The 71,104-nt window shown below is 46.3% G+C and overlaps 2 protein-coding genes across 6 annotated transcripts; one reads left to right on the plus strand and one right to left on the minus strand.

Moving 5' to 3' along the window:
• Nucleotides 1-4,970: 4,970 nt before the first annotated feature.
• On the minus strand, nucleotides 4,971-8,168 carry TP53RK (TP53 regulating kinase). 2 transcript variants are annotated; one of them, XM_003411591.4, is made up of 2 exons: nucleotides 7,842-8,168; nucleotides 4,971-5,557 (listed from the first exon to the last, which is right to left on the minus strand). In XM_003411591.4, exons 1-2 carry the CDS (start codon nucleotides 8,122-8,124, stop codon nucleotides 5,079-5,081), a joined length of 762 nt encoding a protein of 253 aa, XP_003411639.1. In that variant the 5' UTR covers nucleotides 8,125-8,168; the 3' UTR covers nucleotides 4,971-5,078. The 2 variants fall into 2 exon arrangements, 1 of the variants encoding a protein (XP_003411639.1); XR_002786220.2 differs by lacking the exon at nucleotides 7,842-8,168 and adding an exon at nucleotides 6,080-7,831 and having other exon boundaries at nucleotides 5,445-5,557.
• Nucleotides 8,169-24,759: 16,591 nt separating this feature from the next.
• SLC2A10 (solute carrier family 2 member 10) lies at nucleotides 24,760-34,413 on the plus strand. Of its 4 annotated transcripts, none has more exons than XM_023550322.2 (5): nucleotides 24,760-27,338; nucleotides 27,923-28,045; nucleotides 28,328-28,484; nucleotides 31,246-31,381; nucleotides 33,389-34,413. In XM_023550322.2, exons 1-5 carry the CDS (start codon nucleotides 26,000-26,002, stop codon nucleotides 33,569-33,571), a joined length of 1,938 nt encoding a protein of 645 aa, XP_023406090.2. In that variant the 5' UTR covers nucleotides 24,760-25,999; the 3' UTR covers nucleotides 33,572-34,413. The 4 variants fall into 4 exon arrangements, with proteins under 4 accessions (XP_023406090.2, XP_023406091.2, XP_023406093.2 ...); XM_023550323.2 differs by having other exon boundaries at nucleotides 33,392-34,413; XM_023550325.2 differs by lacking the exon at nucleotides 28,328-28,484 and having other exon boundaries at nucleotides 24,761-27,338.
• Nucleotides 34,414-71,104: the final 36,691 nt, after the last annotated feature.

The following is a 71,104-nucleotide window of genomic DNA, read 5'->3' on the forward strand; positions in this document are numbered from 1 at the left end:
ATACACGCAGTTGGATGCATTTTTACAAACCAAATTCACCCATGTAACCAGCACCCAGCTCAAAAGCAGAACTTGGCCATCACCCCAGAAGCTCTGTCAGAGCCCCCAAGTCACTACCCATCCCTCAAGGGTAGCCACTGTCCTAACTTCCTGATGATATTTTGAAATTAAAGCTGACAGGATTTGTTGATAGGTTGAGGGGGGTGTGGGGTGAAAGAGGGGAGCCATTCTAGCACTGTGAGGGGTGAGGGGTGAGGGGCCTCCAGTGTGGCAGCTGGACTTCCTCAGCCCTGTAGCTTCTTCACAATCCAGCACAGAGCTTGACACAGCCAAGGTGCTCAATAAATACCCAGTGAATGAACGAGTAAAGAAGCGGGAGAAGGGGTGAAAAAGTTAAGACAGGAAGGAACTCCATAGTCCCAGGTCTGTCTTGCTCAATACCTCTTGGGTGGTTAGTGAGGTCTCCTCCATATACCAACGCTCAGCTAGGTGCTGAAGAGAAAAGGAGGGAGGAAGAAGATGGGGGAGGCAGAGGAGGAAGAGGTGAGGAAGAGACTGGAGGTTGGAAAGGAACTAGAGAGAAGAGAGGGAAACAACAGAGGGGCGTGGAGAAGGGAAGGAAGTAAAGAGCAATTGGAAGGGGGAGGAAGCTAAGTATTTCTTGACACAGACAATGGCGGTAACTTGCCACCTCTGGTGGCAAGAGAGAGCCCCTTCTCCAAGCTCTGGAAAGGGGATTCAGTCCTTCAGCGTTGCAGTACCACAAGTAAATTAAGGACACAACAGGAGACTCCCAGTTCCCAAAAGGAGGGTTGGGGGCAGGTACCTGTAAGAACATGGGCCTCTCCCACAGGGGCTCTAGCAGCGGGTAACAGCAGGGGTAGGGCTAAGGTGAGGCAAGGGAGGCATCTGAGGGGAGCGCAACATTTAAGGCGGCGCCAAAAAAACTCAGTAGCCAAGGCAAAGATTTTAACGCACTATTTTGAAAAAAGTCAAATTGGCAAACCATGGCTAAATAAATGCCTTCGCAAATGTTGATGTTGATGTTGACTGTCCAGTCAGCCACGAGTAGTGCAAACAATTAGCGCAGCCGCCTGCTAACTGAAATGTTGGAGGTTTGATTCCACACAGAAGTACCTCAGAAGAAAGGTCTGGAGATCTACATCAGAAAAACCAGGCATTGAAAATCCTATGGAGCACAGTTCTACCGGGACGTGAATGTGGTCGCCGTGAGTCAGAACTGACTCCACAGCAACCGGCTCAGGAATGTAGGTGCTGCTGCTCCCAAACCCCCTCAGCCAGCACGTGGGTGAGCACAGTCAGCTCACCCTACATAGCAAGCGCAGCGTCTCGTCCGGCGAGCTCCTCAAGCCAGGCTTCATGCGTAACTGCACTCTGAATGACCTGACTCTTGGCTCCATGGACTGGTCATCAGTGAACCTTAAAGCGTTCCAGGAAATGTGGGCCTGTGTCCTTTTTAGTGTTGGACACATCTCAGTGTCACATCACATTGCCTTGGCTCTGCGGTGTGACTTTGGACAAGATACTTAGTATCCCTCTGCCTCAGCTGCCTCTTCTGTTAAATGGGTTAATGGATACAAAGTACTTAGTTACTGCTCCATAAAGTTACCCGTTGTTGCTAGAAACTTAGGTTTGAGCCCCAGCTCTCCACTTAGGACATGATATTTCACATTGCTGAGACTATTTCCTCATCTGTAGAATACGCAATCAATCCCTGTCTGGACGGGTCGCTGAGGTGGAGATCCACATGAAGTTGCCTACGCTGTTGGCTTATCACTGCAAACCACTTACTCTTCCCCACCGGGACATGGATGGCTATCCAACTGAAAAAGCTTATTAGCCCTCTTCAAGCAGGGAAGTGGTCCACTACTTGCCTAGTGATATTTGTTAATCCCGTATTTCCAATGACAGGCCAAGGGCTGAGTACACAGGTAGACAATACTCTTCCTGGGAACACTGATGAAGTTTCTCAGGTACTTTCCTATCTCTTTCCCTCACCTTCCTATCTCTCTCCCTCTTAATGCTAGCAAGGGAGATCTTCATTGCTTCCTAGTGCTACTACTGCTGCCAGCTACCATGTTCCACACACCACTGGGTGCCAGGCCCTATACCAAGGGTCTGCAGCATGCTCTCCACCACCTCCACCCCAGGCTGCCATCAGCACTCCGTCGGCCAGTTGGGGTAGCCTCCTCACTGGTTTCTTGCTTCCACTCTTGCCCTTGCTGTCTTTTCTCTACCAGCAACCAGTGTAATCCTTCAAAACGTGGACCAGATGTCACCACATTGAAAACCCTTTGTATCCCATTAAGAATGAAACCCAACCTCTTCACAAGGCCCTCCATGATCTGGCCCTTGCCTGTCTCGCTCTCCAATCTCTCTGTTCCTCCTCGTTGCTGGCTACATGCCAGCGACACTGGCCATGCTGTCCCTCAGTGATGTGCCTCCTTCACAAGCTCTGTTAAGTGATGACCCTCCTTCCTGGAATACACTCTCCCCACCTCCTGACATTTCTGCTTTTCCTTCACATCTTAGAGCAAATGTCACCTTATGAGACCTCTAATCACTTACTCCTTGCCCCTCTTCATGGTCATTCAGGGTCACATCACCCCTTATAGCACTGCCATTGTCTTAGGTACTTATTTTTTCCTCAGAAAGCAAGCTTCAGAGCATGGACAGCCTTTGTGTCCCCCTGTCACCAGTGCCTGGCACATAGGGAGCATAGGTACTTGTTGAATTAATGCCTGCATGCCTGAAGTCAGTCATTCACCCTACAAGGTAGGTATTAGCCTTACAGTGCACATGAGGAAACTGAGGAACAAACCAACTCAGTCATGCTGAGAATATTAATTGGAAAAAATGCAGTTCTTTGAAAATAATGTCATATAATGCCAATACATGTTATAATAATATAAAGAGATGTCAAATTCAGCATCTCATTTCCTAAGCAGTCAATGGAAAGAACATGAGCTTTGGGGCCAGGCAAAAGTATCTCTTGCTGACATCTTGTCAAGTTCCCTCCTTTCTGAGCCCGTTTCTTCAACTATAAAATGGGACAATATCTAAATTAGACCGAATATGGAAACCCCAGGCACAATAACTGGCACGTGGTAAACAGTACTAGTTCTCCTCTAAGCCACAGCTACCCAGGAAGGCAAGCTTTCATTCATTCCTGGGCATATGCCACACAGAAGGCACTCACTAGAATGTGAGCTCCATGAGACCACGCGCCGTGCCTGCCTTGCCCACCATCACACCCAGGACCCAATGCTGTGCCAGGTACATAAAAGGTACTCAAAATATATTTGGTGATTGGAGTTTACAAGGAGGAAAGATATTTTATTATTACACGCCACCCCCATGCACCCACCCTTCTGTGGGGGAAGAAACCGAGATTGGGCAAGATTAAGAGCTAGTTAGTGGCACTTTGCATCCTAACTCAAGTTTTCCCACACGTTCCCTTAAAGCAGGCTTTACCAAACTTGAGTCATTCACAAGCCTTTTCACCGTACTTATGCCTGTGATAGAAATCATTTTTTTTTTAACGTATGCAAACTTAAGGAAACTTTATGTCGTTTAACTCAACAGCAACGGGGTTATTTTTTTTTTTTTTGTCTTAATTAGAAGGTAACCACAAAAAACATAGAATAAAAACAACGTTATATAAAACCCACTGCCGTCTAGACTATTCCGACTCACAGCAACCTGTAGGACAGAGAACTGCCCCACAGGGTTTCTAAGGCTGTAAATCTTTACGGAAGCAGACTGCCACAACTTTCTGCCATGGAGCTGCTTGTGGGTTCGAACTGCCGACCTTTGGTTGGCAGCTGAGTGCTCAACCACTGAGCCACCAGGGCTCCCTAAAATCAAAAACCAAACACAGAGCCGTCAAGTCGATTCCGACTCATAGCGACCCTGTAGGACAGAGTAGAACTGGCCCCCAAGTTTCCAAGGAGCACCTGTCGGATTCTAACTGCCGACCCTTTGGTTAGCAGTCGTAGCACTTAACCACTACGCCACCAGGGTTTCTGGGCTCCCTGATATTATATAAAATTACATAAATTTCAGTTGTCCAAAAATTATGAGCCTTTTCTCTTTAAAGAGAAATGGGAGTTAAACAGAATTTTTTTTTTTTACTGTAACTCTTAAGGAATCTATTTTACATCAAAGCCCCACACATTTGATACAAAAAACAATACATGGAATGCAGTCTGATATTTTCTAAACTATGATTCCATTTCATTTCAAAAATGTAAGTCAAAGCTCACTAAACTGGTTTCATGACAAATACATCATGCACGGAATAAAAAAAAAATACTAAAATAAACTTGTTGCTGTCAAGTCGGTTCCGACTCATAGCAACCCTATAGGATAGAGAGCTGCCCCATAAGGTTTTCTCAGCTGTAATCTTTATGGAAGCACATCACCAGCTTTTTTCTCCTGTGGAGCCGCTGGTGGGTTTGAACCACTGACCTTTCCGTTGACAGCCCTTATCTTCTATACTTAACCACTGTGCCACCAGGGCTCCTACAAATGCTGGATTGTTGTTGCTGTTAAGTGCCGTCGAGTCGGTTCCGACTCACAGTGACCCTATGCACAACAGAACCAAACACTGCCCGGTCCTGAGCCATCCTTACAATTGTTATGCTTGAGCTCATTGTTGCAGCCACTGTGTCAATCCACCTCGTTGAGGGTCTTCCTCTTTTCCACTGACCCTGTACTGGATTAGGGGGCTGAAAAGGGACTGAACAGAAAAATGCCTCGTTATGTGAACCAGCGCTTTTTAACGTCACGCCCATGTAGCTGCGGTAAGCATGTCACAATTTGGGAGAAACTCTGTCCTTGATTTATTTTAAATACTCAGTTCTGCCTAGAAGTCCTATACATAGGTGGTTCTTCATAACAGTCAACTGCAGATAAAGACGCTTAACAAGCATGATCACAGACACCACTTAAAAATATCTCAACACCTTTATTTAGGTCTTCACTCATATTTGTAGCATTCTTTCAAATTTATTTTGAAATAAAATCCTAACTGTGTGGTTGCCACATGTATTCTTTTATCCAACCATGGACCTCTTTCTCCCTCTCAAGCGTACTTCATCTAATTTTTTTAGCACTGGCCTGGCCTTTTTGGAGGAGGAGGAATAGCTCTTCAGAAAAGCTTCAAACACAGTCTCAGTGTTGGGATGAGTACTGAGGAAAGCTTTCTCGAGGACGTAGAGATCTACTCCCTTATCTTCTGGAAGTGCTGAAATGAAACTCAGCCCAAAGTCTATGAGCACGATGTTCAGCTGTTCCAGGGGGGGTTTCAGGAGCATGTTGGATGTGGTGAGATCGCCGTGAATGAGGTCTTCATCATGCAGTCGAGCTAAAGCCTGCCCTACGGTCTTGGCCAAGCGGGAGAGACATTGAGGAGCTTTTTCAGTCTCCATGGTGGACTGAATATAATCTCGAACAGTCATCGAGCCTTCAATTTCTTCCATGTATAAACAGTTGGAAGCATAGTCCACAAAAAAGACAACTGGGGCAGATATCCCTGCAATCAAGAAATAGGCCATTATTGGTTGGATTCTTCTTTTTTTTAACGGTAAGCTTATTTTTCAAAGATTGAGCCAGTTTTTTACAGTCTATATCTGCTTATGTCAGGAAAAAGATTTGGAAATGGTATGACCCGGTACAGCTTAACTCATCTGGAAGTTTCCCCAGCTTATTCCTAGCAGGACTGTGTCTAAGAGCACCTCACAGCCTAGTTTAGAAGTACCAAAGTTTCCTCCTCCTTTCCCACACCACCATTTATGCTTGGGCTTTATTTGCCATACTTGCTCCCTAAAAAAACAAAACAAAGAGCCAGAAGGGGAAGCACAGCCTAGGCAGAGCAGTTTGTACCTGAAGAGGACATAAACAGGAGGCCAAGCAGTACGGTGGCTTAGAGATTGATCTCTGCAATCGGAACGAACAGGGTTCAAATCCCAGCTCCCTTTCTTATTATTATGTAAACTTAAAGTTACATTAACTTCCCCAAGCCTCAGTTCATGCTTCTATAACATGAGAACAATACCTCCAATGAGTGCATTCAATGAATCTTTACTGAACGTCAACCATGCTCAGGACACTGTTGTAGATACTGGGGACATTATTAGTGGGGCCGATCCAGCAGTAAACAAGGCAGCCACAATTTCTGCTTAATGGAACTTACATCCTAGAGAGGGTGAAAATAGAAATACGAACGCATAAATAACTTCCTTACATCCAGGGAAGACAGAGATGTGTCTGCTTGTTCACCACTGAATTCCCCCCAGATCTCCCAGCACCTAACAACGTCCTGATGCACAGCAGGTGCCTAAAATGAAAGAAAGAAGAGCAAGAAGTGAAAAATCAGTCTTTCCAAGTCAGAAAGATATGGCCTGGAAGCCTGGCTGTGTGACTGTGGGCAAGTTACTTCCCCTCACTGAGCCTCAGTTTCTCAGCTAAAGACAAGGCTTATGGTTGTCGGCACAAGCACAATGGTGTTTTAATGAAAAAAAAAAAAAAAAAGAACGATTTCATGCAATCTAACATTTATCGAGCACTTTGTGCCAGGCATGCATTCAAACATAATACATGATGGTAAACATACCTCATCTAGTTGTTACAACATGCCTGTGAGGTGGGGACCTTACCATCACTTCCACTTCACGCGTGGGGAAACTGAGGTTCAGAGGTTAAATAACTTGCTCAAGAGCTGGCTATATACGAAGCAGCAGAACTGGTATTTGAAAGCAGAGACTCTGTTTCTTAAAACTAACCAAGTAAACCATAGTCTCGTGGGACATCTCGGTCAAGTGGCATAATATGGTTCATAATGTTTATGTCCTACATCCTAGTTTGGTGAGTAGTGTCAGGGTATTAAAAGCGTGCAAGCCATCTAAGATACAACTATTGGCCTCTATTCACCTGGCGCAAAAGAGAAAGAAGAAAACCAAAGATTCAGAGAAGAATGTAGTCTACAGGACTAATAGTCTACACAAACCACAGCCTCATCTACTCTGAGACCAGAAGAACTAGATGGTGCCCGGCACTACTACTACAGACCTTTGTGATCAGAGCCACAATAGATGGACCTGATAGAGTGGGAGAAAAATGTGGAAAAGAATCTCAAATTCCAAAAATTAAAAAAAAAACACACTTACTGTGCCAGCTGAAACTGGAGGACTAACCAAGACTATTGCCCTGAGATATTCTTTAAACCTTGAACTAAAACTAGCCCCTGAGGTCATCTTTTACCCAGATAACAGACTGACTTACAAAACAATATCACCCGTGAGTACTGTGCTCCTTTAAAAGATCATTTATACAAGACCAATGGGTCAACAACTACTTTGAAACAAAGATGAAAATGTAAGACGTCCGGCAAAATAGACTAAAGGAAACAGAACCAGAACAGAAATAATGAAAATGTTCATGTAACCAATGTCATTGATAATTTGTTGAATGGGAACATCAACTGCTGTGTACACCTTCACCAAAAACACAATAAAATACTACTTAAAAAAAAAACTAATAAAGACGTGAATAATCGAAATTTGAGCTCAAGAGAGGTACAAATGGGGAAAACGAGGTTCAGGGAGCTTTAATAACATGGTCAACGTTGAGCAACAGTGGCAGGGCTGGGATGTGAACCAAGAACGGATCCAGAGCAAATGTTGGCTGCAGCTAGGCCACGCGGCTTCTTAAAATTAATGAAGGCAGAAGATAAAAGTTGAGAAACTGAGGCAAACCGCCGTCTTCCGGGGCTCGGAGCCTCAGGGTACCCCCACGCCCCGGAGCCGGGCCTGCCTCACCTGCGCGGCGACAGCGGAGCAGCGCCCTGGCCTCCTGCACCGTCCGCCGCCGGCTGAGTCGCGCCTCCAGCGTCGGGTGCCGGTAACCCTTGGGGAAGCGGTGCTTCACCACAGCCGCGCGGCCCTGAAAGTAGCCTCGGAACACGCGCGCCTCGGCGCCCTGCTTCACCAGCTCTAGGCCGCTCAAGAAGCGATTGGTCCGCTCCCGGGCCACGGCCAGCGCCTCAGCCTCGGGAGCCAGCTCCTCGCTCTTGTCAGCCGACAGAGCAATGGGCGCCGCCATCTTCGCGCCTCCGCTCGGAGTCTCTCGGCTCTGTCCGGAAACTGTCGGCGCTGCTTCGGCTAGATCCGGAAACCCTCGGCCCTCCTCGGCCACTCAACCGGCTCCACCTCGGACACTTCCGCCTGTGGAACTAGTTCCGTTTCCCAAGCTTTGGGTTTTTCCGGAAGCCTTCCGTACCCCTCGGGGACACCCGCGTGGCTCTTCCTCCCAACTCTTCGACTATCTCCGTAAACCCTCGGTAACTCTCGGTAAAGAGCTCTTCTCGCCTCTTTTCTGAAACCCTGGGTGACTCTCATGGCGGCTTTGATGGCACCGCTTCCCAGTTCTTCGGCTTTCTTTTCTGAAAACTTAGGTACTTCTGGAGTATAAACTTTTCGGAATCTCTTTGCTCTGTCTGGGAGTCTCTCTTTGTCCTGAGAAGCCACACTCCTCGCCCTTTGGGCCCCTGAATTTTAAGTGCTAGGATAAGCCATAGTTACGTTGTATAATGGCGCGGCGAGCACTGAATTAGCAGATACTGAACCATTGCTCTTAGGGAAAATACAGGGTTAGGTTCCTTTGAGCCTCTGGTCACAACATTGTAATCAACTAACCAGTGCATCAAGAAAAACCAAACCCGCTGCATCGGTTCTGACTCATATCGAACCTATGGGACAGGGTAGAACTGTCCCCATAGGGTTTCCAAGGCTGCAATTCTTTAGGGAAGCAAACTGCCACATTTTTCTCCCATAGGGCGGCTGCTGGGTTTGAACTACCAGCCTTTCAGTTTGCATCCAAGTGCTTTAACCACTGGCCACCAGCGCCCTTTAAACAGTGCCTAACTTTGTTTTATGTGTGTTTCTGTGTATAGACACCTTGTTTAATATATATTGTTGATTCATTAACATTGAGCTCACGGCCAACAGTACTGTAACTCATGCCTGAATGAAGTTCATCTAAATATGGATATTTTCTCCCTAAGGCCTAGCATAGCTTTCTTGTGCTAAGGACGGCACTTCTGTACTATGACTCGGAGCCATTTTAAACAGGGAAATCACCAACAAAAAGCACCAAATGTAAAAAAAGTGCCACTAACTAGACCAAAAAAAGGACGCTTGTTCACAGTAGAACTGAAACGAGGGCAGAGTGTCCCCTCGTTCAGCCTCAGCTGGAAATGTGCGTTTTGGACGATTCAAATTTTTCGCTGCTCTGCGCATGCCCACAAATAACTGCAAAAGCAACCTGAGTATGACTTCGTGCTTACAAATAAATTATAGTGAGTGGTCGAATTCACAAATACTCGGAATCTGGGAATAATGAGGATTGACTGTAATAGCAACATTTATTGAGTTTATTAGAGGTAATAAGATTAAATGATTAAAACTCATTTCACAGAAAAGAAAATTGAGGCTCAGGGAGTGCACTTAATGAGGGTATGGGAGTGGCGAGGTTGTGGAAGAAATGGAATCAGGGAAAATTCTCCAGAGGAGACAAAACCTAAGCTGTGTTGGAGAAAATAAACTTTTGGTGTTGGTATCTGTTTTTTGCTTTTTAATTGCAAAGCTAATATAAATATAAATATAGGCTGTAAAAAATTCTTACAATACAGAATTTTGCACACACCAAAAAAAAAAACCAAAAAGACTGCCTATCCCCCTCCTCAGTCTACCTCTCCCCCAGTAACTGTATAAAGTTAATTTCCAGATTTTTTTTTTTAAATACAGTGTCTACGCTCATACACATATGTTGTTGGTTGGTGTAGTTGGCTCTGACTCATGGCAATGTTATGTATAACCAAAAAACCAAACCAAACTCGTTGCATGGAGTTGATTCTCTCTCCTAGAGACCCTATAGGACAGGGTAGAACTGCCCCATAGGATTTCCAAGGAGTGGCTGGTGGATTTGAACTGCTGACCTTTTTGGTTAGCAGTGGAACTCTTAACTACTGCACCACCAGGGCTCCAATGTTATGTATAGCAGAATTAAGTGTTGCCCAGTCCTGTGCCATCTCCAGGATCTTTGATATGTTTGACATACAGTCCCAACATAAACGAGAATGCATACTGTGTGTTCTTTTCCAATCTGCTTTTTTCCCCTTGGGCAATTTATTTTGGACAATTGTCCATATCACTACGTATAAAACCACCACATCCTTCTAAATGACCATGCAACAAGTTCCCTGTTGCCAAATTGTTGTTCCTAGGGTTGGTGTGTGGTTTTTTTTTTTTTTCTCTTACAAATAATGCTGCAATGAGTAGGCTTATCCAGGCATCTTTGCACACGTATGAATGTTTCTGAGGACATCTTTCTAGAAGTGACATTGCTGGGTCATAGGAGATGAACATTTTAAAATTTGACCCATGGGCCAAACTGCCATCCCAAATCTTTTTGCCTATTTACTTTCCTGTCCGGTGTGTATCTCATTTCCCTGTACTTTTACCCTCATTGATCTTCTCAGGTTGCAAAAGCCTCACCAGGTGGAGGAGTAGGCGGGTGTTCAGGTTCCAAGCAGAGAGAATGGACACAGGCCAGGGTTAGGTTGGAGAAGGGCCAGCAGTTCCATGTGACTGGTGCACAGTGGTGCTGGGGACATGTTGAGAGCTGAAAAGGCTGGGGCAGTGGCCTGGTTCCAAAGGACTCTTTGTGCTGGAAGGGAGGCTGCTGCAAGACTGGGGTGACAGCACCAGGAGTATATCTTGGAGTTCTCTGCCTCTGGCTATGGAATAGGCAGCTGGGCTCTGGTAGAAAAGCCAAGGAATGGAGGGTGGAAGGATGGGGCGTCTACTTTTCAGACCTGACCCTGAGCCTGTGGCTGGCCCTGAAGGAAGACTTGTAGCCTCTTCCTTACTTCCTACCCATCAGCACCAGATGCCCACTCATTCATTTATTCAACAAATATCTATTGAGTGACTACAATATTCCAGGCCATGTGATAGACCTTGGGGATATAGCAGTGAACAAAACAGAGAAAAATCCCTGCCCTCATGGAGTTTACATTCTAGTAGGTGGAAACAGACAATAAACAAATAAGGAAAATGTATAGTTGACAAGAGGTAACAGGAGCTATGCAGAAAAATAAAGCAGGGAAGTGGGGTGGATGGAATGACATGCATCCCAGTTTGCCTGGGACAGTCCCAGGTTTGCCTGTTGCTCTGGAATAACTATTAATAGTGGCCTCTTCACTCAAAAGCTCCCTATTCTGGATGACAAGTGATGGGTAATAGAGTGCAGGGGAGCAGAGGGGGGAGTGGCACAATTTTAAATAATGTGGTCAAGAAGGCTTCTGCAGTGCAATGGATCACTCTTGTGTGGCCTTTCTAGCCATGGTCTTGTAACTCCCACCCAGGTGATTGGGCGGGACTATGTAATAGGGTGATTTTGGCCCATGAAAGGGATTGGTCAGTTTTGCCATCCCACTGCGCTTGAAATGAGCCAACCCGGAGGTGGGAAAGAGGATTTTACCTGCCATCAAGGAAGAGCAGCCAGGACAGGAGAGCACGTCCTTTGGACCAAGAGGGAGTAAGCTGTACCCCTGAAGATGGTGAGAAGCAGTGGCAGGAGAGACCAGCAGGAGAACTCACAGTGGGCTTCCTGGCTCACTGAGCGAGAAAGCTGAATGCCTGGGGTGCCTTTGGGGACTTACTGTAACACTTGCCTGAGCAGGGCAGAGGCTGCGGGCCAGAAAGAGGTGTGGGCGAGCACAGTTGGGAAGAGGTTGTCCTGATGGAAGAACTGTATCCTGAGTGTTCCTGAACCTGAAATGTAATTGTTGCTTCCCTAATAAACCCCATAATCGTGAGTATTGTCTTTGAGTTGTGTGTGGCCATTGCAATGAATTATCAAACCCAGCAGAGAAGTAGAGAGTGCCATGGGAGGGACGGTTGCTGTCAGAATTGGTAGACTGCAGAAAGAGGAGGCATGTCTGACCTGTTTCTAGGAATCAGCCTTGGGCTGTTGATCTTGATTCTCCTCCACATTGTGAAGAGAGAGGAGGTCAACTGCCACACCCACACCATTTTTACAGCTTCAATGACAAGGTGATGTTAGAGCCATGTGATTGGATTCCCTAAGAAAGAACATTCCAGGCTGAGGGAATAGCAAGTGCAAAGCCCCCAGGGCAGGAGTGTGCTTGGTGAATTTGAGGAAGAGCAAGTCATTTAAGCTCTGTCGGAATTGACTCGACAGCAGTGGGTTGTACCTTAGTTTCTTCACCTATAAAATAAAGATTATGGATGATATCCACCTGGTAGGGTTTTTGTGAAGAATGAATAACTAGAGATAAAACACATGAACAATGTCAGGTACATGATAAGCACTTCATAAATGAAAACTATTGTCATTTATGGAGTGCCTAAAATAAGAGATTCCCCACATCCAACAACCGTTTCTATGTAAGGAGGTAGAGGGCTTCCCGCATTGTGTGGTGTCCTGGGGGAACACAGGGACCACCTTCCACTATAGAAGCCCCTCATTTTCCCCATTTCTTGCCAACCAATGCTCAGACACAGGAGCAAGGCAGCTTCCGTGGCTTGCAACAAGAGCCCTGACTTGATTCACCACTGAATAGCTTTGAGTTTTGATTACCATATTAGTTAGTTAGAGTACAGGATAAGCTACTATAACAAAGTAACCTAAAAATAATCATCAACCAATGGCCCTGGAGTCGATTCTGACTCATAGTGATGCCTTGGGTTTCAGAGTACAACCGTGCTCCACAGGGTTTTCAATGGCTGTGATCTTTTGAAGGAGCCCTGGTGGCACAGTGGTTAAGTACTTGGCTGCTAACTGAACCATCTGGGGTTTGAACCCACAAGCTGCTCTGCCAGAGAGCTGTGGCAGTCTGCTTCCATAAAGATTAAAACCTAGGAAACTCTATGGGGCAGTTCTACTGTGTCCTATGGAGTCACTATGAGTCACAATCAACTCAACGGCAACCGGTTAATGGCTGACCTTTCAGAAGTAGATCACCAGGCCTTTCTTCCAAGGTGCCTCTGGGTGGACTCGAACCACCAACCTTTCCATTAGTAGCCGCGCACTTTGCACCACCCAGGGACTCCAAACCTAAAAATGGTGGCTTAAATATGAGAGATGTTCATTTCTCGCTTATGTAACAGTTGGATCAAGGCTTGCAGGTCAATTCTGTCATTCCCATCCTGTAGCTTCGTTCTTTGAGGCAAGGTAGCTATTCCATTTTCACCATCTCTAGTCAGCAAGAAGCAGGAGGCAGGAAGAGGAAGCAGGGAACAAGCAGCTAAGGATTTGTCCCAAAGATACACAACATCACTTCCACTCACATCCTATTGGTCAAAACTTAGTCACATGACCCAGAAAGCTGCAAAGGAATCTGGGAATCATTATCTAGCAGGGCAGCCATAGACTTAACTAATATTTTAGCAGGATTATTCCTAAAAAGGAAGTAGGGGAAGACTATTGGGAAACCATTAATAGGCTCTGCCACAGTTTTAATGTTTTAAGCTGCAAATAACAGATTGGCCACTAAAAGAGCTTAAACATGTTCAGTTATTATTTTACAGAACAAACTCTCCAGAGGTAGAGAGTTCCAGGTTTCATTCAGTTGGTTTCAAAGCCCCACAGCCTTTCCATCTTTATGCCATACCAGTCTTTGTATGTTGTTTTGGTCCTTACACTTGTCACCTTCTGGTCACAAAGTGGCTGCCAAAGTTCCATTCAACATATGAAGACACAAAAGCATCTGGCTGAAGAACTGAGGTACTACCTCTGGTACAACTCTCATCATTTGGGAGAAAACCCTTTCCTAGAAGTCCCTCCTTTCCCCATCAAACTTGCCCTCAGAGGAAGTGAGAAAAGTGAGGATCTGGCATTTCCATCATCTATAGATGGAGAGGAAGCCCTGGTGACGTAGTGGTTAAGAGCTACAGCTGCTAACCGAAAGGTCAGTAGTTTGGATCCACCAGGCGCTCCTTGGAAACTACATGGGGCAGTTCTACTCTGTCTTATAGGGTCGCTCTGAGTCGGAATTAACTCGATGGTAATGAGTTTATAGATGGAGACATACTCTACAAGTGAGGAGGAAGGGAGCTGGGGTACTCAGGAGGCAGCCACAGTGCCTGTTATGTGGTGTAACTGAGCAGTGAGCATCATTTCTCTGAATTTCAGCCGTATCATCTTCAGAATGGGAATAATTCATTCTACTTTGCTGGATGCTTAAGATTAAATAAGATGTTGCTCGTGAGGGTGCCTGGTGGCTAGTAGATAGTCTTCATGAGGAAAAAAATTTTAATCTCTTTCATTCACTTTGGTATCCCCAGTTTTATGGTTCAGGATAAACACCACTGGGTCCTGTTTGAAATACCTAAGAAAGGCCTCTTGGTCCAAGGGTTGCTACGACTCAAAGGCTCTCATTTCTGCAGTCCCTGAGTTTCATTCACACACACACAGGCCACCTTTTCAAACATCACACCCTTTGTGTTGGCATACTGTGGTTTCTGGCACCTTTTATCAGCCCAGTCTACTCAAAGTAGGCCCACAATAAATTCTATTTATAATGCCCAGTTTCCCAGGTTTGTGGCTTCATTATCATAATTGTTAGTGTCCCATAGGCATTTCTACAGTTACCAAATCTGTCTGATCTCCTGCTTTGGAAAATCCACTGTGCAAACATATTTACAAGTCCAAGGTTTGCCATGGTCAGACTTGCTTTGACTTCTATGGTAGGAAACGCAGTTTAAAACCCTTCAATGGCTCCCTGTTGTGCTTAGGGAAAAGACCCAATCCTTAATTCAGCCCAGGAAGCTCAGCACGGGACCACTGGGCCCTCTTCAAGCCTCATCTCCCAGCAAGCACCCCCTTGCTTTCTGTTCTTCATTCTTGCCTGCTCTGTCTCTCATTCTTGCCTTGCTTCCTCTTGCCACAGGGCCTTTGCACCTACTACTTCTTGAGCCAGGAATGCTCTTTTCTCCCTCTGTTGCCCAATTAACATCTATATATTCTTCCATCCTTAGCTCAAGTGTCACTTCCTCAGGGAAGTCCTCCCTGAATTTTCAGAGGGAAAATCCAACTTTTATAAACCCCCGTGTCCCTATGAACCTCTCCTCTTTAGCAGTGTTGCTGATTTCCCTTTTGGTTTGTTTCTTTGTGTGACTATTTGATAGATGTCTCTCTCCTCTACTACCTATCAGCGTCATAAAAGCCAGAAGCTTAAGTGTTTTCACACATCATTGTAACAACCTGGAGAGGAGAGGTAACATTGCCTAAGAGTGTGCTCATGATAAAGAAATACAACTTTAATTTCAAACATTGTCTCTATCATATTGCCAAAGGGTGGAGGAGTGGAGCAGATGGCTCTTTGTTTATCACGGTACTTTAACAGCATTAGGAAAGCAAAGGTTACTTTGGGTGGAGTGGAGATCCTAGAGGCTTTGAATAAGAAAATGAGATGATCTGGGAGGTAAAAGACTGGTTAGTGAGCGGGGAATTGAGTCTCCAAAAGAAGCTAGGGAGAGCACAAGAAGAGTATGTAAATGATGGGCATGGCTACATTCCAATAAAACTTTATTTACAAAACCATAGCAGCCTGTAGTTTGCCAGTTCTTGCTCAAAACATACAGCCTTCAGTTTGCTACCGTCCTCACCACTCCATGTTGCCTATACCCAGCCCAATTCTTTCATTGATAATACCTGTGTGGTCACTCTAAGCATATGAATCTGCAGCCCCCGATCTAGGTTCTCCTTAAGGTTAGACCTTGGGGAACAAAATCCAGGAAATCTGATAAGCTTATGTGAATAAGAGGAATTAAAAGTTTTCAACAATTATTATTGAGCACCTACTAGTTCTAGGTGTTTATCCTGAACCATAAAACTGGGCATACCAAAGTGAATGAAAGAGATTAAAAAAATTTTTCCCCTCAATCATGGAGCTTTGTTTTAACAAGGAAGATGCAATAAACAAATAAATAATTAAGGTATATAACACATTGAGGATAATGGATATGTGCCTTCTTTTCACGGTGATGATGGTTTCGTGGGTGTACACACATGTCAAAATTTGTGAAATTGTATACTTTAAATACATGCAGCTTATTGTATGTCAGTTATACTTCAATAAAGCTTAAAAATAAGAAGGAAAATGAAGAAATCAAAGTTTGTTTAGAAAGATACCAAAAATGGAACTAGGTTTTTATTTCCTTGAGTCTTGCTCCAAGTTTGTGGTATTCTTTGATGTGCCATCTATTGCTACTTTTAATAAAGAGCTCTGCCAGCTCCTCCCTGGGGCTCATCTTCCTTTATTCTCCCTACTGACTCCTTGCTCCAGACACTCTGGCTTCAGTTTCTTCATGCCCCCCAAGTTGGTTCCAAAGGAGCTCTGGTGGAGCAAGGGTTAAGAGCTGGGCTGCTAACCCAAAGACTGGTTGGTAGTTCAAACCCATCCAGCGGCTCCACCAGAGAGAAGATCTGCCAGTCTGCTCTGATAGAGATTACAGCCTAGAAAACACTATAACTATAGATCAGTTCTACTCTATTACATAGGGTTGCTCTGAGTTGAAATCAACTTTCCAGTACTCAGCAATAACAAAGTTTGTTCTCACTTCAGGGCATCCGCCTTTGCTGTTCCCTCCCCCGGAATGCTCTGCTCCCAGACTTGGCTGCCACTTTCTTGTCTCTGGAGTCTCAGCTTCTCAGAGGGGCCTTCCCAGACCACAAGCTACAGTGCCTGCTCAACCCATCGCCTAGTCTAATTCTCTGCCTACGCTTTATCGCTGGCTTCTTTGTTTAGTTACTTATTTTTCCATCTTGACTTTCCCTACTAGAAAGTAAACTCCACAAGAATAGAAAACCCGTCGATCTTGTTCTCCAGCTGGTCCCCAAACCCTAGCTCAGTGCCTGGCCCGGAGTAAGTATTGAATGGATGGATGGAGGAATCCGTCAGAGAGTGAGTCTCTGAGTGGCTGAAGTGGGTGTGTGTGTCCCCTTGAGTGCAGACCCGCGAGACAGAGAGAGAAAAAATGTGTGTGTGTGTGTGCGTGTGGGTGTGTTTGTGTGTATATACACGCTGGGGAGCACAAACAAGTGTGGGCCGCAGTGATAGGGGAATTTCCTTTCTCCGCCCGCAACCCAGCGGTGGAGGCCCGGGAAGACCTCCGGGTGGCGGGCCCATCCAGGCTTGGCCGGGCCCGGCCCAGCCAGGGCAGGCGCAGGGCCCCTCGGTCCCGCCTCCAGGCACCGGGGCCTGGGCTGGCCGACGTGGCGGCGGCTGCGCTGCGAGCGGGCCTGGAGGGAGGGACGGAGGCAGGAGGCGGGTCGGAAAGTTTGTCTGGCGGCTGCGGCGGGGACTCCGGCCCGGGGGATGCGTGCCCGGCCCTCAGCACCCCCAGCGCGCCTCAGGGTCCCGCTCGCCATGGGTAAGTCCCGATGGGGCGCTGCCCGCGGGGAGCCCGCCACCTCCAGGGGCATGCACATTGCCTCCGCGTCCCCCATTAGTGCACGCGCCCTCCGCCTCCTGGGCGACGAGCCCTCGCCGCAGGCCTGTAGCTGGGGGCGCGTTGCCTTCCATCCTCCTGTCTGCCCGGGGCTCGAGAGGGCTCCTTACTTGATATGGAGCCTTCCTCCGCACCAGGCAGTCTCCTAACACTTTCATCGTTACTGCAACCCCCCAAGGCAAGCGAAACTATTCCTGTTTTACAGATGAGGAAAGGGAGGCTCCGAAAGGCTACATTAACGCAAGTTCATTAATCAATTCGCTTGCGGGGCACTACTGTGCGCCAGGCACCGTTCTAGGCCTGAGGATGAGCATGTTGCAGGGAGCAAAACAGACCAAACCCCTGCCCTCAGGTAGTTCAGTGGGGGGAGAGCGGAGGGGATTCTAATGCAGAATTGGGGAAAAAGGGGTAGGGAATTTCTTTGTTACTGTGGGAGACCAAAAGGGTCAGAAGCCTCAAAGGGTCATTCATTCTTTCTTTCTTTATTGAGCACCCACTATGTGCCAGATATTGGTTTAAAACCAAACCCACTGCTGTGGAGTCGATTCTGACTCATAGCGACCCTATAGGACAGAGGAGAACTGCCCCATAGAGTTTCCAAGGAGTGCCTGGCGGATTTGAACTGCCAACCTCTTGGTTAACAGCTGTAGTGCTTAACCACTACCCCACCAGGGTTTCCGATATTGGTTTAGGGATTGGAAATGCAGCAGTGAACGAAATAGACAAAACCCTCAGTCTGGTGGAGCTGACATTCCAGCTGGAGCACCGGGTAAACGAGCAAATGAATGAAATCATTTCAGAGAGTGGCAGGTGCTGGGTGCACATACAGAGAGGTGGTGTGATGGAGGGTAAAGGCTAAGGGAGGTAGGTTCTTTACTAGGTGGGCCTCCCTGAGTCAGAGACATTGGAGCTGAGAACTTACTTATGAAAAGAAGCCAGCCTTGCAAAAATCTGGGGAAAGAGTGTCCAGGTGGAGGGAACAGCACATGCAAAGGCCCTGAGGCAGGACTGAGCTGGTGTGGTCCAGGCCAATGTGGCTGCAGCACAGTGGGCAAGGGGAGCAGGGTCAGAAGATCCATCAGAGGGGCAGGCAGGACCAGATTGTGCAAGGCTTTGTAGGCCTTGGTGACAAGTTTAGATTTTATTCCACATGACATGGGATACTGGAGGAGGGTTTAAAGCCAGGATGGGGCATGACCTGATTTGTGCTTTAAAAGGCCACGCAGGGCGGTTCTATGGAGAATCCTAATAGCTAACACTTGCCAGTTCAGGCAGATGAGGTGGATATTATTATTATTATGGGAGCCCTGGTGGCACAGTGGAAACTCCAGTGGCTTAGTGGTTAAGTGCTATGGCTGCTAACCAAAAGGTCAGTTTGAATCTACTAGGTGGTCCTTGGAAGCTCTATGGGGCAGTTCTACTCTGTCACTATGAGTCGGAATTGACTTGACAGCAATGGATTTGGTTTTTTGGTGGTGCAGTGGTTAAGGGCTTGGCTGTTAACCAAAAGGTTGGCGCTTCGAATCCACTAGCCACTCCACAGGAGAAAGATGTTGCAGTCAGCTTCCATAAAGATTACACCTTGGAAGCACTACGGAGGCAGTTCTATTCTGTCTTATAGGGTCACTGTGAGTCGGAATTGACTTGACTGTAACAGGTTTTTTGGTTTTATTATTACAGTGGAAAAAAATGTGATCCCCACTGAAGAGGCTCAGAGATGTTAAGTGACTTGCCCGAGGTCACACAGCTATGGAGAGGAGAGGCTGGGACAGAACTCCAGCACTCTGACCTCAGTCTGTGTTACTATCCACTGCACCACCCAGCCTCTCACCCTGTGACCAAGGAACAGAGTAAAGGCACTAGCGAAAACCAATTTCAGCCCTGATTCCAGAGTTCATGCCCTTAACCATCATCACACACTACCTGGAGCCTGAGGGAAACTGAGTTGCAGAGGGGAAGGACCTGGCCCTTTGTTTCTTCTCTTCCCATCCTTTTGCTGCCCCTAGATTAATTAAACAGCTATTTACTGACAGCTAGGGTGGGCAGAGGTGGGGCTGGGTGGTGGTGGAGGGGGAGGTTCAAATTAACTGCCAGCAAGTCCCTGTCCTCCCCAGAGTTCCCAGGCTAGTCTCTTCGAAGCAGTGTCTGGGATTAGGCTCCGTATATAGATTTCAGTGTCAAAAAGACCTGGGTTTGAGCCCCAGTTCTCCCGCTTCCCAGCTGCATGGTCCCAGCTGCACTTTATGTGTGCACATACAAAGCCATGGCGTGATGGAAGGTGAAGCCGAGGGAGGCAGGCTCTTCACTATGTGTGTTTGGAAGTCAGGTCAGCATCTGAGTCCTGATCCTGTTGTTCCATAGCTGTGAGAATGCTATGAGCCTTGGTTTCCTCATCTGTAAAATAGGGATAATTTTCCATTATTTGTTCGTATTAATGGCTAGGGGTTAATTACCTACCTAGCATTGCCACTGAGGGTGGTTATGAGGATGAAATGAGAAAAGGCACATGAAGTCCTTGTACAGAGGGAGCGCTCAGTAAGTGACATCTGTTCTTATTACTACTTTATTTCACTTTTCTTTTTGCTGTTCTCCTCTTACCACTGTGACCCCGGTCTTGCTGGTGCATATTCCAGTGGAACCTGTGGACAGTCAACTTTGCCTCTGAGCCCTTTGGCTGGGTACCTTTTCACCTTAACAGGAGCCCAGAAATGGCAAACAAATTCTGTGTCCTCACTTCGATTCCCTCATATGATCTGGGGGAAGCTTCCTGTCTGAGAGTAGACGGCAGGAGCCCAGGAAGGTGAGGCCAGGGAAATGAAGACAGAGCAGGACCTGGGCAGAATCCTCCCAGGGGGTATATTGGTGGTCGGAGACAGGGAATGGCAGTGGGTGTTTTTGGAAGGGGTGTATTGAACAGAACCAGGGGAGCGGTGTTCCTCTTCCCATGAAACTCCTCCCCTGCACAAAAGTTGTCTAACATTAGAGATGGGGAGAAGCAGAAGTAAGCAAGAACAGAGCAAAATCCTATTACGCTAAAATTTTATAATGGAGTGGTGAAGAGCCCGGATTGTGGAGCCAACTGCCTGGCTTTGAATCTGGGCTCAGCTAATTGTTAGCTGTATGACCTTAGGCAAGTCACTTCACCACTCTGATTATCAGTTAATTCATTCCTCCCGTTGCCCTGGAGTTGATTCCAACCCACAGCAACCCTATAGGACAGAGTAGAACTGCCCCATAGAATTTCCTAGGCTGTAATCTTTATGCAGTGGGTTGGTTGGTAATCTTTACAGGGGCTCTGGTTGTACAGTGGTTAAGAGCTCAGATGTTAACCAAAATGTTGGCAGTTTCAATCCACCAGCCGCTCCTTGGAAACCCTGTGGGGCAGTTCGACTCTGTCCTATAGGGTCCCTATGAATTGGAATCGACTTGACGGCAACAAATTTGGTTTTTGTTTTTTTGGTAATCTTTACAGGAACAGGCTGCCACATCTTTCTCCTGAGGACTGGCTGGTGGGTTTGAACTGCTAACTTTATGGTTAGCAGCTGAGCACTTAACTACTGTGCAGCAGAGTTCTTAAAAAATAAATAAATAAAAAAAAATTTTTTTTTTTCTTTACTCATTCCTAAATAATGCTAAAGTCTACCTCATAGGGTTGTGGTGAGGGATTAAATATTTATTACATTTAAAGTGCTCAACGCAGTGCCTGGTCCAGAAAAAACGTTCCATCAGTCTGGCTGTAGTATTATGAACGTTCTTGTCAGGTTCATGGTGGGAGTGGGCAAGATAGATACTGCTGTATTATTCCAGATGTTATCAGAAATATATAAATTTGGTATGTGAATTAAAAATTAAGAGTAATCAGTAGAACCGTGCTGTCCAATATGGTAGCCACTAGCCACATATGGCTATTTATAAAAAAAAAAAAAAGTTGCATTTAAATTAACTAAATTTAAAAATTCAGTGCCTTAGTCACATTTCAAGTGCTTGATATTCACATGTGGCTATATTAGTGACTACCATATTGCACAGTACCAAGACAGAAAGGAAATAGACTACATAATGCTCCAATCAACAGAAGAAAAAAAAAGGAACTAAAGGAAAACTGAATTGATCCATCAAAAGCAGGAAATGAGGAGGAAAAAAAAAACCTACATAGTAAATAATAGACACAAAATTAAATGGCAGAAACAAGTTCAAGCATATCAGTAATTACAATAAATGTAAATTAGTTAAGTTCAGCTTTTAAAGACAGAGACTCTCAGACTGAAACAGCTGTACACTGCTTTTACAAGAGACTTGCATAACAAACTGTTACAAATCTAGCCTGTTGGGTTAAGCTGGTTTGAAAATGCAGAGACTCCTTGCAGAGACTCCTAGGAGTGGGACCTCAATGAACATCTAAATATGGATACCTAGGGGGTGAGTGAGAGCCCTTGTGGTGCAGTGGTTAAGAGCTCGGCTGCTAACCCAAGGGTCCCCAGTTGGAATCTACCAGGCACTCCTTGGAAACCCTATGAGGAAACCCTATGAGGCAGTTCTACTCTATCTTATAGGATTGCTATGAGTTAGAATCGACTCCACAGCAATGGGTTTGGTTTTTTTGTTTGTTTATGGGGTGAGTGAGTGGAAGCAGGAGTGGGAGATAATGGGAGGTGAGAAGGGCTAAATCTAGCTCCTTCAGTCTTGCCCAGAATCTGTAATAATTACAGTTGATATTTTTACCTCAACAAACTATTGAAAATGCCTTTGTCTTTGTTTCCCCATATCTATTTTTATGACCGCTCTGTAATTTCTAAAGTTGTTTATTTGTATTTATCTCTTTGTTCTTTGATCACATTTGCTAAAGCTTTATCTGTTTTGTTATGCATGTCAAAGAACCAACCTGAATTTTAAGGATCAACTATCCTGGTTTTCTTTTTTTCCATTTTATTAACTTCTGCTTTTGTATTTATTAATTCTACTTCCTTGTTGTAATTTTCCTGGCTTCTTCATTTGGAGGCTTAATTAATCTGTTTTTAGGCTTTCTTGGTTTCTGATAAAAAGCTATGATTTCCACCTGAGTACCTCTTTACCCACATCTCACAGTCTTTGTTCTATGAGGCATTTATTCTCATTGAGTTCCAAATAGTTGGTTATTTCCTCTTTATAACAAGTAGTTTAGATGTGTGTTTTAAATGTCTAAATGTATAGTTTTGTTTGTTGTTGTTGCTGTTTTTTACTTCTCTAAATGAAAAACACATGGTTAAAAAAAAAAAAAGCTTGTCTGAAATGCTAGAAACAGCAGGCCAGCCTTGCTCATCGACACATTCTTTTTATCCCAAATCTACAAAAAAGAGTTAATGAGGTCAATATCTTCCTCTTATACTTTTAGCAACAGCTGTTACAGGGATGAGTTTTGAAGGAAAGCAGGAGACCACACCAAGATTGTATTTTCTTAATTCTAGAAATGAGCAGAAGGACCAGGGAGAAATCCATAACCCCAAACCCAGTGCCATCGAGTTGATTCCAACTCATAGCAACCCTATAGAACAGAGTAGAACGGCCCTGTAGAGTTTCCAAGGAGCACCTGGAGGATTTGAACTGCCAACCCTTTGGTTAGCAGCTGTAGCACTTAACCAGTACGCTACCAGGGTTTCCCAGGTAGTAATAATAATGGTCATTCTATTCGAACACACCTCCTGTGTGCCAGTAGCCTTTCCCTAATGAACTCTTCCAAGAGCCCAGTGAGAAAGGATTGATCAACCCCACTTTATGGAGGAGCATACTGGAGCTCAAGGAGAGGCAGTGACACACAGAGTAAATGGCTATGCTGAGACTAGACCTCAGGCCTTTACATTCTAAGTCCTTCTTGCTTCACGCTGCACTAAGCTGTCAATAACAGCAGATATAACACCTTGGAATACAGGCCTGGCAATGTACTTCCAAAAGGTCACAGCCTTGAAAACCCTACAGAGCAGTTCTACTTAGCACACATGGGGTTGCTGTGAGTCAGAATTGACTTGTCAACAACTAACAACAACAATAATAATTGGAGCTATGTTATAGCTTTAGATGATGCATGTGCTTTCCAGTTTGCCACAGTCCCCACCACTCCTTGTTGTCTTACACACAGCCCATTTCATTCATTTGTTGACTGGCAGACTGCTGCCATGCGGTATTTCCTCCTCAGTCTAAGTCACTACCACTCTCATCTAGACTCTTGTACTAGCCTCCTAATCTGACTTCACTCTTGCTCCCTACCTATATCAGGTAAGAAGTGGGTTTGACAGCTAACAATACATATATATAACATAACTAAGTTAGAAGTTGTTGACTTTTTTCCCTATAACACAAAGAAAGCCTGGAGATTGACAATCCAGGGCTGATATGGCAGTCCACTGTCATCAGGTACCCAGGCACCTTCTGTATTTCTGCTCTACTATGCCAGTGTGTACCTTGCATCCTCATGGTCACTCCCATGTCCTAAGATGGCTGCTGTGCTCCGGCCATCACATCTGCATTCCAGTCAAGAAGATTGGGTATGAGGAAAAAGGGCAAAAGGATGCTAGCCAGCTGTCTGCCCCCATTCCTTTAAAGAGTTTTTCTCAAAGTCCCACCCAAAAGCTCCTTTATATTTTATTAGCCACCTATAGTTGGAGGAAAGCCTGGGGAATGTAGTCTTTCAGCCAAACATAGTTCTGATACTAACAAAGAAGAGGTGAGTAGACATTGAGTGAGCTGTACCGCCTCACTAAGCATCTCAATACAGAAGTCAGAGCAATCCCTTGAAAATAAAAAATAGATCTCCTCACTCAGCTCAAATCTTCGAAGGCTTTCATCTACTGAGAATGACATCAGCCTTCTCCTCATGGCCTACAAAGCCCCACGTGAACTGGGCCCTGAGTACTTCTCATCTCATGGTGTCCTATCACTCCCACCCTCACTGGCTGGGCTCCAGCCACTCTGGCCTCCCTGCTAGAGAGCATGGTGGTTAAGAGCCTGCACTCTCCAGCCACATCACCTCTGCCATTTACTTGCTGCATAACCTGACTGTGTCTTGGAGGGTGATGATAACCATAATACCCACACAGTTGTTGTAAGAATTAAATGTTTTAAGAATTAAATATAAAGCCCTTAAAACGGGGTCTGGTACTTAGTAAGTGCTATATAAAAACCCATTGCCATAGAGTCAATTCCAACTCATAGTGACCCTATAGGACAGAGTAGAACTGCCCCGTGGAGTTTCGAAAGAGCACCTGGTGGATTCGAACTGCCAGCCTTCTGGTTAGCAGCCATAGCTCTTAATCACTATGCCACCAGGGTTTCCAAGTGCTATGTAAGCACTAACCCAACCCAGTGCCGTCGAGTTGATTCCGACTCATAGTGACCCTATAGGACAGAGTAGAACTGCCCCATAGTTTCCAAGCACTAGCTATTAATATTATTAGTTATTGTCCAAACATACCATGAACTTTTCTGTCTCAGGGCCTTTGCACTTACTGTTCCCTCTGTCTAGAATGTTCTTTACCCAGATTTTCCCATGGTTTTCACTCTCATTTCATTCAAATCTCTGTACAAATGTCCCTTCTTTAGAGAAGGCTTAGCTGACTACTGTATTTAAAATAGTACTATTTCTCTATCACTATCTATCTCTTTTCCCTGCTTTATATTTTTTATAATACATACCACCACTTGAAAGTGTATCATATATTTATTTGTTTATATGCCTATTCCTATTAGAATGCCAGATCCTTGACACCACTGCTGTATTGCCAGCCCCAAGAACAATGCCTAGCATGTAGTAGATACTAGACAAATACATTTTTGAAAAGATTGGGTGGATGGATGATTGTATGGATGAATGGAGGGACATGTGGTTGGGTACAAAAATGGGTGGACGAATGGATGGATTTGTGGATAGGTTGATCAATAAATGGGTGAATGGTTGGGTGAATGAAAGGATGGATGAATGGACTGATAGATAGACAGATGGATTAATTTGTAGATGAAAGGAGTGGATGGATGAATGGAGGAGTGGTCAATAAATGTACATATGGATGGATGAAAGAAGGAGTGGTTGGATGGATAGGGAGTGGATGGATGGATAGATGAGTGGGAGGTTGGGTGGGTGGATAGATGGGTCAATAAATGGATGGATGGGCAGATGAATGGATAGAGTAGATGGGTGGATGGAGGGGTCAGTGGATGGAGGGGTGGGGGCTCCCTGGCCTGGTTGGTCCTGGGCTGCTCAGTTGCTGGCTTTGCCATATATCTCTCCTCTATGCCTTGCTGTATCTATGTGTAAGATGGACGGATGGATGGGTGGATGCGTGGATGGATGGATGGATGGGTAGATGGGTGGGTAGATGGGTGGATGGATGCATGGGTGGATGGGTGGATAGATGGAGGAGATGGATGGATGAATAAAGAGGTTGATGGAAGGGGGAGAGATTGGATAGATGGATGCTCTGGTGAGGGATCATTCTGAACTCTGCCCTTGTCACTTTTGTTTTCCAGGCCACCCCCCACCTGTCCTGCCCCTGTGTGCCTCTGTGTCTTTGCTGGGTGGCCTGACCTTTGGATATGAACTGGCTGTCATATCGGGAGCCCTGCTGCCACTGCAGCTTGACTTTGGGCTAAGCTGCTTGGAGCAGGAGCTCCTAGTGGGCAGCCTGCTCCTGGGGGCCCTCCTCGCCTCCCTGGTAGGGGGCTTCCTCATCGACTGCTATGGCAGGAAACAAGCCATACTTGGGAGCAACATGGTGCTGTTGGCAGGCAGCCTGAGCCTGGGCCTGGCTGGCTCCCTGACCTGGCTGGTCCTGGGCCGCTTAGTGGCTGGCTTTGCCATCTCTCTCTCTTCCATGGCCTGCTGCATCTACGTGTCAGAGCTGGTGGGGCCAAGGCAGCGGGGAGTGCTGGTGTCCCTCTATGAGGCAGGCATCACTGTGGGCATCCTGCTGTCCTACGCCATCAACTATGCACTGGCCAGTGCCCCCTGGGGATGGAGGCATATGTTTGGCTGGGCTGCTGCACCTGCTCTCCTGCAGTCCCTCAGCCTCCTCTTCCTCCCTGCGGGTGTGGCTGAGGCTGCAGCCCATAAGGACCTCATACCACTGCAGGGAGGTGAGACTACCAAGCTGGGCCTGGGCAGGCCAAGATACTCCTTTCTGGACCTCTTCAGGGCACGGGACAATATGCGAGGCCGGACCATGGTGGGGCTGGGGCTGGTGCTTTTCCAGCAGCTAACAGGGCAGCCCAATGTGCTGTGCTATGCCTCTACCATCTTCCGCTCAGTGGGCTTCCATGGGGGATCCTCGGCAGTGCTGGCCTCTGTGGGGCTTGGTGTGGTGAAGGTGGTGGCAACTCTGACCGCCATGGGGCTGGTGGACCGGGCGGGCCGCAGGGCCCTGTTGCTAGCCGGCTGTGCCCTCATGGCCCTGTCAGTCAGCGGCATAGGCCTCGTCAGCTTTGCCTCACCCATGGACTCAGGCCCAAGCTGCCTGGCCATGCCCAATGCCACCAGGCTGCCTGGCCTCCACAGGGACTCCAGCCTGCCAATGGGTTCCTTTCTACCTACACTGCCAAGAACCCACAAGAACCAAAGGGAGCCAGTCTTGTCAGCCTCTAAGAAAACCAAGCCCCGTCCTAGAGCCGGAGACTCTATGGCCGCTCCCCTGCTGATCCCGAGCACAGCCTCCCCGGTAGCCCCTTCTGCCCCAGGGCACACAGTGCTGCACTGGACCACACTGGTCTGCTTGATGGTCTTTGTGAGCGCTTTCTCCTTCGGATTTGGACCAAGTAAGTGGGAGTTTTCTTACAGGTAACTCTGGAGCCTCCTACCCCTCCTAGCGGAAAGCTGGGGGACTGCATCATCTTAGAACATGCCCCAAAGACAGCTTTACCGTAAAGCCAATGATGCTTAGGCTTCGTGGCACCTCATGTGCACAGGCTCCTCCCGAGGGCCTGTGCCTAATCTGATGTTTGTTGTTTTGTTTTTTAAAAAGGGCCCCCCAATTATTTCAGCTTCAGACCTCATAAAACCTGGATCTCCCCCTGGATGGCTCACTAAAAAGGGTTTACTGGAAAAGAATGAATAAGTAGGGTGACGAGCCATCCAGGTTTCCCCAGGGCTGCCCTGGTTTGGGCACTGAAAGTCTTTTCCCCAGGAAACCCCTCAGTCCTGGACAAGCCAGGATGGTTGGTTATCTTAAAGGGATTCCTACAGATGGATGGGGGAAGTGTTGGGGAGAATCTGGTGTCAGGAGCCTGAAATTTGCCCCATTCACTTTGTCGGGAGGCTGCTTGCTTCACGAACCATGTCTGGGCCTGGCCAGTGGGTACCAGGCCCCAGTTCCCTGCCTTACCCTGTTCTCTTCTCCCAGTGACGTGGCTTGTCCTCAGTGAGATCTACCCTGTAGAGATCCGAGGGAGAGCCTTCGCCTTCTGCAACAGCTTCAACTGGGCCGCCAACCTCTTCATCAGCCTGTCCTTCCTCGATCTCATCAGTGAGTCCTGGACCTAATTCTTTGGCCCAGTTCTTTCTAAACTCAGGAGCAATTTTCTCAAGACAGCCGGGGCATCCGTATGTCAGGTTATAAGTGACAGAAAACCCAATGTAACCCAGCTTATGAGCAAAAGGAATATTGCTAAATGAATAACTGAAGTGACTAAAAAAAGGGGGAGGGGGGTTGGCATCAAGCATGGCTGACCTAGGGGCTCAAGGAAGTCCTCAGCCATCTCTCATGCTCTCTGGGCCCTGCTTCCCACTCTGTGCACTTCATTCTCAGGCAGACTCCACAACATGGTGGCCAAGATGGCCGCCCTTGGATCTCTTCAGCTTGGAAGGAGAGCAAGTCTGCCCAGCGGCTCTAGCCAGTCAGCCTCCTCAATCCATGGACCGAGAGTAGGCGAGGGGTGTTTCCCCAAAGGAAAGTTGGAGTGCTGGTATCAGAAAAGGGGGGGGGGAGGGGAGGATGGGGAGGTAAAGACCCCAGAAGGTGTGGTTTGCCAGGCTTCTACTTCATTCTAGGCTCCCACAGGGGAGAGGGCTGGCTGCTGTTGGCATACTTGGGATTAGAGGCTGAAGGAGACCAAGGGCTAAAGCCTTCAGTTCTCTTCCCTCCAGGAAGCCGGCTCTGATTGGTGTGGTGGGGGAGGGGAGGAAGTGCTCGAAGCAGCTGGGGGAGGGGGTGGAAACCTAGGTATGGGGTTTTAGCCGCCCCCCCCCACCAGGTAAGTCCCTTCTCTTCTCTGTGGCCCAAATTATCCACTCTAAAGCAGCAGAGTTTTTCAGATTTTCCTATTTATAGCAAATAGAACCTTGTGCAGCAGAAGCCTTGGTCACAATGAAAGGTCTCTAGCCGGATGTCGGTGACATCCTACGATCGGCCTCAGCCAGAGCTTCAGGACCGGAGGGTGCGGCAGCTACAGCATTTGCATTATTTGTTCTAAACCACCTCAAGTTGGCCTGGGTCCCCCTGAAAAAAAACTGTTGCAATCAAATCGATTCTGACTCATAGCGACCCTACAGGACCCAGCAGAACCCTCTGACAGCGGGAATTCTTCTCAGACCTAGGCTGGATGATGTCTTCTTTTCCTACGTAGCGTGCAAACTCGGTCTGAAGGGGCGGTGGGGTGGGCAGAAATTTTATGGGCCCAGAACACAGGAGAAGGTCTGCTATAGGTCTTGGTGGTCCAGGCCATAAATGGGTGGGGCTCTGTCACTGAGGGTTCCAAGGCCAGGCTCTTAGGGTTCAGTTATTTCCACACTCTCTGTGTCCAAGCTTCTCCTCCTCAGAGGCACAGCCACCTCTGGAAGGCTGGGGGTGCGGGGGGCAAGGAAACACTGGTAGAAGAACCCACCTACCATGCCTGTCTTCTACCCCCAGGCTTAGGGAGTCCAAGCTTCTCCCTGCTGCCTCAACCTTCAAACATTTCCCTTTCTGTGGAATGAATGAGCGAGTGAGAGGGCGAAGAAAAGGAAAGAAGGAAGGGAGGGCGGGAGGGAGGGAAGGAGGGAGAGGGGAGGTTTATTGGAATTGTATGACACAGGCAGAGTAAACATTACCATCCCCATTTCACAGATGGGGAAATACGTCCTTTCCAAGTCCAGCCAGGTAGTCAGAGGACTAGAACTCAGGTCTCCTGACTCCCTACCCAGTTCTCTCTGCTGACATAATGATCAAGTCCAGCTGGTTAGCTAGTCCTGACCCCTGGCCCCTGCCTGAGACCCCAGGAAGAGAGAAAAGCTAGCTGGAACAGAGAGGCCAGATGTGAGGCCTGACTGACTGAGCTGTGGCAACTGTCCTGCCTCCCAAACTTGGCAGAAGCTCAATTCCCTGCATGATGGAGTCACAGAATTGGTCAATTCATGGAATTTCTGAGGATTTTTTTCAAAGCTGAGCTTTGCCAAGCCTGCATCCCTGCAGCTGTTTTGCTCCTGAGTTGAATGTCGTTTTCCCTGAGCTCAGGTTTTCAGACTCTGAGCATGGTTCGTGTTTTCTGTGGGTGAGTAGTCTTCCCTGCAAACACCAGTTACCACTGTCTTTGTGTTTGCGGACCTGGCCCTGCCCCTACCTTGGGGACAACCAGTCCTACTTTGTTTTGAGATCCTTATCTGACAGCTTTTGAGAAATTGGTCATTTTGCAAATCGATTGTTTGGAGAATCTGCTTTGGGTGAACTGGTTTTTTTTTTTTTTTTAAATAATTTTTATTGTGCTTTAAGTGAAAGTTTACAAATCAAGTCAGTCTCTCACACAAAAACCCATATACTCCTTGCTACACACTCCCAATTACTCTACCCCTAATGAGACAGCCTGCTCTCTCCTTCCACTCTCTCTTTTCGTGTCCTTTTTGCCAGCTTCTAACCCCCTCCACCCTCTCATCTCCCCTCCAGGCAGGAGATGCCAACATAGTCTCAAGTGTCCACCTGATCCAAGAAGCTCACTCCTCACCAGCATCCCTCTCCATCCCATTGTCCAGTCCAATCCATGTCTGAAGAGTTGGCTTTGGGAATCGTTCCTGTCCTGAGCCAACAGAAGGTCTGGGGGCCATGACCACCGGGGTCCTTCTAGTCTCAGTCAGACCATTAAGTCTGGTCTTTTAATGAAAATTTGGGGCCTGCATCTCACTGCTCTCCTGCTCCCTCAGGGGTTTCTGTTGTGTTCACTGTCAGGGCAGTCATTGGTTGTAGCCGGGCACCATCTAGTTCTCCTGGTCTCAGGATGATGTAGTCTCTGGTTCATGGGACCCTTTCTGTCTCTTGGGCTTGTAATCGCCTTGTGTCCTTGGTGTTCTTCATTCTCCTTTGATCCAGGTGGGTTGAGACCAATTGATGCATCTTAGATGGCTACTTGCTAGCATTTAAGACCCCAGACGCCACTCTTCAAAATGGGATGCAGAATGTTTTGTTGATAGATTTGATTATGCCAATTGACTTAGATGTCCCCTGAAACCATGGTCCCCAGACCCCTGCCCCTGCTACGCTGGCCTTTGAAGCATTCAGTTTATTCAGGAAACTTCTTTGCTTTTGGTTTAGTCCAATTGTGCTGACCTCCCCTGTATTGCGTGCTGTCTTTCCCTTCACCTAAAGTGGTGAACTGGTTTATGATGCTCGACCTAGAAGAGCTAGAACCCTAGGTTTGCCCATGCTGTGGGGCCAGAGTCCTCAGCTTCTCCACCCCACATTCCCTCTTCTATTTCCAGGTGCCATTGGCTTGTCCTTGACTTTCCTGCTCTACGGGCTGACTGCTGTCCTCGGCCTGGGCTTCATCTATTTATTCGTCCCCGAAACAAAAGGCCAGTCATTGGCAGAAATAGACCAGCAGTTCCAGAGGACACGGTATGTGACGGGCACGTCAGGCCGGGGGGGCAGAGTCATATCAAACCCTGAGATCATCGCTGTAGAATTTTAGCTCTTGTACTTTCCTTTGCAAAGAGAGTTTTTTTTTTCCTCTTCCTGTCTCTCATACTGCCTGGACACTGTGAGTTTTGTCCCGTCTTCATACACAAGCTCTTTTCCTTGAGTCTGTGTCTTCCTTCTGTCTCTTCTACAGTGGAGTTTCATTTGACTGTAAGACCTAGCTCTCAGGAATTTTAAAATCATGCAATTATGGAACCATACCAGTTGCCCTGGAGTCCATTCTGCCTCATAGTGACCCCATGTGTGTCAGAGTAGAACTGTGCTCAATAGGATTTTCAGTGTCTGATTTTTCAGAAGTAGACCTTTCTTCCAAGATGCTTCTGGATGGACTCAAACCTCTCACCTTTCAATTAGCAACCAAGCGACCACCAGAGGTCTACTTCTGAAAAAAATCAGCCACTGAAAACCCTGTGGAGCACAGTTCTACTCTGCCGTATATGGAGTCGCCATGAGTTGGAATTAACTCGACAGCAACTAGTATGGAATCATAAAAGATTACAGTAGTAGAATCTTAGAAACCGCAGAGTAATAGAATCTCAGAGAAACAAAACATTATAATTATGGGCTTTTAGAGTCGCACACATAGAGCTGGGGGTTTCCTCCATTCATTCAGTAGGAGGCAGTGTTCTCAGCCTTGGGAAACAAGGCAGAGAATAAGACCGATGAGGTACTTGCACTTATAGAGCTTCCAGTCTGGTGGGGGAGGGGGCAGAAAATAAACCAGCCAACAAATGCATAAAAAAGAGCATTTCATTTAGAGGTAAGTGATTAAAAGAAAATTAAACAGAGCAAAATATGTCAAGATGGTCAGGTTGGCAGAGGGGGGACAGAGGAGCAGGGGGTTGTGGCTAAGAGGGAAGACCTTTCTGAGAAGGTGCAGTTTAGGTGACACATTAGTGAGAAGAAGGAGGCAGCCTTTTGAAGATGAGGGGGAGGAGCTTTCCTGGCAGGAGGAACAGCAAGTGCAAAGGCCCTGAGGTGGGAGGACAGACCCATGACCAAGAGAGACTGCAGTCTCTGAACCCACAGGGAAGTTACATTTTAATGTGTGTGTAGCGGGGAGATAGACTAGAAAACACATAAATAAATAGAATAATTTCTGGGTGGTATTTATGTTGTAAAGAAAATAAGGGAGCTTACAACCTTTCAGAGAGTAACCAGTGAATTTTTTTTGCAGGGGAAGAGGGGCACATTTACATTTAGGTGCATTGTGGGCACAGGTGCAATATGGGCGCACGTGCAGTATGGGCGCGGGTGCAGTATGGGCGCAGGTGCAGTATGGGCGCAGGTGCGCTGTGGGCGCAGGTGCAGTATGGGTGCAGGTGCACTATGGGCACAGGTATACTATGAGCATGGGTACACTATGGGTGCAGGTGTGCTGTGGGCGCAGGTATACTATGGGCGTGGGTGCACTATGGGCGCAGGTATACTATGGGCGCGGGTACACTATGGGCGCAGGTGCTCTGTGGGCGCAGGTGTACTTTGGGCACAGGTACACTATGGGCACAGGTGCGCTGTGGGTGCAGGTACACTATGGGCGCAGGTACATTATGGGTGCAGGTGCCCTATAGGCGCAGGTGTACTATGGGTTCATTCATTAACAAGTGTATCATGAATTTTCCATGAGCACAGGGAATTTTTATGGGTCTGTTTTGTTCACTGCTCTATTCCCAGGGCCTAAAAGAGTGCCAGGCACATCACAGGTAATCAATAATTACGTCTTTTTTGAATGAATAAAAGAATGGTCAAAGAAGGCCTCTCTGGGGAGGTGCCAGTTGAGCTGAGACTTGAATGATGAGAAAAAGTCAACCATCTTAAGATGTTTCTTGGAAGAAAATGTTCTAGTGTTCTAGACAGAGGGGGTGGGGGTGCTGAGGATGGGGTGCAGCCCCTGCCACCCTCTGACCCTGCTCGCTGTCTATTCAGCAGGTTCACCCTGGGCTTTGGCTGCAGGCAGAGCTCAGCTGGCATCCAATACAGACGCATCGAAGTCTCCTCAGCTTCCTGAAGTGTCCATCTGCCCAGAAGACACTGGAACCATGGCTTCACACAACAAAATCCAGCATGGGCCTTGCCTTTAAGTTGCTAGTCGTCTCTTTGGGGACATAAGTTTTAAATGAGTGGAACTAAAGTAGAATTCCAAAGTCGTATGCACCAAAATTCAAGCAGTGTCACAGCCAATATAGTGGGCACCAGGAGCTGTTTCCAGGAGGGTGCAGGGTGGCTTACAGAAAGATGGGTTTGGAGGCTGGCAAACTTGGTTGCCAATGTTGCCTCCACCTCTTGGCAGCTGTTAACCTTGGGTAAGGAATAACTGCCTTAAGCCTCAGTTCTCTCATCACTTTTTTGTTAGATACCCCTATCTCCCTCCAGGAGAGTCATCACCTAGTCCCATTCAGCTAGTCACGGGGTGGGAGATTTCTGCTCATCCTTAGTTAGCCAGGTGGCCACCTTAGGGACGTTAGAAAGGGATGGTCCCTGTTACGGATTGAATTGTGTCCCCCCAAAATGTATGTCAACTTGGCTAGGCCATGATTTCCAGTATTGAGTGATTATCCCCCATTTTGTCATCTGATGTGATTTTCCTATGTGTTGTAAATCCTACTTCTATGATGTTAATGAGGTAGGATTAGAGGCAGTTATGTCAATGAGGCAGGACTCAATCTACAAGTTTAGGTTGTATCTTGAGTCAATCTCTTTTGAGATATAAAAGAGAAAAGAGAGACAAGGCGACCTCCTACCACCAAGAAAGCAGAGCCGGGAGCTAAGTGCATCCTTTGGACCCGGTGTCCCTGGGCTGAGACACTCCTAGACCAGGGGAAGATGGATGACAAGGACCTTCACCCAGAACTGACAGAGAGAGAAAGCCTTCCCTGGCAGCTGGCACCCTGAATTCAGACTTCTAGACTCCTAGACTGTGAGAGAATAAACCTCTGTTTATTAAAGCCATCCACTTGTGGTATTTCTGTTATAGCAGCGCTAGATGACTAAGACAGTCCCCAGGGGGTGAGTCAGATGAAGACTGAGCAAGTAGCTTGGGCCACAGGTCTCTAAAGGATGGGCTGATAAGGAGTTCCTGGACGTTGAGGGAAAAGAAGCTAAAGGAGGTCGGCATACTGGCGTTGGAAAATGCTGTGTCGATGCTGCTTGGCCCCAACAGGACTCTGGCCCCTTGAGCTCTCCTCTCCTCCTCTCAGTTTCTAGATACTTCCTTTATATCCAGTAGAGTGCTGGAGCCAGCTTGTACTGGTTTGCGAGAGCTGATTGTTAAATTTCTGAGATTTTTGTGAGCTGGCTGTTAAACGGAAACCCTGGTGGCATAGTGGTTAAGTGCTGTGGGTGCTAACCAAAGGGTCAGTAGTTCGAATTCACCAGGTTCTCCTTAGAAACCCTATGTGGCAGTTCTACTCAGTCCTATAGGGTCGCTATGAGTCGGAATCGACTCAATGGCAATGGGTTTGTTTTTGTTGTTGTTGTTAAACATGACCACTATAAAAATTCAGATGATTTAAACTTATAATTAAATAAATTATATTAGCAACAAAAGTTATAAATGCCCAGAACTCATCAATCCTAGTTATTTTACTACATTGTCCTGTTATCTGTGCTCTCGACGTTACTTACACCTATCGAATCTCTCCAGGGGAATTATGGGAGATAACTCGAATCTCTTCTAGATTCTGTGTTCAGCGATATCACATTGGCAGCTTAAACTGGTCATGGGGGTGTCCTTGCCTCATGGAAATCAGAGAACACTACAAACCAGGGCTTGGTTTATTGTTTTGTTGATTTTCTAGACTTAATAGATAAAATATAGAACGTTAAAAATGCAAATGAAACTTAAAAGCATGTCATGTCTAGCTGTTATGTTGTGAATAGCACACACACACACACACATGCACACACACGCACACACACAATCAAGGAAATGTTCTCCCAGTATTCAAGCACTGTCATCCAATCCAGCAAACAAGCTGCTCTCGTCATGGATAAAGTAGTGAAGTCCTCACATGCATCACCTGTCTCCAGCTGGTCCCATTCACTTAGTCATTGTTTGACTTTAGTCTTGCTCATTAATGTAAACAAAGTGCTCCAACCAACATTCTTGTCAGAACTCCACTTGTTCTTTGGTGATGCAAGTGGCTACTTTGCTGAATCATATAGCCATCCAGCATTTGTTCCCATTCTAACTTTGTCCAATCATGATACTTGGCTTTGAATACAAGAGTTTGGCAAAAATCAACAAAAGCGCTCTGTGGGGATCAATTGGCTGTGTGGAATTTACAATAAAGAGCATTGTGTATTAATATTTGTAAATTGTGTGCAACAAACACCTCCTTTATCTATGTGTGTGTGTATATGTGTGTGTTTAAACACCTTTATTTTCCTGGAGCTGGACAATGAATAAGGAAGTCTGAAGAAGAACTGATGCCTTTGAATTACGGTGTTGGTGAAGAATATTGAATACATCATGGACTGCCAGGAGGACGAACAAATCTGTCTTGGAAGAAGTACAGACAGAATGCTCCTTAGAAGTGAGGATGGTGAGACTTGATCTCCACGCACTTTGGACATGTTATCAGGAAGGACCAGTCCTTGGAGAAGGACATCAGGCCTGGTAAACTAGAGGGTCAGTAAAAAACAGGAAGACCCTCAAAGAGATGGATTGACTCAGTAGCTGCACCAATGGACTCAAACACAGCAATGATTGTGAGGATGGTGTAGGACCCGGCAGTGTTTCATTCTGTGGTACGTAAGGTGGCTATGAGTTAAAACAGACTTGATAGTGTGACAACAACAGTAACAGGTTGTCCTGGAGGACCAGTTATTAAACATTTACCAGCACACCATTGCTTATGTCTTTCCTTGTGGCCCCTTCAAATCCAGCTTTTTCTCCATGAACCCTCAAACCTCTCTCGATGATCCTTTCCCCTCTTGCCAGCCTGGGGTAATGCTTTTCTAGTCTTAAGGAGGATCTCTCCCCCTTTCTTGATCAGCTTCGAAAATTCAGAGACCAGACAGAAAATGTAAATGAGTGAGGCTAGTCACGGTAAGGCAATAGGGAGTGGTGGGGTCTGTGGACCTGGAGAGCACAGACCTCTAAAATGGGCAATTGACACTGCATCCCAGCTGGCGGCTCCCATAGGAATGTGGGCACAATGTGGTGGCTGGGCCATCAGATGTTTCAAGAAAAGTCAGAAATTCTAATTTTGGTGCAAAATTTCGTAATTTTTAAACAGTGGCAGTTGATATTTGATTTCAAAATAGCTTGCAAGCTGAACAGAACACATCTGTGGCTAGATTGTGGCTTTTGGTTTGTGCCTCCATTCCTAATGTGTTTCCCTCTGAGACACTCCTTCCTCTTGGTTTGTGAGGCTCCTAGTTTAATCTCCTTAAAGAACAACAGAATTTCACTAAATTCTCCCTCATTCTGCTGAGGGTTCTGAGTCCAAGGTCTACTCCGTTGAAAAGGGAAGCTTGGTAAGTGTGAGGGAGATGTTCAAGACATAGTAGCACCAACCTAAGACGTCCTCTTTGCACTGAAAGGACAAGAATGTGATTAAACATATTTCTATGGCGTTTGTGAACTGGCTCAGATCGTTTCAAATACCACTGGTAATCCCACTTTCCACTCTTTGATAACTACAGGTCTAAGGTGAGAATTTCAAGGACTTTATAAGCCCAAGAAAGGGAGAGGTGGCATCAGCCCCTCCTGGAAGGAGCATGTTGACTGTAACCTGTAGAGAAAATTGAGGTCCCTGCACTGAATGTCTCTCCAGGAAGGAATGGAGGAGCCAGGAAGGTATAGATTCCTCCTTCAGGAGAGAAGAAGGCTTGTGTAGACACAATTACCATCTTGCTGCTGCTTCTGAAGGGCTGACCACTCAGAGAGAGAGAGGAGAAGGAGCAAGAGAAGGGACAAGAAGCAAGACCAAACACTTTCCAATCTTGAGGTCATCAAACCTGGGAGGGGAATCACCATCCCAATCTTGCAGATGAGGAAGCTAAGTCTTATGAGGCTATGACTGACCCCCCTCCTCTCCAGCTCCCGTCTCCAGGGACTTAATATTGGCATGGGTGGCCATCACCTGTCTGGCTCTCTCGGTCCCTGACGGTGCAATCCAGTGGCCTCAGGCTTCTACTCTGTCACCTGTTCAAACTCAAAAGCTGCTACTTAGAATGTTTGATTTCAAACATCCAACTTCCTGGTCACCACATCCTAAGATTTCTACTAGTTCTCCACTGCTCTCCCATGGCACCAATTCTCCAACCTCATTGAGATCTTTGACCTGTAAATGCCAATCCCTGGCCTCACTGATTTCTCAGCATTCGCGAACCTCCTCCTGCCTTCACTTGGCTGCTTGTCCAACCTAGATCTCATTTCTCCCCCTTGTAGTCAATCCTTTGCAAACACTCTCTTGTACACTTGTTAATGCTAACCCTGGATTAATTTAGACACCCGTCTTCTCTCTGTCTGCACATGGGCTGTGAATGTTGTAGGAGACAAGTCACACAACCTGACAAACAGGTGTCAGCTGAAATCTGTCCCTGAGCTCAAGCCTCTGACCCCTCAAGCTGTCCTCCACAATGGGATGCTTCCCTACTCCGTGCTCAGCTATTTCATACTTTCACCTTAATGAATGCTCTCCTGCTCTTTTTATCTCCCTCACTCTCAGCTGCTTGTTGTTAGTGCCGTCAAGTCTCCCTGACTCATGGTGACCCATGTACAACAGGATAGGACCATTGTTATCTACAGGTTCTTGTTGGCTGATTTTCAGAAGTAGATCATCAGGCCTTTCCTCCTAGTCTGACTAGATCTGGAAGCTCCGCTGAAACCTGTTTAGCCTCATAGCAACAAAAAAGTCCCCACTGACAGGTGGCTGGTAGCCGCACAGGAGGAGTACTGGCTCGGACCCAAACCCCGGTCTCCGCGTAGAAGGTGAGATTTCTCCCACCTAGCTTCATTCTTCACTGAAAGAATAGAAGTTACCAGAAGTGGGGGCAGAGCCTGCAATTGTCCCTGTCAAAAGAAACTGAGTCAATTATAAAATTAAAAAAAAAAAAATCTATTAGGTGAGATTTATTAGGGCAGAAGATTTGGGAATCAGGTAGCACCAAACCGCAAGTGGAGAAGTACTCATTGAGTATCAGCAGTGACTGGCTTTGTATTAAGACAAAAAAAAAAAAACAAAAAACAAAAAACCACAGAAGCAAAGAAGCTTATTTCTGGTTGACTTACACAATGTAGTATTGAAATGATGGCAGGATTTCATTGGTCAAGGAGGGTGGCCTGATTTTCAGGAAAGCTAGGCTTAAGTTTTGCTAAGAACAAGCCTTAGGATCGGTGTCCACCTGACCGTCAATACCATTTTGTCAACTATGGCACTCCATTTTCCCCCACTTTTTTAATTTCATTTAACAGTCAACTTGACATCAATGGGCTTGGGATATTGGGGAGCCCTGGTGGCACAGTGGTTAAGTGCTCGGCTGCTAACCGAAAGGTCAGCAGTTTGAACCCCCAAGCTGTTCCACTGGAGAAAGATATGGCAGTCTGCTTCCATAAAGATTATAGCCTTGGAAACCCTATGGGGCAGTTCTACTCTGTCCTATAGGGTCACTATATGAGACAGAATTGACTCCACAGCAATGGGTTTGCTTTTAATATTTGTTATCTCTTTCATGCTGCCCAGATTAATCGCTACATTACCCAGACTCCTTTACAGCCAGATGTGGTCATGTGACAAAGTTCAGACCAAAGCAAATGAGCTGAAATGATGTGTACAATGTTTAGGCAAGCCTTGCGGGAAAGAAGATTGCCCCCTCCAATCCCTTTATACACTGAGTAATAGAAACGCCTTTTTTTCATTGGATATATGGCTGTCTTGGTCATCTAATGCTGCTATAACAGAAATACCACAAGTGGATGGCTTTAACAAAGAAAAGTTTATTCTCTCACAGTCCAGTAGGCTACTAGCCCAAATTCAGGACACTGGTTCCAGGGGAAGGCTTTCTGTTTTTGGCTCTGGAGGAAGGTTCTCGTCATCAGTCTTTCCCTGGTCAAGGAGCTCCTCAGTGTAGGGACCTTGGGTCCAAAGGACTCACGTTCCTGCTCTTCATTCTTGGTGGTGTGAGGTCCTTGTGTCTCTCTGCTCATCTCTCTCTTTTATATCTCAAAAGAGATAGGCTTAAGACACTATCTAATCTTGTAGATCTCATCAATATAACTGCCACTAATCCATCTCATTACATCATTACAACACATAGGGAAATCAAATCAGATGACAAAATGGTAGACAATCATACAGTCCTGGGAATCATGACCTAGCCAGGTTGACAGATATCTTTGGGGGGACACAATTGAATCCATGACAATGGCCATCCAACTGGAGTTGACATTTCCCAGCTCCTCTTGTAGCTAGAAGGAGCCACATGACTAAGTTCTGGCCAACGGAGTGTGGGCAGAAGTGATGTGTGCATCTTCTGGGTCATGTCCTTGAAAGGAAGCTGCGTGCACTAAACTTGCTCGTCCGCCGTCCTGTTCACTGGAATGCCCTTTCTGTTCCTTTCCTGGCTTACAAAGCCTTCCCAACTGATGTCACCTTCTTTCACTGTAAGTGACAGAAACTGAATTCACACAGTTGTAAGCAAAAGGGGGAATTTATTGGCTCTCATAGATAGAATCCAATGGTAGACTTCAGGCATCCAGGGGCTCAAGTAATGTCATCAAGAATGTGACTCTCTTCATCTTTGTGTATGGCCCCTTTTTTCTAGGGTGGGCTCTTCCCACAGGTGGCAAAGCTTCTAGCTGACATCCTATTGAATTAGCAGCTCCAAGGGAAAGAGACTCTAGGGGCTGACTTATATTGTCCCAGATCGATTCAAATCCTATCTCTGAACTCATCACTGTGACTGCGCTTGACCAGGCTTTGGTCACAGGTCCTTTCCAAGAGCACATATCAATAGTCAGCTTCTGTACCCTGGTTCTGGATTGTAGACAGGGCTAGTGAGCTGCCAGCACTATCTCCACGTTCACATGGCACCCATCCATCACCTGCACTCTTTGCTGCTGAAGAGAAGGATCAGGAAAGCACGCTACTCCACCCCTTGCTTGGGCCCATATGCCAAAGTCTTCAAAGGCATTTCCCGCATGCTCTGTCCCTTTCCCAGGCCCAGGAACAGGCCAACATGGGAGGAACATGGAACCTGCGCTGGGGAGAATGCGGAGGAGCTGAAGGAGAGGAGGTGGCAGCTGCCATCGGGAGCCAGACCAGTGGAGATCAAAGGGTTGGAGTTTCCCAGCACTTGTCCCTGGCAAGAAGCATACCTGAGCCCAGTGGAGGAAGTTACAAATGTGGCAACAGAATGATGAGTTGTGAATCTGAAAAAAGCTTTCTATAATATCAGCAACAACAACAAACAAGTTTCCAAGCCACCATGCTAAAGAAAAGACAATCTTTTTACCGCCTCCATAGAAAAGGATCTTAAGAAATGGTCGTAAGAAAAGAGTATGCAGCCAAAAATGTAGTAAAGCAAATATAGTAGCGGTGGGTCAGGCAGATAATAATAGTAATAAAAAGAGTTATTTTTCTTGATTTTGGAGTGTTTACAGTATTTAGGTCCCCGGGTGGCACAAACAGTTAAGTGCTCGATTACTAGCCAAAAGGTTGGTGATTTGAACCCACCCAGAGGCACCTTGGAAAACAGGCCTGGTGATCTGCTTCTGAAAGGTCACGGCCTTGAAGATTCCATGGAGCAGTCCTATTCTGCACGTGTGGGGTTGCCATGAGTTGGAATCGATTGGATGGCAACTAACAACAATATAATATTTGCCAGCTTTTGAACATTAGAAATTTGTTGCAATTTCTTTTGTTACCTCAAATAAATATTCAGTCCATAGCTAATTTCATCTTTGTGGTTTTAAATTATTTTTCTTAAAGGGAGTCTCTGAGATTGAATAAGCTTCAGGCCCTTCAAAGCCTGGACCAGCCCCTGTCTGTGGAGAGAGGACCCAGGGCAGAGGAGGGGAAGACAGCTGAGTGTTCTCGTGGCCTGTAGCTGTAGCTTCCAAAGAGTTCTCCTTCTTCCCTTTCCTCCCTCCACTGGCTGCCCCAGGATCCAGCTGCAACAGGCAACCCTGGAGCTCGGAAGGGGCCAGTCACAGGGCAGCTCTGGTGACAATATTTGTTTGCAGTGACCTCCAAGGCTGGGCACAGGTTTCCTCCAAAATATCATTAGGTGGAAATGTCAGGGCATCTGAGTCTTCATTTTTAGGCATAGGAAACCCAAACCAAATCAAAACCATTGAGTTCAATTGCCAATGAGTCGATTCCGACTCATAGCGACCCTGTAGTAGAGAGTAGAACTGCCCTATAGGGTTTCCAAGGAGCGGCTGGTGGATTCGAACTGCAGACCTTTCAATCAGCAGCTGAGCTCTTAACCACTGCACCACCAGGGCTCTGTATATTTCCCTCCATTTGAATGGTTCCTCTATTTCCATACTCAGTCATTGCTCTATGAGTCAGGATGAACTAGGATTAACTGAAAAGTTTTGAGTATGTGTTTGTAACATCACCTTCTCAATTCTTTGCCCTTTTAAGGGGTGGGATCTGGGGAAGGCCCAGGAGAATCATGAATTTCTTTCTAGACTCATTGATTTATAAGGTTAAAGAGATGGGTGAAAAAAAAAAAAAAAAAGATGGTTGAGGGTAGTCGAGCCACGTATTCATTCAACGCTTGCCTTAGTTAGAAAACCTTTAAACAGAAACTGGAACTAAACTGGCTTAAGTTACAAGGGAAGTTATTGGTAGTAATGTCGCTTAGTAGCAAGGTAGGCGGTCTGTGGGACAGAGGGCTCCGCATGTTAGCAGTGGCTTGGGATCTTTTGTCACCCCAGGGTTTCTCTCATCTGTGGCTAGCAGATGTTGGGTTCCGTTTTGCAGGTTCTATAGAGTCAGACCGGACAAATAAGCTTTATTTGGGCTATATTCAAAGCAACTGGGTGTGTGGAAATTTGCATTCGGTGCCAGTGGGCCTTGAGTTTATAGTCCTAGCCTGTTGTGAAGACATAAACAACTCAGGGGCCAGTACCCAGAGGTCATCTGTTATGGATTGAATTGTATCCCTCCAAAACGTGTATTGTAAATCCTAACCCCTGGTGTCGCTGTAGTTAAGAGTTTGACTACTAACCAAAAGGTTGGCAGTTCGATTCCACCAGCTGCTCCTTGGAAACCCTACGGGGCAGTTCTACTCTGTCCTATAGGGTCGCTATGAGTGGGAATGAGCTTGACGGCAACAGGTTTTGTTTGGTTTTATACCTGTGGTTAGGAGCCCTGGTGGTACAGTGGTCAAGAGCTTGGCTGCTAGGCAAAAGGTGGGCAGTTTGAATCCACCAGCTGCTCCTTGGAAACCCTATGGGGCAGTTCTAGTCTACTCTGCCCTGTGGGGTCGCTGTGAGCTGCAATCAGCTCAGTGGCAATGGGTTTGGTTATACCTATGGTTAAAATCCCATTTGAGAATGGATTTTTCTTTGTTATGTTAATGAAGCAGTATTAGTGTAGGGTGTGTCTTAAATCAATCTCCTGAGATATGAAAGAGCAGATTAAGTAAGCAGAGATAGAGATAGGGGCAGATAGAGGCCACACCACATGAAGATCACCAAGGAGCCAAGGAACGCCAGGCCTACAGATGCTGAAAAGAGACTAGAAACTTCCCCCAGAGCTGACAGAGAAAGAGAAAGCCCTCCCCAAGGGCCATGCCCTGAATTTGGACTTCTAGCCTCCTAAACTGTAAGAAAGTAGATTTCTATTTGCTAAAGCCACCCACTTGTGGAATTTTTGTTGTAGCAGCACTAGGTAACTAAGACACTATTTTTTGCTCATTCATATAACAGCAGGTGACCTGGCAAGAGGAAGGGCCCAGAAAGTGCATCACATGTGTAATCAGGAGACCTAGATTTGAGTTCTGCCTCAGCTGCTTTTCAAGTTTTGTGATTTTGGGTAAGTGACTTTACCTCTATGAGCCTCAGTTTCCTCATCTGTAAAATGGGTGCAGCTATAAAAAGCGTTGTTGTGATGACTCATTGAGATACTGGAAGGGAAGTCATCTACCAAGCTGTAAAGGACAGTGTAGTATACCTATGTTGAGTGGGGTCCTGCCCTACCTAAGGGCTGTCTCCAGTTCTGCTCTGACCCACGGCCAGACTTAGTTTCTATATTTGTTCATTTTGCTTTCCAGCTCAAATACTTTTTCATCTGCTCAGAGGAGATGGATGGAGTTTTGATGTGAGACATAAAGATTTCACAGAGCCGCCCTCTGAAAATGTTTCCAGACCCCCACATGCTGGGTCCCCTCTAGGATTAAAAATAATTTGTTGTGGATGGTTTTTACATGGTTTTGGAGTTTTTCCTCCTCGTGAAATTTTGAAGTGGAAAAGCTGACATTCTATTTTTAATTGATCCTCACAAGATACAAAAAATTCCCAAGTAGCTTATGATGAAAGCCCCATATTCTAAATGATAATAAATATCTAAAATCAAATTCAGTTCTTTGAAATTATTTGATTCAACATTATGTACGGTGGCACATCGAAATATTATGCAAATTAAAAGATTATTATATACTCTAATTTATTTAATTCTGCTTTGTATTAAAATTACATAAAACATTTATACAATTGTATAAAAACATGTATAAAATTGTATAAAAAAATTTAGGCCTTCCTAAGTTATCTAGTTAACAAGACTGTCTCTTAATATTCATATGAACTTTTTCTTAAAATATCTGAGAGTGTTTAACATTTGTTTTTTGCACATAAAATTTCACAATCTCTCTCTGTGTTGTTTTTCCCCTGGATTTGGCACTATGAAGTTGCTAAGTTCTTCCAGATTTGGGATGGCATGGGATCCGATGCCATCCCAAATCTCCTGGTATGACAGGCTAGGTCAGCAGTTACTGAGATATGATCTTGTTGCAATGATAAATATTATATTTAAGGTAATCAGCAGAATTTCAACACATAAAGCAATAAGGAAAAAAAAATTTAAACCTCTGAGTTACATCTAGGACGTGAATAACATTTCTTGCTTGTTTTGTTGATTAGACTGATGAAGAACCACTTGATTTCAGAATGACTGATGACACACAGGCTCAGGGAGGCCGGAAAGAACAACTCTAAAGTGTTCATCTGTCTCCTTGACCTTCCAAAAGCCAAGGCAAAACCTAGAGCCAAACAGCCATCAACACAAAAGCCAGCGCCAAGCTTGGATACACGTGAATTTTCTTCTTGGAATGAATATTCATCAAAATATTAACAGTGTTCTGTTGGCATCTCCTGCCTCGAGAGGAGATGAGAGGGTGGAGGGGGTTAGAAGCTGGCAAAATGGACACGAAAAGAGAGAGTGGAGGGAGGGAGCGGGCTGTCTCATTAGGGGGAGAGTAATTGGGAGTGTGTAGCAAGGTGTGTATGGGTTTTTGTGTGAGAGACTGACTTAATTTGTAAACTTTCACCTAAAGCACAATTAAAATTATATATATATAAAATTAACAGTGTTTATCTTTGGGTAGTTGAGAGAGAATTTTAATTTGATTGATGATGCTTTTCAATATGTCAAAAATTTCCATGAAAAACATGTTAAAATTTGCAATAAGATTGAAAAAGAAGCTCAATAAAAAGTCTTCCAACAATAAGATTAAAGTGAACCTGTGGTACCAACCTAAAAAAATAGAAACAAAAAATTCTAACAGTGGTGATCTCAAGGCAGCAGGGGCTGGGAGTGTTGGAAGGCTGGGAAGGGAGAGTTGCTCCCCACTTAGAGCCTTCTAGACTGTATGGAAGAAGCCCTGGTTGTGCGATGGTTCTAGTGCTGGACTACTAACCGAAAGGTTGGTGGTTCGAACCCACCAGCCATTCACCGGGAGAAAAGATCTGGCGATCTGCTCCTGTAAATATTGCAGCCTAGGAAATCCTTTGGGGCAGTTCTATTCTGTCCTATAGGGTCACTATAACTCAGAACTGACTGGATGGCACACAATAACAACAGCAACACACCGTATGTATGGACACTCATGGGAGTTCAGGTATGTGTGTCTTGCTTCTATAATGAATCTCCTCCCCAATATATGTTGCCTTTGAGTCAATTCCGGCTCATAGTGACCCTGTAGGACAGAGAAGAACAGCCCTATAGGGTTTCCAAGGCTGTAAATCTTTTGGAAGCTTATGGCCACATCTTTCTCCCACAGGGCAGCTGGTGGGTTTGAACCAGCAACATTTCTGTTAGCAGCCAAGTGCTTAACCATGGCACCACCAGGGCTCCTTTTTATAATAAAAGGACTGGTTAAACTAAATGAAAAAAAAAAAAAAAAAGAAGATGAAAAATAAAAACTGCCCACTCCTTACCAGTTATTAGCAACATTTTTGTATACATCCTTCTAATCTTTTGTCTATGATGATAAATCAGGATAGTCAGAATTGAAGACAGCTACCTGGATAGGTAGATTTTTCACATCCCTGAGGGCACAGTGTATATGAAATGGTGTAGCCCTTGCCTTTTTAGATGATCAAGCATTTTACGTGAGGCAGAGATCATACATACGTATGCTTTTGCCAATGTCAAGAAACGTATCAGCAATTTCTCCCAGGATCTGGCTTTTTCTTCCCTTCTGAGAATGTAGAGAAGTCAATTCTGTGTGCATTAAGCCAACACTCCACTTCTCCTGGCAGAGACAGATTCTGTCAGTGGAAACAGGGTGTTTTCTTTAACTTTCTTTCTTTCTCTCCATCATTCTCTGCTTTTCTGGTTTCTCCGTGTTCACATTTTTCCCCCAGATTTGGCACCGTGAAGTTGCTAAATTCTTCCAGATTTGGGGTCAGATGCTATCCCAAATCTCCAAATTTGACAGGCCGGGTGGGTGGTGACTGAGACACGATCCCAAAAGCTTTCTCTGGGGCCGCTCAATCAGATGTGAACTCACGAGGTGGGAAAATGTAGCAGCTCTGCAGCACTTGAATGCCAGGGCTCTTTGCCTTCTCCCTGAGTGGTATCTGCACAACACTGGGCACAAAATACATTCTCACTGCATCCTCGATGGTTGAAACTTGGTCAGGCAGCTCTCGGTAGTAGGTATTGCCCCAAATCAACTCTTCATTGCTCTCTTTAGCATGTATTCAGATCCGTACAGCATTCTAACTTTCTCACGTTGTAGCATACTAACTTCTCTGATTCCATTGTGTGTTAATTTTTTAAGATAATCACAATATGACCCACATGTTAGCATCTATTATGGATTGAACTGCGTCCCCCCAAAATAATATGTTGTAAATTCTAACCTCTATATTTGTGGATGTAATCCCATTTGGGAATAGGATTTTCTTTGTTATGTTAATCAGGCCCTATCAGTATAGGGTATGTTTTAAACCAATCATCTTTGAGATATAAAACAAGCAGATTAGGCACAGAGAAGAAAGCAGACATGGGGAAGAAAGATGCCAGGCCACATGAAGATCACCAAGGAACCCAGGAATAGATGCTGAAAAGAGACAAGGACCTTCCCTTACAGCTGACAGAGAGGAAAAAGCCTTTCCCTAGAGCCGGCGCCCTGAATTTGGACTTCTTGCCTCCTACGTGTGATGAAAACAAAAATCCTCACAACTGGACCAATAGGCAACATCATGGCCAGTGGAGAAAAGATTGAACTTGTCAAGGATTTCATTTTACTTGGATCCAGAATCAACGCCCATGGAAGCAGTAGTCAAGAGATCAAATGATGCACTGCACTGGGCAAATCTGCTGCAAAAGATCTCTTTAAAGTGTTAAAAAGCGAAGATGTCACCTTGAGGACTATGGTGTGCCTGACCCAAGCCATGGTGTTTTCAATCACCTCATATGCATGTGAAAGCTCGACAATGAATAAGGAAGACCTAAGAAGAATTTAAGAAGAATTAATGCCTTTGAATGGTGTTGGCCAAGAATATTGAATGTACCATGGACTGCCAGAAGAACAAATAAATCTGTCTTGGAAGAAGCACAGCCAGAATGCTCCTTAGAAGCAAGGATGGAGAGACTTTCTCTCATATACTTTGGACATGTTATCAGGAGGGACCAGTCCTGGAGAAGGACATCGTGCTTAGTAAAGCAGAGGGTCAGCAAAAGAGGAAGACCCTCAACAAGATAGATTGACACAGTGGCTGCAACAATGGGCTCAAACATAGAAACAGTTGTAAGGATGGCACAGAAACAAGCAGTGTTTAGTTCTGAGATGCATGGGGTCGCTATGAGTTGGACCTGACTCAATGGCACCTAACAACAACTGTGAGAAAATGAATTTCTGTTTGTTAAAGCTACCCACTTGTGGTATTTCCACACTATACAGCAGCACTAGATAACTAAGACAGCATCTGAGATTTCCAGCCTTCCGGGGTCTCCTTTTTTACAACCTGATTTGAAACCTCGTCCCATGCAATGTGGGGACCCAGGAACCACCCCGCCCCAACCACTGTATCTTTGAGGATGGCTGTGGAGCTTGCATGCACTGGTACGTTGGAAGAGTGGACGACAGGAGGCTGCAGTTATCAACTCTAGTTTTCTTCCCCCTCAAATGCAGTTGGTGGTGTAGTTCTGCACCTGCCCCTGGTTGGTATATTAGGCAGATCCTGTAGCTTTTTGGGTTACTCAGATAATGATAAATAATAATAATAATAAAATTATTATTACTTTTACAGTCACTTCCAAGTGTAACAACAGCCTAAATTCAGTTCAATTAAAATGTTAGGCTGTACGTACATGCAATCTTAGGTCTAAGAAATTATTCCACAGATACACTTACACATAGATGTGTATCAGGGCCGCAGCACAAGGTTGGGCAGGTTGTGCACTGCTCAACATGGGAGGCACCATTCACATCATGGGGGTGGAAGCTAACTTTTCACTATCTTTGTGTACTATATGATTTTTTTTTTTTTACCATGTACATATATGACAGAAACCCGGGTGGCGTAGTGGTTAGGTGCTACAGCTGTAACCAAAAGGTCGGCAGTTCAAATCTGCCAGACACTCCTTGGAAACTCTATGGGGCAGTTCTGCTCTGTCCTATAGGGTCACTATGAGTCGGAATCGACTCGACGGCACTGGGTACTGGCTGGACATATACGACATCTTCAGAGAGACCATTTTATATCAAAATTGAGACAGTGTGTTTAAATTTCTTAATACCTTGCCTGACACATCAGCATTCAATAAATACAAGCAGCCGTTATTATTATTAAGGAAGTCCCTGGGTGGTAAAAAAGTGAAATGCTCGGCTACTAACCCAAAGGTTAGCAGTTCATACACACCCACAGGCGCCTTGGAAGAAAGTCCTGGCAATCTATTTCTGAAAGACCATAGCCATCGAAAACCCTGCGAAGCTCAGTTCTACTCTGGCACACATGGGGTTGCCATGAGTTGAAATCAACTCCCTGGCAACTGGTTTGGTTTTTTGGTGTTTTGAAAACCCTGACATGTTATTACACCATGGAGACACACGAGGGCGCTCCATGCATCTGCTAAGTGTTTTCACAGCAGCAGCCTTTGGAAGCAGTATTTTTGAAGGGAGGGAGTGGGGGGAAGACTTTGCAGGGTGGAGGTCCCATGTGGGTAACAAGTGTGGGCCCTGGCTTCATCTTGAACCAGTCTGCCAGTCTTGTAAATAGAATAACACCAGCTTCCATTCTTAGGTGGTTCCGCAACTGGAAATTCTGGTGAGTCGGTTCTTCCGAGGCCATGGAGGGAGAAGACAGGCATGGGTGGAGCTGCCCTACACCAGGACCTTAGTCTTGTCATTTTTGCAGCAGGGATCATAAAACCCACCCTGCAGGTTTATGGCGAGGATTAAGCAGGGTCTTAGAGATCAAGAGAAGCCTGAATTATCGGTGGCATAAATGACTTGCCCTTGACTACTAACCTAAAGGTTGGCAGTTTGAATCCATCCAGGGGTACAGTGGAAGGAAGACCTGGTAATCAGTTTCCTTTAAGATTACAGCCAAAAAAGCCGTAGGGAGCACAGTTCTACCCTCTAACACGTGGGGTCACCATAAGTCGGAACTGACTAAACGACAACGGGTATAGTGAAAAAAGAAAAGAAAGAAAGAAAGAAAAAAAAAGCCAAAATGAGAGTTACCAAACCTGAAGTGACTTTTACAAAGTTAGATTTTAAAACTCATGTCTCTAACTCACACACATGCACAGAGCACAGCCTAATTGTGCTAAACACAGAGGACGGGATGTTAGGCGAGGTCTGATAACGACTGGGGTCCAAGTTTGGTGATTTTTTTTATGACCTCTTCCGCTATCAGTTCTGGTGCTGCTTCTCTGTGACTTGGGGATGACACTATCTGGAGGTGACCCGTGAACGCCTACACTGAGGCCTACACAGATTGCTTGTCAACCTGACAGCTGCCCTCCCTTCTTCCTGGGTAACAGAACCCAGCTTTTGTTCATGGTACGGCACACCTGTGAGAAGCCCCAGCCCCAGCCCCAGCCCCAGCCCCAGCTCCAGCCCCAGGGGGTCAGTTGTGATTGATCTATGTCATTCCCCTTTGCCATTGATTGGTTTATAGGTAACTATATGCCTCCACTCTGGCCAGCAGGATGTAAGTGGATGTCTCTTGGAGGCTTCTGGGAGACATTTTCCTGTTTGATAAAATAGAGACACTTGAAGAAATTCTCTTTCTTCCTATCTGTGGGCATTGTCAGGTGAGGATGAGAGGTCTGGAGCTGCAGCAGCCGTTTTGTGGCCATAAGAGAAAGACCAAAAGAATTGCAGAGACCCACATCCTAAAGTCTGACATAATGGAGCTGCTGAATTAACCAAACCTGGAACCATCTACTGCAGGAAAAAGATGTGGCAGTCTGCTTCCATAAAGATTACAGCCTTGGAAACCCAATGGGGTAGTTCTACTGTGTCCTATAGGGTTGCTATGAGTCAGAATAGACTAGACAGCAGTGGGTTTGGTTTTTGGTTTGGAACCACCTAATTCAGGCCTTTCTGTATACGATAGGAAACCATCGTGGCATAGTGGTTAAGTGGTACCACTGCTAACCAAAAGGTTGGCAGTTCGCATACACCAGACGCTCCTTAGAAACTCTATAGGGCAGTTCCACTATAGGGTTGCTATGAGTCGGAATCGACTCGACGGCAACGGGTTTGGTTTTTTTTTGGTTCATATATGATATGTGCTCTAGAAACCTTATAGCTTAAGCCTCTGTTAGATGATCAGTTCCTTGAAGCCAAAAGCACATTTGTTGTACAAAGCTCATTATGAACAACTTAAGCCACAAGCCCAGTGCCCAAAAATTTGCATTTCTAGCTCCGGGGGCCTCGTTTTGTGTACTATTGGACTCACTGTTTCTTAGTCTTCATAAGGAGCCTACAGACGGCCAAGCTCATGAGTCAGGCAGATCTGTTTCAAATCTCACCTCCATTCCACGTGGGCTGTGTGACTTTGGGCAAACTGAGTCAATCTCTTTGGGCCTCAGCTTCCTCATCTATAATGTGAGCATGATAAAAGAACCCTTGGTTTTCTCCTCAGACTTCTTTCTCCACCAGTCTTCCCCATCTTGGTATGCTATAGCTCCATTCTCCCAGCAGTTGAGCCACAAATACTTGTCATCTCTGACTTCTCTCTTTTATTCACACCCTGTATTCAATCTGCCTGAAAAACCTGTGGGCTCTACTTTCAAAATGCATCAAAATCAGACCTCTTCTCACCACTACCATCCTAGCTCAATAACTAAAACCAAAACTGTTGTCATGGAGTCGACTCTGATTCATGGTGACCCCATGTGTGTCAGAGTAGAACTTCTCCATAGGGTTTTCTTGGCTGTAATTTTTACAGAAGCAGATCACCAGGCCTTTTTTCCGTGGTACTGCTGGGTGGGTTTGAACCTCTAACCTTTAGGTTAGTAGTCAAGTGCAAACTGTTTGCACCACCCAGGGTTCCTTTTCCCTCCTGGACCGTGACAGTCGTCTCTTCACTGGTCTCCTTGCTTCCACCTCACTCAGACCCGAGGTCCTATGATGGCCTTCAAGGCCCTTGGAGAGCTGGGTTCCTGGTACCCTCAGTCTCATCTCACCTCATGTGCCCTCATACGCTCTGCTCTGGCCACACTGGCTCCTTTGCTGTCCCTCAAGCACACCAAGCAAGCCTCTGCCTCCGGCCTGGGACACTTCTACCCTGATGGCCACATGGCTGCCTCCCTCCCCTCCTTCTGGCCTCTGCTCGGATGTCATCTCCTCAGGGAGGCCCAACCTGACCACTTACCTAGTGATCCACACCTGACCCTGCCTCATGCTTCTCCATATTCCACCTCACCGAGTAGGTACGCATTTGCCTATTTGTTTATTTACCCTCTGTCTCTATACACTTATGTGTCGCTTAATGTCCACGATATGTTCTGTGAAATAGGACGTTATGTGATTTGGACATTGTACAAACACCATATTTTATACAGGCAGTGCCCAGGTTATGAACATTCGACTTATAACCCATAGTTATAAACCAACCCATTAAAGCCTATAATAACAAAAATTTGAGGTGTGTGTAATGATTCGTAATAACAAACAGGTGTTATTATTATTATTACTATATGATTATGTTAAAGATGTTTTAGTGTATCTGGAAGTGCTTCTTTAATTTTTTATGCACAGAAAGGTACACTGTATACTAAAACAAACATTTGACTTACGTTAGATATGAACCGTACCTAACTGTTCCGACTTAATGTACAAATTCAACTTAAAGACAGATTTGGGAATGGGACTCGTTCGTAATCCGGGGACTGCCTGTATTTAGCAAAGCTGTATGGGGTACGGAAACCCTGGTGGCGTAGTGGTTAAGCTACTAACCAAGAGGTCGGCAGTTCAAATCCGCCAGGCACTCCTTGGAAACTCTATGGGGCAGTTCTACTCTGTCCTATAGGGTCACTATGAGTCGGAATCGACTTTACGGCAGTGGGTTTGGTTTTTTGGTTTGTATGGGGTACTGGAACCCTGGTGACACAGTGGTTAAGAGCTCTGCTGCTAACTAAAAGGTCAGCAGTTTGAATCCACCAGCCACTCCTTGGAAATCCTGTAGGGCAGTTCTACTCTGTCCCGTAGGGTTGCTATGAGTTGGAATGGACTCCGGGGCAACAGGTACGTGGGATACTATAGCGTACTGTACCACTGAATGCCTGGCAGCACAACCGCTTTGTGTACAAGAGACATGAGACACGTGTGTTTCCTTCCAGAAGCTGTTGCATTTCACTACATCTGGTTACATCTGCAATGGTCCCTTCTCCCATCAGGATTTTTGAACTCTATCAACTCAATGGCAAGGGTTTGGTAATTTTTGATTACTATAACTTTATGGGACACATATGCATACATACATACATAGATATGGAGCCCTGGAGGCACAGTGGTTAAGCCTTTGGTTGCTAACCAAAATGTTGGTGAACCAACCAGCCGCTCCGAAGGAGAAGGATGTGGCAGTCTGCTTCCATAAAGATCCCAGCCTAGGAAAACCCTGTGGGGCAGCTCTGCTCTGTCCTACAAGGTCGCTATGGGTGGGAGTTGACCCACTGGCACACAACAACATATATATGTATTATCTACAGAATCTCCAGGTACCACCTGTCTATCAGTCCGTTGTACTGTGCTGGCTTGTATGTTGCTATGATGCCGGAAGCTATGCTCCTGGTATTTTAAATACCGGCAGGATCACCCATGGTGGATAAGTTTCAGCAGAGTTTCCAGACTAAGATGGACTAGGAAGAAAGGCCTGGAGGTCTACTTCTAAATTTTAGCCAATGAAAATCCTATAGATCACAACAGAATACTGTCCAATATCATGCTGGAAGATGAACCCCCAGGTTGGAAGGCATTCAAAATACATAGAGGCTGCAACAATGGACTTGAGCATACCAACAACAACAACATAATCTCCAGAACAGCAAGGTTCTCGCCTGTTTATTTTTTATTTTGTTGTTGTTGTTAGGTGCTGTTGAGTCGATTCCAACTCATACTGACCCCATGTGACAGAGTAAATATCCCAGACTACATACAGTAAAATTCACCCTTTCTGAGGTACAGTTCTATGAGTTTTGATAAATGCAGAATCATGTAACCACTACCACAATCAAGATACAGAACAGTTCCACCCTCCCCAGCATTTTTTTCCAGCTGCTCTGCCCCTTTGTAGTCAGCCTGTCCTCCTACCCCCACCCACTGGCAACCACTGATTCGTTCTCTGCCCCCATGGTCTTGCCTATTCCACAAAGTCTTGTCAATGGAATCATATACTATACAGCATTTCGAGTCTTGCTTCTTTCTCTCAGCTAATGCTTTTGAGACCCATCCATGCTTTTGCACCTAGCAATAGTTTGTTGTTTTTATTGTCCATTGTATGGATGTACCGCAGTTGGTTTATCCATTCCCAGTTGGGGGACATTAGGTTGTATCTAGTTTTTGGCAATTAGGAAAAAAGTTGCTATAAACATTCGTGTACAGATTTTTGTGGAACGTAAATTTGCATTTCTCTAGGGAAAATACCCAGGAGTGGGATTGCTGGTTATAGGGTAAGTGGATGTTTCACTTTGTAAGAAACTGCCACAGTGGTTTCCAGAGTGGTTGCGTCATTTTGCTCCCCCCCCAGCAATGTGTGGGACCAACAGCTGCCCTGCATCTGCATCTGTTTCTCTCTCACCATCGTGTCTCCACCACCAAGCACAGAACCTGGCACATAGTTGATGCTCAAAGAATATCTGCCGAATGAACAGATAGGATAGTTGCAGGTGGCTATGAGGATTTAATGAGATAAAGTTGTAAATCGTTGGGTAGGGTACTTGGCCCTTAATACCCACTCAACAACTGAGGGTCACTGTTTACATTAGAAGCCACTCTCCCCAGGGAAGTTTCCACAGGGGTAGGGTCCTCAGCCCCACCCTCCCCAGGGAAGATTCCTGGAGGGAGGGGTTGGGCCATCAGCTCTGCCCTCCCCAGGGAAGTTTTCACAGGGAAGCTGCTGTAGCAAGACCCCTCCTCTATCCTAATCCCTGGCTCCTTGAGGCTTTGAGGCTAGAAAGATCTTCCCTCCCAGGATCCAGGGGGGTAGAATCCCCCCCTCCACGCACTGCGGAACCCCAACCTGCAAGTGCCCCCGGAACCTCTCTGCCCCTGGCTGAGGAGAGCCCAGGGAGATTGGCTCCCATGGTGTTTTCCTTGCCTCTCCATTCAGGATGGGAGGCCCACGGGCCAAGGGGGTTGGGGCCCGGCTTTGTTTTCCTAGCTGGCTCTGTGCCCTTGAGGGTACACCATTGCCCCCATACAGCTGAGGTTACTCCCAGCCCAGCCAAGTTGCTTGGCCTCCTGTGCCCCCCAGGGGTCTGTTTGCCAGAATTTTTTCACCACTTTTTCTTTTTCACAATAACTCTGACCCTTTTTGCTATTGTTTTTCTAGGTTAATTGAATACGTTTTCACTGCCCAGGCCTGCAGACTGTGCCAAGCACAACAAGCCCAGCGTGTAGGGGGCCTGGGAAGCCTGTCCCATTTCTGCAGCCTGGGGCCCGCTCAGGCCGGACAGGGAAACACTGATGGGGGAAAGGAATGTGGGCCCACCTTGCAGATGGACAGCAGTCAGCTGGGGGGTGCAGCCAGGAAGGGGGAGTTTTTCTACCCCCTTCTGTTCTTATCAGAGCAGATTATCCCTAAATTCTTCTTCAGTAATTCATATTGTTATTTTCTGAGCACCTTTTGTTGTTGTTGGGTGTGGTATAGTTGATTCTGACTCATAGTGACCCCATGTGATTGAGTAGAACTGTCCCCTGGGGTTTTCTAGGCTATAATCTTTATAGGAGCAGAAGGCCAGGTCTTTCTTCAGTGGAGTGGAGCTGCTGAGTGTGTTCGAATCACCAACCTTTTGGTTAGCAGTGAAGGATCTAACCATTGCACCACCAGGACTCGAGTTCATATTGCTATTTTCTGATCACCTTGTAGTGCAGAAAACTCAGTGAGGCAGGAGGTGTAAAAGTGCCTTGGCTCTCAGCTGAGAATGATTTTTATTTTTTTTAATTTTTACTGTGCTTTAAATGAAAGCTTACAAATCAAGTCAGTCTCTCACACAAAAACCCATATACACCTTGCTATATACTCCTAATTGCTCCCCCCGCCATGAGACAGCCCACTTCCTCCCTCCACTCTTTTCATGCCCATTCCGCCAGCTTCTAACCTCCTCTACCCTCTCATCTCCCCTCCAGACAGGAGATGCCAGCATAGTCTCAAGTGTCCACCTGATCCAAGAAGCTCATTCCTCACCAGCATCTGTCTCCATCCCATTGTTCAGTCCAATCCATGTCTGAAGAGTTGGCTTTGGGAATGGTACCTGTCCTGGGCCAACAGAAGGTCTGGGGGCCATGACCACTGGGGTCCTTCTAGTCTCAGTCAGGCCATTAAGGCTGGTCTTTTAATGAAAATTTGGGGTCTACATCCCACTGCTCTCCTGCTCTCTCAGGGGTTCTCTGTTGTGTTCCCTGTCAGGATAGTCATAGGTTATAGCCAGGCACCATCTAGTTCTTCTGGTCTCAGGATGATGTAGTCTCTGGTTTATGTGGCCCTTTCTGTCCCATGGGCTCATAATTACCTTGTGTCCTTGGTGTTCTTCATTCTTCTTTGGTCCAGGTAGGTTGAGACCAATTGGTGCATCTTAGGTGGCCACTTGCTAGTGTTTAAGAGCCCAGATGCCACTCTCCAAAGTCAGATGCAGAATGTTTTCTTAATAGATTTTATTATGCCAATTGACTTAGATGTCCCTTGAAGCCATGGTCCCCAAACCCCCACCCCTGCTACGCTGGCCTTCGAAGCATTCAGTTTATTCAGGAAACTTCTTTGCTTTTGGTCCAGTTCAGCTGGGGGTGATTTTGCCACCCTGGGGACACTGACGGTGTCTGGAGATATTTTCAGTTGTGATGGGAGAAAGGGTGCTGCTGGCATCTAGTGGGTAGAGGCTGGGGATGATGCTAAACATCCTACAAGGCACTAGACAGTCCCCACAGCAGACTTAACAGATCCAGAATGTCAATAGTATCAAGGCGAGAAACATGAATTTATCACTAATCCATTGTATGGATGAGGAAACCACTCCGGAGCAGTTAAGTCACGGGCTCAAGGGCACGTGCTGCGAGTTCAACCCGGACATCCTGACTCTGCTGTCCTCCTGTGCCACGATTAGCCAGATAGAGCTCAGCAGGGAGGAGGGAGTTTGGGGGAGTGGGAGAGCTGGGATGGAGGCCATTCACCGTGGGGGTGGAGGTGTCTGGAGCCCTCTCCAGAAGATGAGGGGTATGAGTGGATTTTGGAAGGATTCCTAGGGTGATAGGGGAGACTTTCATCACCCTTCTTACCATCTGCTTCCAAACTCTGGTAGAATCCCTTCTGTTACCCCAAACGCCCCAGTTCCACGCAGATCCCAGGAGCTGCGGTGCAGTACCAGGGGATGAACAGCAGAGGGCGGAAGGGTTCCTTTGTTTCCTTTCCATTTATAGCTTTTTCACTGTGAGGGAAATAGGTGCGCCTTAAAGAAAAGGTGGAAACCGCAAAGAAAAGCAGAACGAAGAACTATAAATTGCACACAGTCCCACCACTAGGTGGGACAGTTAACCCCACACCCATTGCCGTGGAGTCGATTCCAACTCATAGCGAGGGATCTCAGATGCCACGTACGGAGGCTGGAGAGAACAAGGCATGACTTACTCCCTGTGTCCTTGCTCGCCCCTCCCCTCCCTGGTGCCCAGAATTCACCCATTTCTGCAAAGGGGACGGCCACTTGCCGGGTTCACTTTGAGGATAAAGAGGAATGGGGAAGATGATGGTGCCTAAAGAGGAGATTCAATTCCATTTGAATAAAAATAGGAATACTCTGCATTTCATTAAAAAAAAAAAAAAAAAAAAAAAAAGCTACAGTAAAACCTGCAAGAGCCGGAACCTGTGTAAGGAGGAAACCTGGCAGAGCAGGAAAACTAAAATATTTTCCACTAACAGAGTATAGCGATAGAAAAGTCAAAGGTGGAAATGTTATAAGACCTAGAAAAACAAGGCAGTCCTGTCGAGTTCCGGCTCTCACAGGTTTCACTGTATCATTTTTTGTTTGCTTTTTCAGACTGCAAAAAATTATCAGTAGGTGTGGTGTGTGTGTAGTCATTGTAGAAACATGTGTAAAATGCAGATAAACTCAAAGAAAGAGAGTGCATTCCCCACTATCCAGAGCAGCACAGTAAACCCTTGGGAGTCTTCCTTCAGGTAGTAATATCTTTATAAATATCCGTATTTGTGTCTGTATTCATTCATTCAACAGATTTTTTTGAGCATCTACTTGTGCCTGTCACTTTTCTGGAAGCTGGGGATGTAGCAGCAAATAAAATCCTTGCCGTCATGAAGCTGACGTTCTAGTGGGGGGCAATAGACAAACTAGGAAGTAAATGTATAGTACATCACAAGGTGGCAAGAGCTCTGGAGAAACTAAAGCATGCTATGAGGATGGGGATGCTAAGTGGGGGTTTGGAATTTTAAATATAGGGTCAAGACGATGTCTCTGAGCAGGAGACTTTTGAGCAGAGACCCGAATTTGCCGAGGGAGCCGGCCAGGAAGACATCTGGGGCAGAGGACAGCATGTGCAAAGGCCCTGAGGAAGGAGAGCCTGGAGCGTTTCAGGATGAGCAAGAAGCCAATACGGCTGGAGAGAGTAGAGGGGGTTCAGGATAGAGAGGGGAAGGAGAGTGGGTGGGTGGGGGCAGATGTCACAGGACACGTCAGCCATGGAAAGGGCAGTGGCTTTAGTCAGAGCAACATTTGAAGCCAGATCAGAGCTTATATTTCTCTGTACATGTTTTATTATAAACCCAAACCAAAGCAGAGCGGACAGTAAGATCAACTGCACACACCTATCTATCAGCTCCAACTCATGGTCAATCTAGTATCACCTATTCCCCATCCGGCCACCCACCCACCCATCTTACCCCACCCTACTGGATGATTGGGAAGCAAACCCCAGACATCAGATCATCTAACCTGTAAATATTTTGCTGTTGTTGTTGGGTGCTGGTGAGTTGACTTTTGACTCATAGCCACCCCACGTGACAGAGCAGTGCTGCCCCATAGGGTTTTCTAGGCAGTAATCTTTACAGGAGCAAATCGCCAGGTCTTTTCTCCTGCAGAGCTGCTGTGTGGGTTCAAACTGCCAACCTTTTGGTTAGCAGCTGAGTACTTAACTGTAGCGCCATCAGGACCCCAAAAATCAGGATACTTTTTCTTTTTAAATGTAACCTCAATACTGTTATCATGACCTCAAAAATTACCAATAATTCCTTAATATCATCAAAACACCAGTCAGAATTCAAATATCTCTAATTGTCTCAATTAGTTTCCAGTTTGTTTGTCCAAACCAAGGCTCAAGCAAGGTCCAGGTATTGTGAGTGATTGATCTGTCTCATGTTGTTGTTAGCTGCCCTCAGGTCAGCCCCCGATTCACAGGGACCCCATGCACAATGACATGAAACACTGCCCGGTCCTGTGCCATCCCCATGATCAGTTGGGGACAGGGTCCTTGTGATCCATAGGGTTTTTATTGGCTGATTTGGAAGTAGATGATCAGGCCTTTCTTCCTAGTCCAACTCAGTCTGGGTGCTATGCTGAAAGCTGTTCAGCGTCACGCCAACATGAAGCCTCTACTGGACAGATGAGTGGTAGCTGTGCTTGAGGTACCTTAGCCGAGAATTAAACCTGGGTCTCCTGCATGGGAGGCGAGAATTCTACCATTGAACCACCAATACCCTCAATTTGTCCTGTAAGTCTCTTTTAAACTTTAGATTCCTTCTCCTTCCTCTCCCTCTTTTTCTCCTTCTTTCTTGCAATGTATTTGTGGAAGAAAACAGGCTGTTTGCCCTCTAGTGTAGTGGTTTCCGTATTTGTAGCATCTTATTGCCTAATATTCCATGCTATTGTTGTTGTTACATGCCATCTAGTCAGTTCTGCCTCATAGCAACCTGATGTACGACAGAACAAAACACTGCCTGGTCCTGCACCATCCTCACAATGGTTGCTACGTTTAAGCCCACTGTCGCAGCCACTGTGTCAATCCATCTTGTTGAAGGGTCTTCCTCTTTTTCTCTGACCCTCTACGAAGCATGAACTGGTCCCTCCTGATAACATGTCCAAAGTGAGACTAAGACTCGCCATCCTCGCTTCCAAGAAGCATTTTGGCTGTACTTCTTCCAAGACAGACTTGTTTGTCCTTCTGGGAGTCCATGGTGTATTCAATATTCTTTGCCAACACCATAATTCAAAGGCCTCAATTCTTAGGTCTTCCTTATTTGTTGCCCAGCTTTCCCATGTGTATGAGGTGATTGAAAATATCATGGTCAGGTGCATCTTAGTCCTCAAAATGACTTCTTTGCTTTTCAACACTTTAAAGAGGTCTTTTGCAGCAGATTTTTCTAGCGTAATACGTCATTTGACCTCTTGACTGCAGCTTCCATGGGCGTTGATTGTGGGTCCAAGTAAAATGAAGTCCTTGACAACTTTAATATTTTCTGTTTATCGTGATGTTGGTTACTGGTGCAGTTGTGAGGATTTTTGTTTTCTTTATGTTGAGGTGTAATCCATACTGAAGGCTCTGATCATCAGCAGGTGCTTCAAATCCTCTTCGCTTTCCACAAGCAAAGTTGTGTCATCTGCATATCGCAGGTTGTTAATGTGTTTTCCTCCAAACCTGATGCCCTGTTCTTCTACATATAGTCCAGCTTCTCAGGTTATTTGCTCAGCGTACAGATTGAATATGCCATAGAATTTACTTTTTTAACTTTTCAAATTTCACCTCTTTCTCACTAGAAAGTCATCTCCTGAGGGCAGTGATCTTTGTCTTGCTCATGGCTGTGCACCTGCAACCACAGCCTGGCCCAAAGCACGTACACAAGAAAAGGTTGACTTATACCAATAATAGCTATTATTACCCTAAACTTACAGATGAGGAAACCAAGGCCCTAGAGGTTAAGTAATCCTCCCAAAGTCGCACAACCAGGAGTGGTGGCATTGGGATTTGAACTCAATCCTTCAGGCCTAACAATCAGTTTTACCAATCAGACAAGATACTATCTCCTGGACCCACCTCCCCTTCTTTCCACAAACATGGCAGCCATCTGGGAGAGGACTGAGCTTCCAACCCCAGTGCCCTCAGCCTCTTGCTTTCTGGAGCGGCTGATGGAGGCTGAACCCAACCGAAGAAATGAGGCTGCACTGGGCCACCAAGGGTGCTTCTCTCCAGGGTATATTCTCAGCAGCCCCGTGTGTTTCAAACACCTCCAGGATGGGTAGGAGCTCCAGCAGCCCCTGAGGGAGTGGCCCCAGCCTGAACATTTGGTGGTGTTCGTGGTAAGGAACTGCTGGGAGAAGAGGGACCCAGCAAAGGTGACAGATCTACTCTCCCTGGGCTCCCTCCCTCCCCTCCGGGCCAGGCCCCCACCTCCACGCCCTCTCCTCTAGTGCACAGTTGCTCGAACTGAGGGCCCCACACTGGCAGCTTCGGCATCAACCAGGATCTTGTTGGAATGGCACATTCTCAGCCCTCCCCAGACCCAGGGAACTGTAAACTTCAAGGGTGCAGCCCAGCCATCTGCGCCTTAACAAGCCCTCTTGGACTCCATCTGTGGAGATCTCTTGGTTCTTGTACCCTTGGCACAGGCTTTTCTGAGCATCAGGGCCAGGAGGACTGATTCTTTCAATGGACTCGTCTCAAATGGGGCTAATGTGTCTCCAGGTGCAAGGAAGTGGAATTGCAGATAAGAATGCTCAAAGATAGCCTGGGTGATGAGCCATCGGCACGAGCCTCACATTGGGTCTTCAGGGGTCCTGAGATCTAGACACAGTCCAGCCTGCACTTAGAGTGGGTCTGTGAGTAAAGGCCAGCGTGAGCAGCTTAGAGTGCCTGTCCTCAAGTCACTCCCTGCAAGCCCAGAGTTCACATCTGAGCTGGCTCCACCAGCAGCGGCCGTGTGGCTGAGCAAATCACAAGGGCCTTCTGAGCCTCCGTTTCCTTATCCTCCGTGAGCTCTTCCTTCTGCCCAGCATGCTTTTATTGCACACAAGCTACATTCCAGCCACATGGTAGGCAAAGGGGATATGGCAGTGGGCAAGGTCCCTGTGCTAAGGCAGGGGAACACAAAGGATAAAGAATACGTATGATGGACCCCAGGAAAGGGCAAGAAAATAAATCTGGGTTAGGGCATACTGAAGAGCCCTGGTGACGTAGTGATTAAGAGCTAACCAAAAGATCTGCAGTTCAGATCCACCAGCCACTCCTTGGATGCCCTATGGGGCAGTTCTACTCTGTCTTATAGGGTCACTATGAGTCAGAATAGACTTGATAGTGACAGGTTTGGTTTTTTTTTAAGGGCATACAGCAGGTCCTTGGATGGCACAAATTGTGTACACTTGGTTGGTAACCAAAAGGTTGGCAAGTTCAAGCCCAGCCAGTAGTGCCATGGAAGTAAGGCCTGGTGATCTGCTTCCATAAAAACCACAGCCAAGAAAACCCTATGGAGCTCAGCTCTACTCTGTAAGACACATGGGGCTGCCACGAGTCAAAATGAACTTGACAGCTGGGTTTGTTTTTTGGGAAGGGCATACAAAGTGGGTCAGTGCAGGAAGTGAGGCTGCAATGTTAGGCAGTCAAGCCAGGCTTCCCAGAGAGGCGACATTTGAGCTCAGATTTAAAGGACGGACATGAGGAGGAGCCGGCCACGGGAAGAGCTGGGTTTGACCACTTTATTTAAATCACTTTCTTTAAAACTGTGGCTACGCACCTACCAGGCTATTGCTCTTCTCACCTTCTAACATAGTATCCAGTGTACTTACTTGTTTTATTTATTGTCACTGGAATGCCAGCTCCATAAGGGCAGGAATCTCCAGCTGTTTTGTTCGCTGGTGAATTCTCAGTGCTTACAACAGGGCCTGGCACACAGTAGGTGCCTAATAAGTATTTGTTGAGTGAATTAATGCTGCCTCCAGGCATAGGTTCAGGTTTCTTGTCAACAGAATTCCTGGCCGTCACTACCAATCAATCAGAACAGGCCTGTTGCGGTCTAGTCAATTCTGACTCACAGTGACCCTATGGGACAGAGGACTGTCCCATAGGGCTTCCAAGGCTAATCTTTACGAAAGCAGATGGTCAGGTCTTTTTTCCAACGGAGTGGCTGGTGAGTTGGAACCACCAACCTTTCGGTTAGCAGCCAAGCACTTAACCACTACACTACCACCGCCGGGGCTCCTTCCAATGAGAACAAGCTAGGGAGATAAATCCAACTGCTGCAGGAATAAGTAAGAAGAGGCTGAAAAATTGCCAAACAGCAGTGAGTGCCCATGTGAAACTAGGGCCCAGTCCATGGCCTTTTAAATCAGACTGTGGAGAAAGAAGAAAAAGTTCTTTTTTTTTTTTTTTTTTTACTGAGGATAGCTTAAATCCCAGTCCCACTACTATATAAGTTGTATGATCCTGAGCAAGTCAGCTAGCCTCTCTGAACTCAGTTTCACCATCAGGAAAATGAGGATAAATTGTTGAGACTATTAATGAGATACTGCATGTACAGAATCCAGAAGATCACAGGAGAGAGAGAAATCAGGGGCAATGGGTTCCATCATGAAAATGACCCACTATGGGCCCAGTCTAGGGAGGAAAGTAAATGAGGTCAGGATAAATCTCCTGGGAAACTAGAGAGCCAGATGGAAGGATTAGGGGTCACCCAAGGGCCTGTGCACTTGCTGTACCCTCTCCCTGTTATACTTCTCCTCTAGCTCCTCGAATGACTGGCTCCTTCTGGCCACTCAGGTCTCAATTCAGAAGTCACTTCCTCAAAGAGGTCTTCCCTGTTCACCTCGTCTATTGTAGCCTCCCCTATCTCCTGTCATCCTGTCTTCCATCACTTTCTTTGTTTCTTTCAAAGCTCTCATCACCATCTGAAAGTTGTCATTGATTTGCTCTGTTTTTTGTCTGTTGCACCCCCACCAGCCACACACACCTCCACCCACCCAACCAGAAGCTCTATGAAAGTGGGGGCTCGCCATTTTGTCCACCACCTGAATCCCCAGCAAAGTGTTTGGCCCATAGGAGTCACTAAAGAAGTAGGTGTTTGATGAATGAATGAGTGAATGAATGAAGTAGAATGATGAGAAGACCCCTTGGAGTGAGAGAAGGGTAGCGAAGGGAGGCCGAGAGGTTGTATTCCCGAGAAGAGTTTCAGCGTTTCAGACCTCGGCTGATGGCGGTGTAGGAACAGATCCCCAGGAAATACCAAGGCTCCACGCAATATTACAGCTTCTTAGCTGTAGCCTTAATGTGATTTTTGCATACTGGGAATAATAAAAATGTAGGCGATGTCTGCTCAGTGCGCGCTCCCCGATTCAATCTCCACTCTGTTCGTGAGCATGTTGTTAAATTGTCTGGCCCCGTGGGTTGAGAACGATAGATTCATAGCATGTTCCAATTGGAAAGCCCAGAGAGATGATCCAGTTCAGCTTTCCAGCCCTTTAAACAGCAGCCTGTCCTAAGAAAGACATCTTATGTGGTGACCCAGGACATGTACACACACACACACACACGTGAAAGTTACAGGAAACGATGCCTTTTCTCGTGCAATGCACGCTGGTATTTTCCATTTGTTTTATCTCATTTTTCTTTTAACGGTGGTCACCACTCACCAACTTGATTTCATGAGCCGTTAGTGGGTCGCAGCTCACAGCTTGAAAATCAGTGGTTCTAAAGCCCTCCTTGCAAATGAGGAAACTGAGGGAGGCCTAATGAGGGCAACGGAGCTTGCTAAGGTCACACAGCAGGTTAGCAAAGGCGCTTCCACTCTCTTCCTGGAGCAAACATCTGCGGGTCTGGGTATCCAGAGGACAGCCAGAGAGCCTTTGAGCGGTGAATCCCAGCGTTCAGGACAGCTGTTGTCAATGTTCTCTCTAAGCCAAAAGCAAACTAACACAAAAACCCGTTGCCATTGAGTGGATTCCAACTCATAGCAACCCCACAGGCCAGAGTAGAACTGCCCCATAGGATTTCCAAGGCTGTAATCTTTACGGGAGCAGAGTACTTCACCACTGTGTCGGCAAGGCTTCTATTTCTTTCTGCTCCCACTAGGTGCTCACTCCACTCTTACCGTTGCCATCAAGTCAATTCTTACTCAGAGTGACCTAGAGGACAGAGTAGAACTGCTGCATAGGGTTCCCAAGGCTGTAACCTTCATGGAAGCGAACTGCCACATCTTTCTCTCGCACAGCAGCTGGTGAGTTCAAACCACCAACTTTTGGTGAGGAGCCAAGCACCTACTCGCTGTGTCACCCAGGACTCCTTACTCCACCCCTAATGCCCACCAATCCACCCTGTTTCATCACCCCGTCTTCTTGTCTGCATAGTGGTTACTGCCACCTGACAGCGTTATTCACCTGTTGGCCTCCTTTCTGTTTGTCTCATCCCAGTACTGTCAAAAACAGAACCTGCATAAGAGCAAGGACTTGTCTGATCGAGCTCCCCTGTGTCCCCAACACTCTGACACATAGTAGGTGTTCTGTAAACATCTCTTTTTTTAAAAAAATTTATTTATTTATTGTGCTTTAAGTGAAAGTTTACAAATCAAGTCAGTCTCTCACAGAAAAACTTACACATACCTTGCTGGGTACTTCTCATTGCTCTCCCCCTAATGAGGCAGCACACTCCTTCTCTCCATCCTGTATTCCCTGTGTCCATTGAACCAGCTCCTGTCCCCCTCTGCCTTCTCATCTCCCCTCCAGACAGGAGCTGCCCACATAGTCTCATGTGTCTAGTTGAGCCAAGAAGCTCACTTCTCACCGGTATCATTATCTATTTTATAGTGCAGTCCAATCCCTGTCTGGAAAGTTGGCTTTGGGAATGGTTCCAATCTTGGGCTAACAAAGAGTCCAGGGACCATGACCTCCAGGGTCCCTCTAGCCTCAGTCAGACCATTAAGCCTGGTATTTTTATGAGAATTTGAGATCTGAAACCCAATGCTCTCCTGCTCTATCGGGAATTTTCTGTTGTATTCCCTGTCGGGGCAGTGATCGGTGGTAGCCAGGCACCATCTAGTTCTTCTGGTCTCAGGTTCTGCAAACCTCTCTTGACAGGTGTTCTGTAAACATCTGTTTCAATGGAGCCACTGGCAGCTGCCATCCAGGTTGTAATGAAAGCACACATCTCAGACCACATCTAGCCACACAAATAGACATTTGTTAACAGATGATGGAAAACAGTCACATAAGCAGTTCTGGAAGCCCGGTGGACTCCCTGTTCTCTGCTCTTCTTGAGGCTGAGAGCATGCTTGGCACAAATGGCCATTGGGGCTGAGGCAGAAGTACTCCAGCAGCAGGATCCATGTAATGTCCACAGGTCGGGACCAGGGCCATCACCGAGAGAATGGCGCTGTGCCACCAAGGCTCCCACAAGGGCAGAGGGCAGCTCTGAAATATCTTCTCCAATTCACATAGCCTGAGTAGCACTAATATCTCTAAAGAGAACTCTAATTTCTAACATCCGTAAGCCACTAGTTTCAGCAATGACCACTTACGTCTAGTGGTCATCATGCCAATTAGCAAAGCCTCTGGTGCTGATGGAACGTAAAGCTAGTGAAGCCATTGAAGTAGCCACCTCTGGCGTGTGGTCCCTCTCATTGTCTGATAGAGGAATCACTTTCCAAGTATAAATTCCTCATTGGCCGCTGTTAAGGCAGAGGCTGAAATTAATGCATACATATACTTAAGTCTGGTCTCACTGTGGAGCAAACGGAGCCCTGGTGGCTCAGTGGTTAAGAGCTCAGCTGCTAACCAAAAGTTTGGCACTTCGAATGCACCAGCTGCTCCTTGGAAACCCTATGGGGCAGTTCTACTCTGTCCTACAGGGTCGCTAGGAGTCGGGATCAACTCTATGGCAATGGGTGGTACAAACGGTTAATGAGCTCAGCTCCTTGCCTGAGGATCGGTGGTTCGAGTCACCCAGAGGTGCCTAGGAAGAAAGGCCTGGCCAGCTCCTTCCAAAAAACCAGCCATCGAAAACCCTGTGGAGCATAGTTCTGCTCTGACACACATGGGTCGCCGTGAGTTGGGATCGACTGGATAGCAACTGGTTAACCAACTAGTCTGTGCAGAGGTAGCAGAAACATTAAATAAATTATTATGTAAATAACGTGGTAACGGAACAATGAAGGAGCCCTGCTCGTTCAATGGTTAGGCACTTGGCACCTAACCAAAAGGTCAGTGATTTAAACCCACCAGCTGCCTCCCGGGAGAAAAGACCTGGCGATCTGCTCCTATAAAGATTACAGCCCAGGAAATCCTATAGGGCAGTTCTACTCTGTTCTATAGGGTCTCTACGAGTTACAGTAGACTCCACAGCATACAACAACAACAATGGGACAAGGAGTGCTGAGAGACTAGATAATGAGAGTCACGTGGTCAAGCTCGGCTTCCCTGAGCAAGTAACACAAGAGTTGAAGACGGAGAAAGAGAGAGAGCCAGGGAGGGCGATGGAGAGAAGACGCACACCAGTCAGAGGTAACGGCAGGCTCAAAGGCCCTGCGGTGAGCTAACACTTGGCCTGTTTAAAGCAGGACTTTGAACCAGTTCATTCCAGGTCAGATCCCTGATGAGAATTCTCATTTCTAACAAGTTCCCAGACAATGCCAACGCTGCTGGTTAGGGACCAATTCTGAGAACCACTAGTAGAGCAGTGGGCCTCAAAATTTATTATACATAAGGATCATCTGGGGATCTTGTTAAACTGTAGATTCTGATTCAGTATATCTGGGGGTGGAAATGCAAATTCTCAGCAGGGATTTGAACCGGAACAAACAGGTTCAAAGGCCTGGTTTAAGGAACAGAATAAAGACCAATGTGGCTGGAGGAAAATTAGGGAGGGGCCGGGATTTCTGGCTGTGTTGTCATGGCAAGGATTTTGGATTTTGTTCAGTCACCATATTTTCCCAGCCCTTGCTTGAGATCCTGGCAGGTACTGGGTTAAGCAGTGCTCAGAAGCCAGAGATTTCCTGTTGAAATAAAATCTTTTGTATATGCTTTCTGCTATAGGATTCCAATTTAGTATTGATATTCTCATTAAAAAAAAAAAAAATTTCCATTAGTTTGAGGCCAGAATGCCCCAGAAGCATAGTGTGGTTTGCCAATTGATTCAGAGAACGAAATCTTATCTAAAATCTTTTTATTTTATGCTATTAAGGACACTGGAGGGAGCGGCCAAGTAAAAAATTTCCCCAACCGTTAATGCATGGGGTCAGCTGGAAGTGGCCCCAGGGCTGTCTTAAAAAGATTGTCATTTGCCATTTCCCACTCTTTTGTTTCACGTTACCAGTAATTGAAAAGTTTTCCTTCCCTTCGGGTGAAGTTAATGGATTGACATTCCCTTGTTAGCACCTTGGATCTTTATTGGTGACTCCTGCCCAGGTTGGCAGGGCCGCAGGTGCCCTGGGATGCCTGGATGGTCAGTGTGATCTGCTCACATCTCTATCTGCAACCCTGGGCACCAGGGAGCAGGAAGGGGGCGTTTCTGGGAGGAGGGGGTGCAGCCCACAGTCCTGAGGCCACAGCCCAGACCACACAGAATGCTTGCAGCATGGTGTCTCTCACGGTGAACATAGGAGAACCCGGGGAAGGGTAGACTAAAAGGGCGTCTCAGTCTTCCAGGCAGCCAGCCATTTTGCAGATGCAGAACTGAGCGAAGAGAGGGAAACTCTCAGCTCTAGGTGGGCCAGAAAAGAGACGTCTAGGTGGAGATCTCCTCCCTTCTTTTTCGCTGAAGATAATAATTATTTCCATTATGTAAGTTATTTACAAGATATAATACAAGTTTGTCATACTGTGGTGACTTGGGTGTTGCTGTGATGCTGGAAGCTATGCCACTGGTATTTCGAATACCAACAAGGTCACCCATGGTAGACAGGTTTAAAGGTGCTTCCAGACTAAGACAGACTAGGAAGAAAGGCCTGGCAATCTGCTTTCCATGAAAACCCTACAGATCACAACAGAATCTTGTCTGATATAGTGCCGGAAGATGAGCCCCTTGGGTTGGATGGCACTCAAAATATGCAATGGCCGCAACAGGGGACACAAGCATACTAATGATCTTGAAGATGGCATAGGACTGGGCAATGTTTTTTTTTTTTTCATTAACTTTTATTAAGCTTCAAGTGAACGTTTACAAATCCAATCAGTCTGTCACATATAAGTTTACATACATCTTACTCCGTACTCCCACTTGCTCTCCCCCTATTGAGTCAGCCCTTTCAGTCTCTCCTTTTGTGACAATTTTGCCAGCTTCCCTCTCTATCCTCCCATCCCCCCTCCAGACAAGAGTTGCCAACACACTCTCAAGTGTCCACCTGATATAATTAGCTCACTCTTCATCAGCATCTCTCTCCCACCCGCTGACCAGTCCCTTTCATGTCTGATGAGTTGTCTTCAGGGATGGTTCCTGTCCTGGGCCAACAGAAGGTCTGGGGAGCATTGCCGCTGGGATTCCTCTAGTCTCAGTCAGACCATTAAGTATGGTCTTTTTATGAGAATTTGGGGTCTGCATCCCACTGATCTCCTGTTCTCGGTAATGTTTTATTGTGTTGATTCCTACAGTGGAGTTGCCCCATACACAGGGACTAGGCTATAAAGATACATACCTATGGCGAAAACTCCAAAATTACCCATGAAACCCCTTAAGTTGCTCCTGAACTGTCTTGTCTCTGCACAGAGTAGCCGGCTTTCCTTCAGGAGGCATCCTGCCTGGGAATATGCACCTGTAGGGTGAAACATCCACAAAGGAACTAGACCCCATGAAGCACCCAGGTGCACTCCTCCCATTTCACACACAACCAGTGGCAACTATTCATTAAACTAGAGGAACTGCCTGCGTTGTTTAAATGATTTTTTTTTCTCTTTCCTTTTAAAGTTTTTTTGATCGAGTGGATAGTTAAAATTATATGAATGTAGTAGACTCATATGCCACTCCCCTGTGTATGGCTCCAATAGTACCAGAGAAAGTCATTCTGAATCCTGCTTACTTCACTTAATGTTACATCACATTGGGGTTCACTCTGGGTCGTACAGTCCTATGGGTTTTGAAAAACGCTTAATGTCATGTGTCTACCACCACAGTGTCACGCAGAATTGTTTCACTGCCCTAAAAACGCCCTGTGCTCCACCCACTCATTTCTCCCCTCCTTTCCCCTGAGCCTCTTACAATGACTGATTTTCTTACTGTGGCTACAGTTTTGCCTTTTCCAGAACGTCCTGTGGTCAGAATGATACAGTACACAGCTTTTTCAGACTGTCCTCTTTCACTTAGCAATATGCATCTAAGGTTCAGCCAGGTCTTTCCATGGCCTGTAGCTCCTTTCTGTTTGTCACCAAATCATCCTCCATCGAATGGATGAACCACCATTCTTTGACCCATTCACCATTGAAGCCAGGATGTCTTGGTTGCTTCCAACTTTTGGCAACTATGAACAAAGCTGCTATAAACATTCATACGCAGGTTTGTATGTGGATCTAATTTTTTAACTCATTTGTGTAATACCTAGGAGCACAACTGCTGTGTCAAATGGTAAACCTATGTTTAACTTTGTAAGGCCCCCGTTGCTGTTTCAAAAGCGGGTTTGAGCATTCTGGTAGCGCCCTAGCCCACCTTATTTATTTGCCTTAACTGCCCAACCCATTTAGGCATTGAGTTATGACCTAAGTCTTCCAGGGAGTCGCACTCGGCTACCAACCAAAAAGCTGGTGGTTCGAATACATCCAGAAATGCCTTGGAAGAAAGGCCTGGAGACCTGCTTCTGAAAGCTCAGAGCCATGAAAACCCTAAGGAGCGAAGTTCTACTTTGCTACACATGGAATCACTATGAGTTGGAATTAACTCAATGACAACTGGTTTTTTTTTTTTGGAGGGGGCATTTTAAGTCTTCCGGGGAGTCCCTGGATGGTACAAATGGACAACCAGCTTGGCTGCTAACTGAAAGGTTGTCGGCTCAAGTTCACCCAGAGGTGCCTCAAAAGAAAGGCCTGGCAATCTGGTGCTGAAAAATCACCCATTGAAAACCCTATGGAGTGCAGTTCTACTCTGACACACATGGGGTCCCCATGAGTTGGAATGGGCTTGATGGCAACATGTGGGTAAGTCTTCCAGACCTGGCTTTCCCTTGCTTTAACCAGGGGCGCTGCTTATAAGAGGAACCAGAACTCACGCTGTGTTCTGGGAGAATAGCTCAGACGGCAGTCAATGTGGGAGGAAGCAGAAAGCAATGATGCCCACGAACCTGAGGCCGGTGTGGGCGTGGAGGCAGCAAGGCCGGCTAGTTTATGGATTTGACTGAGTGGGAGAGAGTATGCTTTCAGTGTGGGTGGAGTTAGTTAGATTTGGGAATAGCGGCCTGGGTAATTAGCTGGCGGTAAGAGCTGAGCGGGAACGTGAGACCCAAGGAAGAGCCTCTCTCTCGTGATATTGAGTTCAGATGGAACCCAAGAATTAGAAGGCTCTGGATAAAATGGCCACCTTTGCTCTCCTCTCTGCGGTTTCTGA

This window comes from Loxodonta africana, chromosome 24, assembly GCF_030014295.1.
Source record: "Loxodonta africana isolate mLoxAfr1 chromosome 24, mLoxAfr1.hap2, whole genome shotgun sequence".
NCBI lineage: Eukaryota > Metazoa > Chordata > Mammalia > Proboscidea > Elephantidae > Loxodonta > Loxodonta africana.

Coding starts and splice junctions, on each gene's coding strand:
- TP53RK (XM_003411591.4), bottom strand. CDS start 8,124: ATGGCGGCGCCCATTGCTCTGTCGGCTGACAAGAGCGAGGAGCTGGCT. Junction 5,558..7,841: donor GCTCCGCTGTCGCCGCGCAG/GTGAGGCAGGCC, acceptor TCTTGATTGCAG/GGATATCTGCCCCAGTTGTC.
- SLC2A10 (XM_023550322.2), top strand. CDS start 26,000: ATGGATGCTCTGGTGAGGGATCATTCTGAACTCTGCCCTTGTCACTTT. Junction 28,046..28,327: donor GTCCTTCCTCGATCTCATCA/GTGAGTCCTGGA, acceptor CTTCATTCTCAG/GCAGACTCCACAACATGGTG. Junction 31,382..33,388: donor CAGCAGTTCCAGAGGACACG/GTATGTGACGGG, acceptor CTGTCTATTCAG/CAGGTTCACCCTGGGCTTTG.